The sequence below is a fragment of the Agelaius phoeniceus genome (genome assembly GCF_051311805.1).
Source record: "Agelaius phoeniceus isolate bAgePho1 chromosome W unlocalized genomic scaffold, bAgePho1.hap1 SUPER_W_unloc_2, whole genome shotgun sequence".
Taxonomy (NCBI): Eukaryota; Metazoa; Chordata; class Aves; order Passeriformes; family Icteridae; genus Agelaius; species Agelaius phoeniceus.
Window position 1 is genome coordinate 3,711,041 of NW_027509867.1, and position 70,671 is coordinate 3,781,711.

At 50.3% G+C, this 70,671-nt stretch overlaps 2 protein-coding genes across 2 annotated transcripts; both read right to left on the minus strand.

The window, feature by feature from the left end:
• Positions 1-16,899: 16,899 nt before the first annotated feature.
• On the minus strand, positions 16,900-17,832 carry LOC143692724 (olfactory receptor 14J1-like). The gene has a single exon (XM_077172967.1). The coding sequence runs from the start codon at positions 17,830-17,832 to the stop codon at positions 16,900-16,902; it is 933 nt and encodes a 310-aa protein (XP_077029082.1).
• Positions 17,833-34,894: 17,062 nt separating this feature from the next.
• Positions 34,895-50,977, minus strand: LOC143692668 (TOG array regulator of axonemal microtubules protein 2-like). Its single transcript, XM_077172916.1, has 13 exons — positions 50,969-50,977; positions 50,663-50,840; positions 49,383-49,544; positions 48,629-48,761; positions 46,852-46,957; positions 45,880-46,115; positions 44,216-44,368; positions 42,906-43,023; positions 41,850-41,953; positions 39,851-40,055; positions 38,463-38,679; positions 37,295-37,381; positions 34,895-35,094 (listed from the first exon to the last, which is right to left on the minus strand). The coding sequence occupies exons 1-13, from the start codon at positions 50,975-50,977 to the stop codon at positions 34,895-34,897; spliced, it is 1,908 nt and encodes a 635-aa protein (XP_077029031.1).
• Between the last annotated feature and the right edge of the window lie 19,694 nt (positions 50,978-70,671).

Here is a 70,671-nt window from a genome sequence, read left to right on the forward strand (position 1 = left end):
TTTCCCCAAGTGGAGTCTCAGCTCAATGTCTTCCCCATCCTGATTGCCTTCAGCCTGTCTTTGCCTGGCTCCTGTGCCCTCAGTGCCTGCAGGCAGAGCCCTCAGCCCTGCTGGGCTGGGAGAGGAGCTGGCCCTGGGAAGAGCTGTTCCTTTAAAGCTCAGCAGCACAGACACAGCACAAGGACTTTAATGAGCCTCTCAAGGATTTGGTGTTGTTTACATCAGACTCAGTCCCTGAGAGAGTCTTCAAAAAACTTCTCAGGAACTCAAAATTAAATTGAAACTCTGAAGTTTCTTGAAGTTTTAATGGGTCCCACTGAGGAAGACGACTGGGAAAGTGTCCCCAAGTTCCAGGTAGAGCAGAACACTGGAGGCAGTGATGACAGCTGGGGACAAACAAGGAAAAGGTGTCTCTGGTGCTGAACAAACCTGGATGTGGTTCAGGAATGCAAATGGCCAAGGCCTGAGCCCCAGCCCCCGGCCAGGCAGATCCTGTCCCTCCCTCCTTGCTCAGGGCTCTTCCCAGGATGGGCACTGGCATGTGGGGATGGGCAATGCCAAGGGCAGGAGCATGGGGCAGCCCCTGCCAGGCTGCTGAGCAGGGACAAGGAGGCAATGAGGCCCCAGGCCTGCAAGGGTCACTTGTCCCCTCGTGGCCTCAGGCCCAGGGCCAGCAGCCATGGCCAAAGTGCTGCCCAAGTTGGCTCTGTCAGGGCTGTCTTGCAGCTGCTGCCCATCCCTGTGCCCTGTGCAGCCCAGGCTGTCCTACGGTGTCCCTGTCCTGCGCCTCTGTCCCTGCAGGCTGTGGGCATCCCCCGGCTGCCTCACCTGGCTGGCCCCTTCCTTTGCTGACAGCTCTGCCTCCTGCTTCCTCCTGCCTGCCCACACAAAGCCTTGGGCTGATACCAAAAGGTTTAATTCAATTTTCACTGTGCCTGTGAACTTTTAGTACAGGAACAAGGCATTCAGGGGCTGCTTTCTCACCAAGGATGCTTGGAAGTCAAGAAGAAGACATTTGGCTCAAGATTGCAGTGACAGAAAATCGTAGGACTGAATCTGGGAACTTGAGGTGGGTTTTATGGGTAAATTGTAATATGCATGTAGTGATGCTGGTAGAATTACATGTCCACATAAGGTTATGAGTTATCCCTCACTAGACCTCAGACCCGAATAAATGATATCCTCTTAAATAAGAAATTAGTGTTAAGGAGCCTTATTCTGATATTTTGGATATTTGGTGGTGGTGGGGCCTCACAGAACAAGGAGTCAGCTGTGACACTGAGCAAAGTCAGGGCACTAAGGGTCCTTTGTGAGTCTGCAGAACTCCGTGGAACCAAAATCCGTTTTGGTACATCGTGGCCACATTGAACCAATGGTCTATTGTGATATTGCAGCTCCAAGGAGACCATTGTGACCCTGAGAAACCTCTTGGAACCAAGGGGCCATTGTGACACAACAGGGCCTCTTGGAACCATGGAGGCCATTTTTACACTTTGAGGCCTTGTGGAACCAAAGGTCTTTTGTGGCACTTCAGAGCCTTGTGGAGCCAAGGGGACCACAGAGACACTGTGGGGCTCAGTGAAACCAATAGTGTGTTGTGACACTGCAAGGCCTTGTGGAATCATGGAGACCATTGTGACGCCAAAGGCCTCACTAAACCAAGGGGCCATTGTGACACTACAAAGTCTCATGGAAGCAAGGAACCATTGTGACACTATGGAGTGTTGGCAGGCCAAGGGGCAGTTGTGGCACTGTGTGGCACTCTGTGGCACCAAGGAGTCCATTGTGACACTACAGGGCCCCATAGAACTAAGGATGCATGGAACACATGGAAACAAAGTGCTGGAACACATGGAAACAAAGGTCCATTGTGACACTGTGGGGCCTCATGGAATCCTGGAGGCCATGATGACACTTTGAGGCCTTGTTGAATCAAGGGGCTCTGCAGGGCCTCATGGAACCAAGGAGACACTTCTGACACTGTGAGTCCTCATGGAACCAAGGGTCCATTGTGACACTGTGGTACCAAGGAGACTGTTGTTGGCTGTTGTTGGCAGTACAAAAGGTCATGGAACCAAAACTCCATTGTGACATTGTGGGGCCTCATTTAACCATGGAGACCATTATGACACTTCAGGACCCACTGGAACCAAGGGGCCACTGTGACACCACAGGGTCTCGTAGAACTGAAGCAGCCACTGTGACACTGCAAGGTCTCATGGAAGCAAGGGACCATTGTGACACATCCAGGCCTGGTGGAACCAAGGGGCCATTGTGACCCTGAGGAACCCAATAGAACCAAGGGGCCATTCTGAGACTCTGCATCCTCATGGAACCAATGGGCCATTGTGGCATTCTCAGTCCCATGGAAACAAGGAAACCATTTTGACACTGCAAGGCCTCATGGAAGCAAGGGGCCATTGTGCCACTATGAAGCCAAGGAGACCATTGTTATATCACTGGGCCTCATGGAAACAAAGATCTGTTGTGATCCTACAGAGCCTCATGGAACCAAGGGGCCATTGTGATGATGCTGCAGGGCCCCAAGGATCCCAGAACATGAAACAGGTCTGGCTGGCTGGGCCTCCTGGGGGCTGCCCGACTGGTCCAGATGACCTTGGCATATTGAGGGTTGCTTCTCATCAGCTCCTGAAACCCTGGAGTTGTGTGCTTTCCTTCCTGTGGGAAAGAACTGTCCTTCTCCTCCAGGGTTTCATGGCTGAAATTGGGATTCCTCCTCCAAATCTGATTATATCCAAGGATTATTCCCATATGTCACCTGGAGGGACAGACAGCTCTGGCTGGCCTTGGCCACTTGGGGGCCACCTCTCATCTGCCTTCAAAACACCAGGGGCGTGTGCTTTTCTTCTCATGGGAAAAAACATCTTTCAAGTCCAGGCATCCATGGCCAAAACTGAGAATTCACCTCCAGAATTCCTTAAATCCAAGGACAGCTCCAGACAAAAGTTTCCAGGACTGTCCAGGTTCCCTTGGCTTGCTAAGGGCCAGCTCACATCTCCCTTTGAAGCACTGGGGTTCTGCACTTTCCTTCCTATGGAAAAGAACTGTGCTTCTTGTCCAGAGCCCAATAGACAAAAGTGGGGTTTGGCTTCCCAAATTCTGTGTCTCCAAGGATTCTTCCCTAACAATAGATCTGGCTGCCTTGGCCTCCTTGGGGCTGCCTCTAATCAGCCTTTGGAACACTGGGGCTCTCTCCTTTCCTTCCTATGGAGAACTGTCATTCCAATCCAGGAACCCATGGCTGAAGTGGAATTCCACCCCCGAAACTCCCCAAATATCCAAGGGCTGCTTTCAGACAAAAGCTGCAAGGACAGACGGGTCTGGCTGCCTTGGCCTCTGGTGACTGCTTCTCATCTGCCTTCAAACCCTGGGGTTCTTTTCCTTCTTATAGAAAAGAACTGTGCCTCTTGTCCAGGTGCTCTTGGCCTCAAGCGCTTGACCACTGTGTAGGGACACAGGAGCTCTGTGCTCAGTGGGGTGGAGACTGAGGACATGAGAGGAGAGCCCTGGGAGGGAAGGGTGGTTTCAGAGATGGTGGAGCCAGAGAAAGAAAGAATTAATTCCAAAGGCACCTGGGAAGGTCCAGACTGGACACCAGGAGAAAGGAATTTCCCTGCCAGGGCAGGGCTGTGGTGCAGCACGTCCCCCAGGAGGAGCCTGAAGCAGCCCAAGGCTTTGTGTGGGCAGGCAGGAGGAAGCAGGAGGCAGAGCTGTCAGCAAAGGAAGGGCCCAGCCAGGTGAGGCAGCCGGGGGATGCCCACAGCCTGCAGGGACAGAGGCGCAGGACAGGGACACCGTAGGACAGCCTGAGCTGCACAGGGCACAGGGATGGGCAGCAGCTGCAAGACAGCCCTGACAGAGCCAACTTGGGCAGCACTTTGGCCATGGCTGCTGGCCCTGGGCCTGAGGCCACGAGGGGACAAGTGACCCTTGCAGGCCTGGGGCCTCATTGCCTCCTTGTCCCTGCTCAGCAGCCTGGCAGGGGCCGCCCCATGCTCCTGCCCTTGGCATTGCACATCCCCACATGCCAGTGCCCATCCTGGGAAGAGCCCTGAGCAAGGAGGGAGGGACAGGATCTGCCTGGCCAGGGGCTGGGGCTCAGGCCTTGGCCATTTGCATTCCTGAACCACATCCAGGTTTGTTCAGCACCAGAGACACCTTTTCCTTGTTTGTCCCCAGCTGTCATCACTGCCTCCAGAGTTCTGCTCTGACTGGAACCTGGGGACACTTTCTCAGTCCTGTCCCTCAGAAGGATCTATTTTATGTATGAGAAACTTCAGCATTTCAACCTTAATTTGAGTTCTTGAGAAGTTCTTTGAGCACACTCTGAGGGACTGAGTCTGATGTAAACAACACCAAATCCCTGAGAGGCTCATTAAAGTCCTTGTGCTGTGTCTGTGCTGCTGAGCTGGGCCGGGCTCCTGGCCCAGAGGCAGCTCCTGGCAAGGGCAGCAGAGCTGCAGAGAGACAGCTCTGGCCAGGAGCAGCTCCTGTGCACAGCCCAGCAGGGCTGGGGCACTGCCAGGGCCCCTCAGGGACACCAGCAGGCCACAGACAGAGCTCCCAGGGGCTCAGCACTGGCAGGGGCTGTGGCATGTCCCAGAGGGGGCTGTGTCACAGCAGCTCCTCTGGGGCTGTGTCATGGAGGCACAGAGCAGCTGTGATGTCAGCAAGGGGCTGTGTGACAGCACAGAGTGGGCTGTGTGAGGTCACAGATTGAGGTATGACATCACAGAGTTTTTTTTGCAAGGTCATTGAGCAGCTACAACATCATAGAGGGGATTCTGTGACATTACAGAGCAGGCTGTGACATCATGGCATGGCTGTATGACATCATAGAGGGGGCTGTGAGGTCAAAATGTGTGCTGTGACATTACAGAGTGTCAGTATAAAATCTCAGAGAGGGTTTTGTGGCATCACTGAGGGGTTTGTGACATCACACAGCTGTCTGTGACATCATAGTGTGAGGCCATAGAGCAGATCTTGCCATCATAGAGTGTGGCTCAGTGACATCAGAGAGTGGGTTGTGACATCACTGGGTGGCTGTGTAACATCATAGAGCAGGAAAAAACAGATTTAATTTTAAGGGACAGCAGCACAAAGTTCCTTGGCAAGAGGCACTCTGCTCCTGGCAGGACAATTCAGGCACACCAAGGAAACAAAGCAACAACAAAACCAAACAGAATCCAGGCAATCAAGCCAGAAATGAGCCGAGAACTGTCCCTGTGTGTGTGTGTGACACAAAGACAGTGAGGGCAAGGATGAAAGGAATACGGCCTGAAAGCTTAATGTAGCTCAAATTTAAGGGGACAATTTTGCCAAAAAAAGCTCAGTAGCTAACAGTATTTAACCTAACCTACAACCTATGAGTTTTCATTTAACAGAGGATTAACATTTAACAGTGTTTAACTCAGTTTATACCTTAAATTAAACATAACAACTTCGCAAAAGAACAACTCTTAGCAGCATTTAACTTCACATAGTGAGACAGAGTAAAAATTCCCCAGAGTAGAAATCCATTTTGATTTAGGTGAAATAAACATCTCTAAGTATATGTGGCCTGACTGCAAGGCCTAGGCTCAAGGGAAACTGCATCAATGAAGGACAGAGATAAGGGGGGGGGGGGGAACGACATGACAGAAGGTGATAAAGAGAGACAGAAAAACTGCTGTAAAAGCAGGTCAGCCTGACCTAGGAATTCTTTCTGATAAAGAAGAACTGGTGGCAAATGTCATGCGAAATTTGTAAAAATGAATATGTATGAACCTGTTGTAAAACTGTATGCATATGTATTTGAGAGGGGGATAAAAAGCGACCTGAAGTTCCCAGAGGTACACATGCCTTTTACAGAGAGTAATCTCCGCATGTGTCCAGCGTCCAGCGCTGTAATAATAAACATACCAACTTTACAACTTTCACAAAGTTGTGGAGTTTTTTTGTCTCTCTCTCCGCAAAACAACAGACCTTGTGAATTAACCTTACCTACAGGCAATGGTTCATCCTGGCCGCACTTGGCATCAACAGCTTTCTTTGGCAGTGTGAGAACAGGGATGTTGTGCCACGGAGGGAACAAAAGCAGTTCCCAGGGCTGCTCCTCCAGAAAGCAGGAGCTGGTTGGGCAGCAGCAGTGCCTGGAGCAGACAGTGTTTGTGAGGAGCTGCAGAGGAGCTGAGCCCAGGGGCTGTTGGCCAAGGCCGAGCCCCAAGGAGCATTTCTCAGCTGGCAGGGCGGTCTGAGAAGGGGAGGGGGGAATGCAGCAGCACAGGACCCATGGGACCAAGGGACCATTGTAACACTGTGGGGCCCTGTGAGACCAAGGGACCATTGTGACACTGTGGGGCCTCATGGAATCTTGGAGAGCACTGTGACATTGCTGGGCCTCATAGAACCAAGGGGACCATACTGACGCTGTGTGGCTCCAGGAAATGCAGGGATCATTGAGACACTGAGAGGCCGCATCAAACCAAGGGTCCATTGTGACACTGCGGGGACTCCTCGAACCATGGAGACCATTGTGACAATTTGTGGTATCATGGAACCAAGGGTCCATTGTGACACTGCGAGACCCCCATCGAGATAAGGTCATAAGTGTGATATTGCAAGGCCTCGTGGAACCATGGAGACACCATTAAGACACTTCACAAACCCATGGAACCAAGGAGACCATTGTGAAACTGAGGGGACTCGTGGAATCATGGAGACCATTGTGACACTATGAGGCCCCATGGAACAGGCAAAGCATTGTGACACTGTGGGGCCTCATGGAACCAGTGAGACCATTGTGACCCTGGGGGTCCCCACAGATCCAAGAGGACCATTGTGATGCTGTGGGGCCTCGTGAAACCAAGAGGCCTTTGTGACATTGCAGGGCTGCATGGAACCAAAGCTCCATTGTGACATTGTGGGGTCTTGTGTCATCAGTGGTCCATTGTGACACTGTGGAGCCCAAGGAGACCATTGTGACACTGCAAACCTCCAGGGTCCAAAGGTCCATTGTGACATTGCAGGGTCATGGAAAAGAGGAGTCCCGTGACATTGTTGGGGCTGGGGAACACCGGAGACCATTGTGACACTGCAAGGCCTCATGGAATCATTGGGACCATTGTGACACTGCGGGGCCATCTGGAACCTAGGGGCCACTGTGAAACTGTGAGACCCCCATGGAACCAAAGGTCCATTGTGACACTGCTGGACCCCACGGAAGCAAAGAATCATTAGGATGCTGAGGGGCCCCATGGAACCAAAGGGACCATGGTGATATTGCAGGGCCTCATAAAACCAAGGGAACACGGAACAGGTCTGGCTGGTTTGGCCTCCCATGGACTGCCTGACTGGTCCAACTGACCTTGGCATGTTGAGGGTCTCTTCTCATCTGCTGCTGAAACACTGGGGCTCTGTGCTTTCCTTCCGATGGAAAAGAACTATCCTTTTCCTCCAAGAACCCATGGCCAGAATTGGGAGTTCCACCTCCAAATTTCCTTATATCCAGTGATTGTTCCCATAGGACTATTGCCAGGACAAGTCTGGCTGGCAGTTGTTTCACAAGGGTCACCTCCCATCTGTCCCTTAAACCCTGGGGAAGGCTGCGTCCTTTCCTTCCTATGGAAAAGAACTGTCCTGCTTCTCCAGAAACCCATGGCCAAGACTGGGTTCCACCTTCCCTAAATCCACCAACTGCTCCCAGACAAAATCTGCCATTCCGGACAAGTCTGGCTGGACTTGGCCTAGTGAGGCTCTCACCTGCCTTCCAAACACTGGAGCTCTGGGCTTTCCTTCCTATAGGAAAGAACTATTCTCCTCCAGGCACCAATAAGTAGAATTTGGATTGCACCTCCAACATTCCCTGTTGTGACAGACTGGAGGAGATTGTCGGCTCCAAATATTTCATGTGTGGGGGAGGAAGGGGCAGGTCCAGCCTTGCCCTGCCCTGGAAGCCCAGCCCTGCCCTGCCCTGGAACCCCAATCCCCCCAGAGCCTCTATCCCAGCCCAGCAGTGGCTGCCAGTCCCTGGCACAGCACAGGCAATGCTCCACAGCCACCTCTGCAGCCCCAGCCCAGCTCCTGAGGGACCAAATGAGCCCAAGCCCCACCCGGGGGAAGGGCCCAGGGAGACCAAGGGGTATTGAAGGCTGACCACAAGGTGAGCACACATCTTGACCCTGCATCCTCTTGGAATTTCCATCTGAACAGTGCTGGAATCCAGGAGCTGGTAGCTGTGTGTGTGCTCCTCTAAATCTTTTGTCTTTCTCTCTTTCTGTGTATTCTTCTTCTGTTTCTGTGCTCCTGCAAATTTTGATTAACATTAAATTGAACAGGCTTGGAGTTTGTGAAGTTGAATGGGCCAAGTCAATGCTTTGAGAAATGTTTTTTGTTGGTTGAATGTTTGTCATAGTTTGATATGAGAAGAATTTTAAAACATAATATGAAACTTTTTGTGTCACTGACAATCTGTTAAACCACTGAGATACTGAACATGCCTTTGTGAAATACAAATGTTAAAGATGAAAAAACCCAGGAACCTCCTCTTTCTTTCCAGTCAACAAAGAAGCAGCGGCCCTGGCCCCGGCCCCATCTGAACCAAACCAAACCAAACCAAACCAAACCAAACCAAACCAAACCAAACCAAACCAAACCAAGCAACCCTGCCATGGGCTGAGCCCCTTCCCCCCTCCCCAGGCCACGACCCCCCACCCCCATCGTCCCCATTCTGACCAAACCAAACCCCAACAGCTCCCAAACAGGAAAACAAAAGAGGCTACAAAACCCCAACCAGAACAAAGCCAGCCACAGCTATTAAAATCTCACTATCAAGTCCCCTTCCCCCCAACACAACTAAAACCAAAACCCCTACAACCTACAACCCATACAAAATAACCCTACAACTAAAATTAAACACAAAAAAACCCCCAAAATCAACCATAAAACCAATCCTAACACAACCCAACCACAACTTCCACCACAAGTTACTGGCAGGCCAGGTGTTAATCCTTTCAATACTTCAGTCCTGCCTGAAGTAAAAGAAAAACAAAATACAAGCATATAAAAAACCAACATAAAAGCATCAAAGCCAGTAAAGGAGAAATTAAATCCAAATACAAAAGAAAAAATACCTTAATCTTAAAACTAAAATCCTCTTATAAACTATAAAGAAAAAACTCTTTTTTGTTATAACACAATAAACAATTAAAAAAATTAATTAATATCAAATAAAAACCTGCATACTAAAATAAACAAATGGTAAAGTAACTGTAATTCCTCAAAATTTTAAACAGAAAAAAAAGGTAATTCAATACGCCCAAGAGGAGATCTCTATTCCCAAAGATAAAAATAAATTTAGACGTAAATAATAAAAACCTTTACCTTTAAAGAACTCATCTTTAAAACAATACCCCATAAGTCAACATGGCCCATCTACAAGCAGTAAAAAGCTTGTAGCAATAAAACAATTTCACAAGAACAAAGTTCCCCAGACAATTGTTATCCATGACAAAATTAAGAAACACAAAAAAAACCAAGTTTTTCCTCTTGTAAAAAAAATCTCCATAACCTTAAAAACAAAAACTACTCTCCCTAAATAAACTAAAAAAAAGCTATTCTAGAAATAGTAAACGAACTAGAAAATTTTAATTTACTTTCTTTCCATTGTCAGTAAAAAGAAAAAGTTGTAAAGAAAGTGTTCTAGAGTTTATTTTAATTCTTACTTTTTTCTTTTTTTTATTTTTAATTAAATTTTCTTTATATCCTTTTAAAATTTTAAGTCTACATTACCTTACTCCTAATCCTCTCACAACAAAATAAATACATAAATAATTAACCAACACTTAAACCCACCACACTCATTAATACATTAATTAGAAATCTCAAAATTAGAAAAATCTTAAATTAACAAACCAAAACCACTACAAGGACATAATAAAACTTTTGCCAAAGTTTCTCTGATTTTCTAAAGCTCCCAGTAAAGGCTGTTTTGTTCTTTTCAGCTCCTGAGAATCTCTTGCTGGTATTTCTCCAGTATGTCCATCTCAGAGTACGCAAACGATTGTAATTCCTTTTAAATGTCTCCTTGAGAGAATTGTTTCAGGGATGGGAGTCAGAGCTTGTGTGTCCTGCTTGGCCCAGCCCAGGCAGGGCTTTCCCAGCCACATTCCACACTCCATTGCCCAGCTGGAGCCGCTGGTGCCTCTGAGTTGTGCTGCCCCAGCCCCAGGGACGCTCTCCTTGTCTGCCCATTCCCCCACGGTCTCTGGGCAGGGATGGCCTCACTGGGGGCTGCTGACATCCTCAGCAACTTGGAGGCTGCTGCTGAATTTCCCTGCTCCAGAGGCTTGTTCAGCCTTCAGCTCTTCAGTGCAGGAATTCAGTGTCCCAGGGCTCATGAACATTCAGAACACCTGAACAAGCCAAGCCTCTGGGAATCATTTGATTTTAATTTTCAAATCCTTTGTGGTTAAGTACATCTCAGTAGTGTATTCAAACGGAATACACTATGTTTAAAAAGACAGTGAGAAAAGATTGTTTAGGTCCTGTTTAGTTTTGTTTTCCTGTTAATTCATTGACATATGCAATCTCTGATTGACACTGAATCCAGGTACTTCCTCATGCAGTTTGAATGGATATGAAAAATCAAGACCCTTCCTGGCTGACAATCAATCAGACTCTGTCCCTACCCCCAGCCCACCATTTCCCCCATCCAAGCCCTGGCACTCAGAGCAGCCTTGTGCAAATCTGAGCTCCCTCCAGCCCAGGCTGCACCTGCAGCTTTCAGCTCCTTGGCTCCCACTCCCACCTGCTTTCCTTGCAGAAGGAGCTGCTCAAGACACAGAGGGATGTTCATTTCTTGTCAGCCAACAAAGCCAAGGGAAGGCACAACTCCATCAAATGCCAAAGTCATTCCTCTGCTGGATATTAAATCCACTTTGCACAGCAGACAGTCTCAGAGCAATGGAAAACACCTTCTGTGCCCAGCACAGATCCCAAGGTCTCCCCACGCCCTCCCTGCCCTGATTCTGCCCAGATTTGCTCTTTGCACACACGAGTCACAGGCTGAAGTCAGGAGCTCCCTCCATGCCCAGAGGGAGGAAAAGAGAAAGGGTATGAAGAGCTCTCCTGTGCAGAGCCAAGGTCCAAATGCAGCCCCTGCAGTGGGAACCACAACTCATCAGGTTTGTGTCCTTTGGGCTCAGGGCCTGGTGACACTCAGAGGCACAGAAAGGTTTCTTGCCAGCAAATAGAAGATGAACATTTGAACAGTTTAAGAACCATCACAGCTCTTCTCTCAGCTGCTCTCTGTGATGTCCCAGCAGCTTCTGACATGTCCACCATCCCCAAGGGATTTCTTACAGGAACAGTTTTAGACAGAGACATAAGCAAAGGTAATTCTGTGATACATATAAACACAATTAGGATGTTTATATGTAATGTGGACTTGTATATGTAATATCTGAAGTTCAAATATATACCACTAATGTGGTATATATTTGAACTTCAGAAAGACTGTCCACTAGCTGAAGCTCAAAGCATGAAACCAGTCATTTCAGAGGAACTTGAATGACCAGACAGCATCTGGATGAGAAAATCTGGGAGTGATGGAAAGGACATAGATCCAGTTGCTCTAAATGAAGAGATATTCTTAGACATGGACATTTAAAAAGGAGAGCAAGAAACACATGAAGTAGGTGGGGTCATTAAATATTAGAGTGAATGTCAGTGGCAAAGGTAGAGGGGAAGACGAGTATTTCTTCTCCTGCCATCAGTAGGAGAATCCAGTAAATCCAGGAAATTCCTGTTCCTGATGGGAAAAGTATGCTGTTTCTTAAAAGTACTCAAGTGACCCAGATAATAAAGATTTGCTTGTATATTATGAAACTAACAGGTATTAAAACCTGTGCCCCTTTCCAGGAAGACATCAGCTGTGTGCCCATTACAGGCAGTGCCACTTGTGCCCTGAGGTGCCCAGCTGGGATTGGATCTCTCTGAGAGCACCTGAGGGAGAGCAGAGCACCTTGCAAGCTGCAGGTCCCTGCCAGCCCCGCAGGGCTCCTGTGCCATCAACATCTGCTCTGCTCCAGTCTGAAACAGGGCCCAGCATGGTGCTGGGATCATCAGAGAGCTGAGGTGTGTGCTGGAATTCAATGGCCTCCCCATCCCGCAGCAGCCCTGCATTTCCCTGCTGCAGCCTTGGTCTCCAGCCCAGCCATGGAGGCTCTTTGGGCTCTGGAGTGTTGCTGCAGCCCCCGAGGGCAGCTGAGCTCTGCCTTTGGCACAGTCAGGCCTGGCCAGCGCAGGCCATGCTCAGCAATTGCTTGTGTGTGCCTGGCCTTGCTGTCAGCCCCGGCAGCGGCTGCGTGGCCCCTTTGTGGCCCTGTGCTGGCCCAGCCATGGTGGCCCAGCCCCTGTGCAGGCCCAGCCCAGGCCAGGAGCATTGCGGCTGGGAACGGCCCCTGTGCCGTGGTGCCCACAGCAGCCTTGGGGCTCTGTGCCCCATGGCCTCCCTGCTGGGCAGCCTCTGCCAGCTCCTGCAGAGCCCGTGGCACCTGTGGGGCTGCACAGACAGCCCTGCCCCGGGCTCTGCCGGCCTCTGGGCCAGCAGAGAGGCAGCCAGGGCTGGCCATGGCCGGGAACAGGCCCTGAGCCCCGCAGGAGGATGGAGCTGGGCCACAGCCAAACTCAGCCCAGGCCAAAGCTGGGCTCAGCAGCCAGGGCTGCCAACGAATGGGCACAGAGGCTGGCACTGACAAATGTCCTGGGCCCCCTCCCTGCTCTGTCCATGCCACCAAGGGCACAGAGCAGCCTCCTCTCTGGGCCACTTGCCTGTTTGCAATGCCTTGCACAGGCGCTGGCCCTGCCCCACAAGGCCTGGCCTGAGTCCTGCCCCTGCACGCTCAGCCAGGCTGAGATGGACACTGATAGTTTCTGGGCCAGGCTCTCTGAGGCCAGCCCAGCTCCCTGCAAGCTCTGCCAGCTGCCCTGAGCTCTGGGCAGCACCAAGGGCCTCTCTGAGCCCAGCCCAGCCCAGCCGGCTCTGGCCCCACAGCTCTGCTCAGGCCAGGCTGCTCTGGGCACTGGCCCCACGGCCTCAGCCCCTGCCAAGGGCACAGCAGCAGCTGCAGCTGCCACAGGACTCAGCCCCAGCCATGGGGGAAGGTGCTTGGCCAAGGCCAAAGGAGGCTCCCTGGCTGCCCTGCTCCCCTGGGGCTGAGGTGCTGAGAGCTCTGCAGCCCCTGCTGCCATCCCATCTGCCCAGGGCAGCACAAGAGCCCCGGCCTTGGGGCCCTCAAGAGCTGCTCCTGCTCCAGGCCCAGGGCCCATGCCAAAGCTGGGGCAGCAGCCACAAAGCTGTGCCCATTTCTGTTCATTGCGGCTCTGATGGGGATGGATCCTCAGCCATTTGGTGTTTGCTAATGAATTTTATTTCTCCAGAGGACTCTTTCTTGAGCTCTTCAGTTGAGGAATTCAGTGAAAAAGGATCATAAACATGTGTTCGAAACACCTGAAGAAGAACAGCCCCGAGGAATAATTGAAGTTTTCAATTCTTCTGTGAATAATTAGACAAATTTCACAAGTGTTTTCAATGTGAATCTGATGTATTGAAAAAAAAAAGGAAGAGAACTGTTTTATCCAGTATCCTTTTCCTTTTTCTAGTTTGGTATATTCAATGTCCAGTTGTTATTGACTCTCAGCACCTCCTAATGCTGTTTGAAGATATATAAAAATCAAGACCCCTTATGGCTGAAAATCAATAACACTGTCCCCACCCCCTCTCCACCATTTCTCTCATCCAACGCCTGGAACTCCAATAGATCAGGAATGGTGTGGCCAGCAGGAGCAGGCAGTGAATCTTTCCCTGTTCTCAGAACTGGTTGGGCAGCACCTCGAGTGCTGTGTCCAGTTCTGGGCCCCCAATTTAGGAAGGACATGGAGAGGCTGGAGCGTGTCCAGAGAAGGGCAACAAGGCTGGGGAGGGGTCTGAAACACAAGTCCTGTGAGGAGTGGCTGAGGGAGCTGGGGTTGTTTATCCTGGAGAAGAGGAGGCTCAGGGGAGACCTCATCACTCTCTACAACTCCCTGACAGGAGGGTGCAGCCAGGTGGGGGTCAGGCTCTTTTGCCAGGGAACAGTGACAGGTCAAGAGAACACAGCCTTCAGTGGCACCAGGGGATATTTAGGATGGAACATGAGGAAATATTCTTTCAAATATTTGAAAGGATTGATTGCGCATCGGAATGGGCTGCCCAGGGAGGTGGGTGAGTCCCCATCCCTGGCAGTGTTTGAGGAAAGACTGGATGTGGCACTCAGTGCCATGGTCTGGGTGACAAGGTGGTGTTGGGTGCCAGGTTGGACTTGATGCTCTCCAAGGTCTTTTCCAGCCTGGTTGATTCTCTGATGATTGTGACACTGCAGGGCCTGGGGAAGCAAGGGGCCACTGTGACACTAAGCAAGGGGCCTGGTGGCACCAAGAGGACCATGGTGACACTGTGTACGACATGGCAGCACAGAGCCAAGGGGCCCTGGTGACACTGTGGGGCTGAATGGAAGCCAGGAGTCCACGGTGACAGTCTGGGTCCTGGTGGCACCACAGAGGCCACTGTGACACTGCAGGGCCTTGTGGAACCATGCAGAGCATTGTGACAGAGCAGGACCTGGTGTCACGATGGGGCCATTGTGACACTGCAGAGCCCCATGGAACCAAGGGGCCAGGGCTGCTCCTCAGGGACTCCTGGAATGAAGGAAACATGTTTGACACTGTGGGGGCCCTTGGGACCAAGAGGCCATTGTGCCACTGTGGAACCAAGGAGAGCATTGCTGCACTGCCAGACCTCATGGAACCAAGGATCCATTGTGACACTGCAGGGCCTTGGGGACCACGGCACCATTGTGACACTGCAGGGCCCAAGGATCCAAGGGACTTGGTGACTCCAAGGGGTCCCATGGAACCAAAGGGACATTGTGACACTGGGAGGCCTCATGGAATCATGGAGACCATTGTGACACACTGGGAACACATGGAACCATGGTGACATCAAGTTGTCTGGGAGTGTGCATCTGCTGGAGGGTAGGAGGGCTCTGCACAGGGCCCTGGACAGGCTGGATCCAGGGCCCAAATCCAACAAGGTGAGGTTTAACAAGTCCCAGTGCCGGGTCCTGCACTTTGGCCACAACAACCCCTGCAGCACTACAGGCATGGGACAGAGTGGCTGGAGAGCAGCCAGGCAGAAAGGGACCTGCAGGGACGGATGGACAGCAGGCTGGACATGAGCCAGCAGTGTGCCCAGGTGGCCAAGAAGGCCAATGGCTCCTGGCCTGGATCAGGAATGGTGTGGCCAGCAGGAGTAGGGCAGGGATTCTTCCCCTGTGCTGGGCACTGGTTGGGCAGCACCTCGAGTGCTGTGTCCAGTTCTGGGCCCCCCAATTTAGGAAGGACCTGGAGGGGCTGGAGCGTGTCCAGAGAAGGGCAACAAGGCTGGGGAGGGGTCTGGAGCACAAGACCTGTGAGGAGCGGCTGAGAGAGCTGGGGTTGTTTATCCTGGAGAAGAGGAGGCTCAGGGGGGAAAAGGCAGTGTTAGGGCACAGGTTGGACTTGATGATCTCCAAGGTCTTTTCCAGCCTTGCTCATGCTGGGATTCTCTGAAACCACCCATGGAGCAGTTGCAGAATGAGCCCTGGGCCTCCTCTTCAGAAGGAGGGAACAGGGGTGGGCAATAGAAGAAATTTGTATCAGGAAAGAGTAAAGAAAGCAAAGGTGAAGCCAAGGAAATGCTCAGGGCAGTTTGGGGGTGGCTGCCAGGCAGCCCTGGCTCTGAGCAACAGCGTCTGCAGTGGCACAGGAAACTCCCAGCTGATGGGAACAAACTTTCTGGCTGAGTGCAGAGGCCAGGACAAAGCTGAGTGGTTTCCCTGGTGTCCTGCAGGCCTTGCTGGCCCCAGGGGCTGATGGCATTTGTGCTCCCTCAGCTTCATGTCCCCACAGCAACAGCATGGGGGTGCTGCCCCTGCTGTGTGCAATGCAAACAGGGGCTGCTGAGGCAGTGCTGCCGTGCCTGTGCCTGCAAGGATGGGGCACCTGTGTGAGCTGGGGGAGAGGCCAGGGCTGCAGAGGGGGGATGTTGTTGGCAGCTGCATGAGGACGCTCTGGGACGCTGCCCTGGGCTGTGCAGCGCACTGGGCATGGATCAGCCCCTGCTCTGCTGCTCCTTCCCGTCTGCCCCAGGGCCCTTGCAGAGCCCCAGCCATGCTGTTTGCCCCCAGCCTGCCCACGGCCAGCCTGGGGCTGCTGACGGGGGTTTCTGTGCTGAGCCTTGGCCTGGCCGTGTTCTTGAGACAGCCTGGGCAAGGAGCCTGGAGCCCCCAGGGCCTGGCCTGAGGCGGCAGCGCTGCCCCAGCAGTGCCCATGGCCTGTCCCTGCTGCAGCCCCGGCACTGCCACCCCCAGGGCTGTGCCCGGCCCCGAGAGCACTCAGGCCCTGCAGCAACACCAGGGCCACCAGGGCAGCGGGGCAGGGCCACGGCAGCAGCACTGGCAACACCAAGTGCTGCTGCTGCTGCTGCTGGGCACAGCTGCTGGGCCAGCACTGATCTGCCCCAGCTCTGCACACAGACATTGCTGCTGCAGCTCCCGAGAAGGCAACAAAAGGGCATCCATGCAGAAAACTTTGCTGGGAGATCCTTTAGTTCCTTTAAAGCCACCGAGAGCTCGTTGATACTGTCTGGTACCACAGGGAAGGTGGAGAGAAACAAAATGAAAAATGGCACAAAGAATGACATTACTTTGCAGACAATATGAAAAAAGTAAAGCAAAGGAAAAGAACTTCCAAAAATGAAACCAAGAAGAAGTATCAAATATGAATTTTATTTCAAGTGATTTAAAGAAATTGGCCAGATGTTTAATGTTTGCGAAACCATCCAGTCATCAGTCTCCACACTGCAGCCTTGAGCTCCTGGTTCCTCAGGCTGTAGATGAGGGGGTTCAGGGCTGGAGGCACCACTGAGTACAGAACTGACAGGGCCAGATCCAGGGATGGGGAGGGGATGGAGGGGGGCTTCAGGTAGGCAAATATGGCAGTGCTGAGGAACAGGGAGAGCACGGCCAGGTGAGGGAGGCAGGTGGAAAAGGCTTTGTGCTGTCCCTGCTCAGAGGGGATCCTCAGCACAGCCCTGAAGATCTGCACATAGGAGAAAACAATGAACACAAAAGAACCAAGTGCTACACAGGCATTAACAGCAAGAAGCCCCAATTCCCTGAGGTTTGAGTGTGAGCAGGAGAGCTTGAGAATCTGTGGGATTTCACAGAAGAACTGGCCCAGGGCATTGCCATGGCACAGGGGCAGGGAAAATGTATTGGCCATATGCATGAGAGCATTGAGAAAGGCACTGGCCCAGGCAGCTGCTGCCATGTGGGCACAAGCTCTGCTGCCCAGGAGGGTCCCATAGTGCAGGGGTTTGCAGATGGACACGTAGCGGTCGTAGCACATGATGGTCAGGAGGAAATACTCTGCTGAGATGAAAAAGGCAAAAAAAAAGAGCTGTGCAGCACATCCAGTGTAGGAGATGTTGCTGGTGTCCCAGAGGGAATTGTGCATGGCTTTGGGGACAGTGGTGCAGATGGAGCCCAGGTCAGCGAGGGCCAGGTTGAGCAGGAAGAAGAACATGGGCGTGTGCAGGTGGTGGCCGCAGGCTACGGCGCTGATGATGAGGCCGTTGCCCAGGAGGGCAGCCAGGGAGATGCCCAGCAAGAGGCAGAAGTGCAGGAGCTGCAGCTGCCGCGTGTCTGCCAATGCCAGCAGCAGGAAGTGCCTGATGGAGCTGCTGTTGGACATTTTCTGGGGCTGCACATTGGCACCTGTTCATGGAGAAAGGACAATGACAAGTTAGGAGAGGCTGCTTGAAGCCAAACCTGGGCCATTCCCTGTAGACTGTCCCTACATTAGGGACACACCGCCCTTCTAGCTTCTGTGGGAAAGCCTTTGGCTGCAATCAGAGCACAATCACACTCCCCAGGTACCCTGGGATGAACCAGACCCTGCCCAGAGCAGAGGGATCCCTGAGTGTCTCACCCTCTCTCAAGGTCTCTGGGCAAGGTCTCAGCACCCCCTTGTGCCAAGGACACTCACGGCTCCCTGGGCAAACCCAGCAGCATTTCCTCAGCTGTGGCAGCTCTGCCCTTCCCCGTGGGACATCCAGGGAACTCCCAGAGGCTCTGGCACAGATTTGCACCCAGGAGGGCAGCTCAGAGCCTGGCAGGGCACAGCAAGGAGATCCCTGGCTGTGCCCATGATGGGATCTCAGGGAGGGGCTCAGCTCATTCCCCTTTCCCATGGACTGCTTTGCCCACAGCCCCACAGGTGCCAGGCAAGCTTGGACACCCCATTCCCATGGACAGCCCTGCCTGGCAGGAATGCCAAGGGCAGTGCCTGACTCAGCTGCTGCAGATGCCAGAGCCTCCCTGAGAGCAGCAGATAACAGTGCCAATGTCAGGGCAGTGCAGAAGCAAGAGCAGATGTTGTGGTGCTGTGCCTGAGAGGGCAGGGCAGAGACAGCCGGGCACTCAGGACAGTGTTCCCGTGCCCAGCTGTGCCCGGCACCTCCCACACACCAACAGTGCCCTCCTGCCCCAGCCCTGCTCTCTTCAGCCCCCTCTGCTTCCCTGAGCATCTCCCTGGGCCTGGACATTCCCTCCTGAGAGGAGCCTTGTCCCTGCCAGCGCTCACAGAGCCCATGCCAGCCTGTGTGCCCTGGCTGGGGCCCTACAGAAACCTGCCTGTGTGCAGGGCCCTGGCTGGGGCAGGCTCTGTGTGCAGCTGGGCAAGGGCAGCTCAGGAGAGCCCTGCTGGGCCCTGCAAAGGTGATGCTGCTGCTGTGCAGGGCTGAGGAGTGGCTGAGGGCCCTTTGGGAGGCTCCCAGCAGAGAGACTGACCACCCAAAGTTACAGTTCTGGACTCTCTGTAAATGTTCAAACATTCCTTTGGTGATCCTGTGTGTCCCTTTCAATTTAGAATGTTTTGGGATTCTGGGATAACAATTCCTGTTCTGCTTCTCTTATCCCCCTGCTGTCTATAATCCAAAGAGAAAAAAAAAACCCTTGCAACAGTGTTAGAACAGTAAAGTAAAAACCAGACATTAATTGGAAGCTTCCAGGTGTCCCAATGGGGATGGGGCACACTCGGTCCCTGATTTCAACAATTTATTAAGGTTGATTAATTAGGATATTTAACAGGAACATCCAATAGGAGATTCAGTTGCCCTGGTTACAGGGCCATTGTGTTACACACTCCCTGCTCAACCTGTTGGAATAGGTCCAAAGGCTTCTTTGCCAAAAATTTTTGTTATGACTGCTCACATTCTGGTCAATTAAAAAAATGGTTTTGTAGGTTTTCTTCCTGATAATAAGACAGTATTTCAGGAAGGTATTTAGACAGTGAGCTTATTGTTCTAAAATCTAAGAGAAAGGTTAGGAAACGTACTAGAGTTAATTATTATAATTATATAAGTATGTAATATTAGTTTATTATAGTTAATTAGGAATTTAGTAGTGTTAAGTAAGGATTGTAGATTTATAACTATATAATAGTAAGTTACAGAGCTATGAATATATGAAAAATATGTAAAATGCAAAAATCTTTTCGTCATCACCCCAACTTTCCCATCCTTCTCCAAGAACGAAATTTAAAACACTCTCAGGAAAGCTCCTGATCTTTCCAGCAATCCCAGGCTTACCTTCTTTGGGAAGTGCCCTCCGCAGCTGTGCCCAGGCTGGTCTGGAGCTGGGAGCAGCCCTGCCCCACCCAGCCCCTCTCAGCAGCAGCCCCTGCCCTGCTCAGGGCGGCTCCTTCCCCCCAGAGCTTCTCCCCAGGGCTGGGAGCAGCTGCCAGGGCTGGCTGAGAGCTGTCCCTGGCAGGCAGCAGAGTCCCTGCCCCAGCACAGCGCCCTGGGCTGCAGGACCCTGCTCTGCAGGACAGCCCTGGGCACCCCTGGCTGCAGCCCCGGCTGCTCAGCCCTGCAGCAGAGCCTGGCAACAGGAGCTGCCTTGGGCTGTGCCTGGGCTGGGGCAGCAGGGAAAGCCAGCCCTGCCCTAGGGCCACAGCCCTGCCCTGGAGCAGCCCTGAGTGTCCTCCTGAAAGGTCCTAAAAGCTCTGGGCTGTGCCAGCTCCAGGGGATCCCTGCAGGAACTGCGGCTTCTCTTCCCACAGCCAGGGAATGACTGCATCAAACCTGGGATGATTTCTGCTCTAGTGAGCCCTGAGTGAGCTCTGCCCTGTGCTCCCAGCCCAGGCTGACTTTAACCCCTCTGTGCCTCTGTGCTGTGCCCAGGGTGGCTGCAGGCAGTGCCCCAGCCCTGCTGGGCTGTGCACAGGAGCTGCTCCTGCCCAGAGCTGTCTCTCTGCAGCGCTGCCCTTGCCAGGAGCCGCCTCTGTGCCAGCAGCCTCTCTGCAGGTTTTTCAAAGGACTTTGGGTTTGGCTTTTGCCTTGGAGTCTCTGAGAGGTTTGTGCAATCATGGCCCCAATTATCTGCTTTAACGAGTCCCTGGAGAGCTTTGTACTGACACTCAGTGGGGCTCATTAATGCCTTGAGATACTCAAGGTTTTTAAGGTACTTTGGATTTTTCTTTCCACACCGAGTCTCTGAGAGGTTTTGGGTCATCCTGGCCTCCAATTGTCTCCTCCAAGGAGTCCATGAGTAGCCTGTGTTGGGGATGGACCTCAGTGGGACCCATTCATGCCTTGAGATACTTTGGGTTTTGTCGTGGTGAGGGAAACTTGGACACTCAATATGAGTGTTTAGCAAGCTTCGTTTATTGAAGAGAGCATCAGACTTTTATGCACAACAAGCAATAAGCTCATACATATTCTGCAAGCTAAGCAATCTATTGGCTATAATACGATATCAGCTCTTCCTCATACCTTAGGGGTTACATCTTTCTTTTCTCATGTCTCTCTCACTGCTTGTTACTGTACTACAGCCATGCTCAAAGACACAGTGTTTTGCAGGTGCAGGGACCCAGATTAGCTGCATCCTCCCGATTCTTGGTCCAGAATGTGGCCCTTGTCACGTAGCCATTCCTCCACACCTTATTCTCTTCCCCTCTGATTTTCCCACACCCTCCCCAGGCCCTGCTCCAGAGTAGTGTTGGCCATGCCACCCTGGACTCTCCTTTCCAAGATGGTGATGGCCGCGCCACTTGGAACCTGTTCTGCCGCTCTTCACCTTCTCTTCCCGGCCCTGATCTCGCCTCTGGCTCCACCTCTGGAGGCTGTGACCACTCCATCACAGGACACATCTGTTCCAGGGAAGATGGAACCAGAAACCCCACTGCAGAAACCTCCTTTTGTTTACTCCCCCAGAATGGTGATGCCCATAACCCTCCTAGCAGAGCCCCAGACAACTTGCTGCAGTTACGCAGCACAAACATCAGGGCTTCCACTCCTTCTCCCGAGAGGATCTCCCACTTCATTGCCTCTGCCAGCACCATAGAGCCCCTCCAAAGCCAGGCCAGTCCATCAAACAGTTTGGGACCTGTGTTTCAGCATCGAGAGCCTCCTTTGAATGCGGCCACTGCCATCCGGACTCCCCAGAGAAACTTTGTGTTCAACCAAATTGTGCCTGTGCCAGTGCCCACCGCCATGGATTGCAGCGGCAGGCACCTCCAGCACGCCATGGCAAACTGCACTCAACAAAGTTTGACACCCAGAGCTCCCAAGCACAGCTGGTGGAGGAGGAGAAATCATCACCAAGCCTGCTCCAGACAGCAAATTAGTGTAACTGTGCAAGTTTTCTGTAGAAACCCTAACACTTCCCTTTTTATTCCCCTTTCCTGGTAAATATATTTTCAGTTGTATTTAGATCATTTTAATTTTAAGCGAGTTCTAGATCATGTTTATATCACAAAAGATATGTTTGTTTGATTAACCTTTTCCAACTCCCCAGTCTTCATTAAAAAGGAGTAGCTTGATTTAATAGTACTAATTTAACTCATGTAAGCTATTAAATACCAGAATTATTATTTCATTTGTTAATGTTAATTTAGTTTTTACAGACTATTATTATCTCTTTTCATTTTAATATATACATAAATGTAAATAGTTCTCAACTAATATTACAAGAAGTTAATATGACACAAACAGTCCTAACTCCCATTACTCATGTTAAGTTTTTAAATCCCTTTATTTTAGTTAATTGGAAAAATCAAGTTTCCAGAATAGACTCTTTATACCCTATTATCCTTTATGCAAGGAACCCCCAGAAAAACAATATCTCATGATAAATGTGTAAGTCTAATTGATGCTTGATTTTTCACTGGTTTAAAAAGTTTTTTTACAAATGATGAGTTTCATTTTGTGTTTTTATAAATTATGTGTTTTACTTTCGTACTTGATGTTGCAAATGACAATTTTTGTTAGCAGAAAAGTAACAGAAGTTTTAATTAGAGTGAAAAGCAAGTGAAAAGAAGGTGTGCGTAAGCTGTTTGATTGTAAGTCAAGAAGTGATAGTATAGAATACTTGAAAGATGTTTAAAGGGAAGAGAAAAAGGGGAAAGAGGAAAAAAGGAAAAAGAGAAAGTAAGAGAGTGAGCAAAAAAGAGAAGGACTAATTTACTAAGAATAAGGGTATTAAGTTGAGAGCAAAGAAATGAAAGAAAAGGCTTTAGTTAAGTGTTACTTTAATTATTACATTAAGCTTACTTTCTTACCTATACCTTTTAATCTTCTCGTGTGTACCCCCTTCATGTTTAGTCTTTTCATTAAGATTGTTTATTGTCTCAAGTTTAGCTAAAATTATCAGTTTTATAATTGTTATTGTCATGTTAATAGTGTTTTACTGTTCATTATTATGTCCCTGGGAATCCCTTTATGAGTTGTCATAATCCCTCTGTAAGTTACCCCATAAGTATTAACTAATTTAAGGGCTATAACTTAAATTATTCCCCTGTTTCTAAAAGAAAGAAAAAGGGGGAGGTATGGGGTTCCCCCGCCCCAGGAGGTGGGGATTCTACCCAGACAGAGAGCATCAGGCGAGGGGTGTGATTTAAAGAAGATTCCACCCCTCCATCCTGTGGGCTGTGACCCCGGAAGCCCAGGAAGAAACACTCCACTCCATTTTGTCAAATAAGGAATGGCCCCAGAATGTTCTTCTTTTCCTGTACTCCCATTAGTTCAAATTCTACTGCAATGTCCCTGCCTTAGTTTTTTCCATTGATTTTTTTTTCCTTAGTTTTTTCCTTGATCCACCCCTTTGCAGTCCCCTGCTCCTCCTGCTATTGGACCCCAACCCTAAACTCCACCCCTACCCTGTCATGTAAAATCCATGAACCTCCGCCCCTCGTTTCTTGTCTGGCACAGTAAAGGATCCTGGGTTTTGCTAAACCCAGACCCGTCCTGTTGCCTTCCTGTCCCTGTTGGTCACCGGTGGCTGCCTGAAGTCTGAGACTCCGGGGCCTGGGGGAGTTGTTACACCACAGGCCCCTGGGCTGAACACAGGCCTTTCTCCATTGGAATCAAAACTCACCACTCCAGTGTCCTGATGTCAGTTTGCAGGAGGCGCTTGGCACTGCCAGGGCAGCCTGAGTTGAAGGTGGTGGCAGGTTGCCTCTGGGAGACACCCTGCGCTGTTCGGGATTTCAGGAGGCAGCACCCACTCGGGGTCACAGGCCCCTGGACATGAACACTGGTGGAGGAAAGATCCAATGTTAAAAGCATCACCCAGGCAATGCTCTTTTGACAAGTTCTGCCCTGAGCTTTCCTTAAGAAGATCTGAAACATTCAATGTCACCAGCAAAGGCTCCTGCAATGGCTGCAGGCCAGCAGAGCAGGGCTGTCAGCTGTGAAACAAGTGCTGCCACAAGCAGCAGCTCCCCCAGGGCAGCAAATCAAGAGCTGGGAAGGAGCTGATCTGACAGCCAAACCTCCTTAGCTCCTTCTGAAAGAGCAGGAACAGTTCCTCATTCCAATGTGGTGGAATGCTGGGCACCACAGCTCCAGGTGAGGACTGGACACAAGTTTGCTCCCACTGAGTGCTGATGGTTTCTGCAGGAGCTCTGGGCCCCTGTGCTTGCCAGGCACAATGAGGAGAGAAGGAGCCGAGTGCACTGATGTGGAAAAAGGATATGTAAAAAGTTTTTAGAGCCTAATAGAAGGCCCACACAGTATGAATCTGTATATAAATCTTGAGACAAGAAATGCTCACTTAAAAATGCCATGGAATAGGACAGATATTGTTGAGAGAGAAATGGAGCTAGAAAAAAATTTCAAAAGATGGCCTTGCAAATAAGACTTTGGAAAAATAAAGCTATTGTCACCCTGAGTTTTTAAGATTTTCTAAGCCTTCTGATGTTGACATTCTTGTAGTGAATTTTCTCACACACTTTCTGTAAATAACTTATTGTTTTGCATTCCTTTATAGAGGAGGAGAGAGTTGATGGACTGTTGGTTTAACCAGTGGCATTGGAGAGGTGCCACTGTCACCCTCCAATCCACTGTCACTTTTGGAAAACTATAAATGTTGGAGTCAGAAAATAAACGGCCCTTTTTTCCTCTTTCACCTTGAGAACGGTGTGAGCGTGTGTTCCTTTGTGTCCTATAGTGACATTTGGTGACCCTGACGTGTGTATTGCAGCAGATTGCGGTGAGGTTTTCCCCCCCCTCTCTTTGGTGCTTTGCCTGCGGTTCTTGGGGTAATGGCGAGCGCTGTGGGTTTTGAGGAGGATCTCCTCCTTTTGGATCTTTGGAGGGGGGTCCTGGAGTGGTTTCTGTTTCCTGGGATGACTTTGAGAGGTTGTTTCTGTGGGCCCGGGAGCGAGGGTTTCTTTCGGGTCCTGAGAGGGTGTTCTCCAGGGAGGAGTGGTCTTGTGTGGGGACCCGCCTCATGGAGGCCCTTTTTGACGATTGCACGCTAGATGCGGGACCGCTGTTGGTGCAGTGGAAGAGATGTGTGGAGCTTTGGGAGGGGTCTGGCTCTTGTACCCCTCGGAGTTCCCAGGGAAGCTCTTCTGCCTCGGACGTGGAGGAGGGGGAGTTTGAATTTTTGTCCGATGTGGAGTCCCCCTCCCCGCCTCCGGACGGTGTGCTGGGGGGCGGAGCCCCGTGGCTTTCTGCGGGCTCTGTGAATTCGGCGGGCCGTCCTCGTCCTGCTTCGCCCGGCATGGGCGGTGGGGTGGGGGACGGGTTGCCTTTTCTTTGTGCCTTTCCGGTTCTTGAGGGCCAGCCTCCGCCTCGGCTTGAGTCTGGTTCGGTGACGACCTGGTGTCCGAATTGCGGGGTTTCCACGAAGTTCCCCCTGGACACGGCGGGGGCGGGGTCGCCCACCTCCGGGCCGGGCTCATTGGCGGGGGGGGTGACTTCGCCCGTCCCTGGTCCTGCGCAGCCTGCTGGGCATGCGCAGTCGGTGGAAGCACCCGGGGGCGGGATGTCACCTGCCCCTGGGCCAGCGCAGCCCGCTGAGCGTGTGCAGTCGGTGGACGCAGCCGGGGGCGGGGCGTCGGTCGGCGTTCTGTCCGGTCCCGCTCCGGTGGGTGGGCAGCCCACCCCCCTCTGCTCGGTGGGGGCGGTACCGGCTGGGCGGTCTTGTGATTTGGGACGGACCCTCATAGGGGGCTTGCCGGGCTCCCTAGTGCCATCCCGCAGCGACTCAGCTGCGCGGGCTGCGTCTGTCTCGGCGTCCCGTCCCTCCCCTGTGTTGGGGGCCGGGGGCCCCGCGCCGGTCTCGTCCCGGCCCGCGCCGGATTTGCGGGCCGGGACGGTACCTGTGTCCGCCGGGGCGCCCCCTGCTGGAGCTGTAACGCGACAGGGCGCTGGGGTGTTTACCTTTAGCGCACCTGTTGACACGGCCAGCGGGAGGCCAGTGGGTGCCTGGGGCCACGGCACTTCCTCGTCGAATTTGTGGACGCTTCCTGCCTGTCAGGTGACCGTGCGTCCCAGGCATCCCGAACGTTTTTGGCGAGAGGCGAAAACCAAGACTGACGAGATGAATGAGCCTGTTTCCTCGCGGCACCTGCAGGGTCGCGGGGCGGGCTCCGTTGGCTCTGCCGGTGCTGCGGGGGGCCCAGGGCCGAGTGGTGTTGGCCTGGCTCCCAGGCGACTTTCGTCTTTTGCCCCTGTTGGGCCTGAGGACCAGGGAGCGTCAGGTGCGGTGGCTTTGCCAGGGGATCCTCAGGTTTTCCCTGTGCTCAGGGGTGTTGCTCATAACACCTATGAACCCCTTTCATATAAGCTAGAGAAGGAGCTCCGTGAGGCAGTTGCTCAGCATGGTTTGGGGTCCGCTGAGGTTATGCGGACTCTCCGGAGGGTTGATTCAGACAGGCTGACGCCTTACGATCTCCGTCGTGTGGCACGTTCTCTTTTTGACCCTGTGCAGTATGGTGTCTTTGAAACCAAGTGGGCTCGGTTGGCGGCCCACGCGGTGTCGCGGAATGCTGCACTGGGTCCGCAGGACCCCAGGCGTGGGGTTGTCGCTGACATGCTGCTGGGAACAGGGCTTTATGAGAATGTTCAAGGGCAGGTTGGATTTGATCCCCTTGTGCTTGAACAGTGCCACTCACTGGGCATGGCTGCGATTGTTCAGACCCTGGAAATGGCTGCTCCGAGGCCGCCGTTCCCGACCATTGTCCAGGGGGATGACGAGCCTTTCATGACGTTTGCGGAAAGGCTGATTGCATCCGTGGAGAGGCAGGTGCCTGATCCTGTGGCAAGGAGCGTTACGATTACGAACCTTGTCAAGTGCAATTGCAATGCTGCTTGTAGGAAAGTCATAGTGGCTCTGCCTGGTGATCCTACTGTCTCTGAGATGGCGGAGGCCTGTGCAGACATCGTCCCCCAGGATCGGAAGTTGGCTGCCGTGGCTGCCGCTGTGCAGCCGGTTTGGACGGCGCCGCAGGGCAAGCGGCCGCAGCGGGGGATTGCACAGGCTGGCAAGAAGCAGGGGAAGAAAGCGCAGAAGGTGAAGTTCCCCATGTTCTTGTGTGGTCGGTGTGGTAGGCCAAATCATATGTCTGATGTGTGCAAGGCGACTGTTCATGCTAATGGCCAAGCTTTGCCAGGCTCGGGAAACGGCAAGCGGAGCGCGCAGGGGAGACGCGTGCGGACACAAGCTTCTCTCCAGACCCCGGTGCCGATGGAGGTCTCCTTTGCCGGCTTGCAGCCAGCACCCGTGGATCAGCAGGAGTGGATGTCTGCACCGCAGCAACAGTTGTGTTAGAGTCTTCTCAGATATGCAAGGTTCCCCTGGATGCCTTTGGTCCCTTGGGTGGGGGCATGAGTGCTCTCCTTATGGGGAGGTCTAGTGCCACCCTTCAGGGCATCATTGTGCACCTGGGGCTCATCGATGCGGATTTCACGGGGCAGATTTGTGCCATGGTCTCCACACCCACCCCCCCGTCACGATCCCGAAAGGGACACGGCTTGCTCAACTTGTGCCTTTCAAGTCCTCTGTTTGCAGGTCGGCTGATCAGTCGCGTGGAGCTGGCGGTTTTGGCTCCACTGGGCCACCTCAAGTTCACTGGACTGCTGTCCTGACCAAGGACCGTCCCGAGATGCTGTGCACCCTGTCTGTTCCTGGTGCGATGCCGCCAGAAGTCCGCGTTCGTGGGCTTCTCGACAGCGGTGCTGACGTCACGGTTCTCTCCCTTGTGACCTGGCCCTCAGAGTGGCCCTTGGATCTGGTGGGGACATCTGTCGCTGGCCTGGGAGGGACGGCGCAATGTTATGTGAGCCAACGGCCTGTGTTGGTCACGAACCCAGAGGGACAGACGGCCTGGGTCAGGCCTCATGTTACTTCTACTCCTGCCAGCCTTTGGGGGAGGGATGTTCTGTCTGCTTGGGGGGTGCGCATTGGGACGGATTTTTGATGGGGGCCACTGCAGTGAAGGGCGCAGAGTGTCCGACGCCTCCTATACGGTGGCTGGTTGACAAACCTGTATGGGAAAAGCAGTGGCCCCTCCCTGAAGAGAAGTTGAATGCCCTTCGGAATCTGGTGCAGGAGCAGTTGGACCAGGGTCATCTGGAGCCTTCCACCAGCCCCTGGAACACCCCTGTCTTCTGCATCAAAAAGAAGTCTGGGAAATGGAGGTTGTTGCAAGACCTCCGAAAGGTTAATGCCGTGATGGAAAGCATGGGAACATTGCAGGCGGGCATGCCATCGCCTACCATGCTTCCTGCAGACTGGCCAGTCCTCATTGTGGATCTGAAGGATTGTTTCTTTACAATTCCTTTGCATCCCGATGACAGACCGAAGTTTGCCTTCTCAGTGCCAGCAATTAACGAGGCTGAGCCTGCACAGAGGTATCAATGGAGGACATTGCCTCAGGGCATGCGCAATTCTCCGGCCATATGCCAGTGGTATGTGGCCCGTGCCTTGTCTGGAGTTCGCAGGCAGTTTCCTGATGCACGTCTGTATCATTATATGGACGACATTTTGGTGGCTGCGTCCACCCAGGACGAACTGCTGAGGATTCAGCCTCGGTTGCTTGATGCTTTGCATGCTCAGGGACTGCAGGTGGCTCCGGAGAAGGTCCAACAGCAACCACCTTGGAAGTATTTGGGGGTCAAAATTCTGGAACGGACGATCCGTCACCAGGAGGTGCAATTTGTGCATCCTGTGAGGACACTGAATGATGTTCAGAAATTGGTGGGTGTCATCACTTGGTTGCGTCCGTATTTGGGAGTAACCGATGCGCAGCTGTCTCCTCTGTATGATTTGTTGAAAGGAGACGCTGATCTAAAATCACCTCGCACACTGACCCCTGAGGCGCATAAGGCGTTGGAGGTGGTTCAGCGAGCTGTTTCGGCTTGCCAAGTTTATCGCATTGATCCCTCCGTTGATGTCACTGTGTTCGTCACCACTCCAGATTCGTATCCCACAGGTATCATTGGTCAGTGGAGTGACAATTGGTCTGATTCCTTGCACATTTTGGAATGGGTTTTCCTGCCCCATCAGCCGCAGAAGACGGCAACTGCGTTGTTTGAATTGATCGCTCGCTTGATAATCAAATGCCGGCAACGGTGTTTGCAATTGATGGGTGCGGATCCCGCAAAGATCATACTCCCGGTGCAACGGGAGGATTTTGATTGGAGCTTTGCAAACAGTGTGTCCCTGCAGAGTGCTCTGGAAAATTTCTCCGGGCAGATCACTTATCATCTGCCCAGCCATAGGCTACTGCATATGGCAAAATCCACAAAAATCTCTTTGCGGCCCAAAAATAGCCAGGAACCCGTGCAAGGACCCACTGTCTTCACTGATGGTTCAGGGAGGACTGGGAAGGCCATTGGTACCTGGAGGGACGGATCTGAGTGGCAGGTTCTGGAAGGCCACGAGGATGGGTCAGCCCAGTTGGTTGAACTGAGGGCTGCTGTCATGGCATTTGAAAGATTCTCCCAGGAGCCTTTCAACTTGGTCACGGATTCCGCCTATGTGGCTGATATCGCACAGCGGTTGGGTCACTCGGTCTTGAAGGAGGTCAGTAATCCTGCCTTGTTTCACTTACTGAAGACCTTGTGGTGTGCCATTCAGGCCCGGGTTCATCCATTCTATGTTCTGCATGTGAGGAGTCACACCACTTTGCCGGGCTTTATAGTGGAAGGTAACGCGAGGGCTGACAAGCTGGCTAACCCAGCATGGGTAGCGCCTCAGCCTGATACACTTGCGCAGGCCAAGGCATCGCATGGGTTTTTCCACCAAAACGCACATACCCTGCAGAAGCAGTTTCAGCTGACGCCAACTGAGGCTCGTGACATTGTTGAGTCATGTGATGACTGCCATGCACTTGCCCCGCCTTTGCCGGCAGGGGTGAACCCCAGAGGCCTTAGGGCCTTGGAGCTTTGGCAGATCGATGTCACCCTGGTTGCCGAGTTTGGTCGGTTCAAGCATGTGCATGTCACTGTGGACACGTTCTCCTCTGCGATGTGGGCTTCGGCTCACACTGGGGAGAAGGCCCGCGATGTCCTTGCCCACTGGAGGCAGGCCTTTGCCATTTTGGGCATACCTTCTGCGGTGAAAACCGACAATGGTCCTGCTTACGCATCGCAAAAGGTGCGGCAGTTCCTGCGGTTGTGGGGTGTTTCGCACAAGTTTGGGATCCCTCATTCCCCGACTGGTCAAGCTATTGTAGAACGCGCTCATGGTACTCTGAAGCGGGTTCTTCAAAAACAAAAACGGGGAATGCAGGGTGAAACCCCGCACAGTCGGTTGGCAAAAGCTTTGTACACAATCAATCATCTCACTGTGCCACAGAACTCAAATAACCCTGTCATTTTGAATCACCATCTCTCGTTGCAGGCTGCGGACGAGGCACATCAGCCTCGAGCGAAGGTTCGGGTGCGGAATTTAGTCACCAAACAGTGGGAAGGTCCCTACGACCTTATCGCTTCGGGGCGCGGGTATGCTTGTGTATCCACAGATACTGGGGTACGCTGGGTACCTTCGAAATGTGTTCGCCCTGACCTGCGACCGCAGAGGCAGAATCCAGCCGATGAGCAAGACGGAGACCGTGACCAACCTGAAAGGGATCAAGCGGGCGGATCATTGAGTGATGACTCAGATGCAGATGACGGGAGTGATCGCTCTGATGATTCGTCCGCAAGTGGACACTGAGCATTGTTCATGTTTTCCTTTTTACATTGTTCATTTTCTTTTCTTTTTCTTTTTAAATGGAAAAAGGGTGAGATGTCACCCTGAGTTTTTAAGATTTTCTAAGCCTTCTGATGTTGACATTCTTGTAGTGAATTTTCTCACACACTTTCTGTAAATAACTTATTGTTTTGCATTCCTTTATAGAGGAGGAGAGAGTTGATGGACTGTTGGTTTAACCAGTGGCATTGGAGAGGTGCCACTGTCACCCTCCAATCCACTGTCACTTTTGGAAAACTATAAATGTTGGAGTCAGAAAATAAACTGCCCTTTTTTCCTCTTTCACCTTGAGAACGGTGTGAGCGTGTGTTCCTTTGTGTCCTATAGCGACAAGCTATGAAAGATGCATTGTAGTGGGACCCACAAGGGGTAGTTTGAAATAATTGGCTTTAAGGCATCTACAACATGGCGTGGAAAAAAGCAGATAGACCAAGAAACACTTAAAAGGTATTATAATTAGGAAATAGTCAGCTTCTGATTGTGATGGTGTGAATTATAAGATCTGTATTGTCTCACCCTTTTCATGAGACTGAAAATGGAATAAAAGTTTTTAAAACACCTCTCAGTTGTCCCATTTCTAGGTCCAGAAAAGAGTATTATCCAACACACTGACACACCTTTGCCTCGAGCATAACCCAGCCTGCACCAAACACACTGAAAGTTTTCCCCTTTGGCCCGTGCCTTGAAACATCAGGTCTGGTGTTTGACAGCTCAGGTTGGTTTGGTGTCAAGGAGTTTCCCTCAGAAATACTGGGTTTGTCTTCCTCTGTGCCTTTCCCTCAGCAGCCTTGGGCATGCTCCTATGTGAAGCCATCTGTCTCACACAGTTTGAAACAATTTAAAACAGGACATTGTGCAATAAGTCATCTCCGCTATAGTGTTCTAACAATCCCTTTCCAGCAATAGAAAATTATTACTAATAGATGAAAGTGGAAAAACCCCAACAGTTTATTAACAAACAGAATCCCCCCATGACACGCGTTCCAAGAAGGCGCCGGGTTCTCTCTCGGGAAGAACAGGAGCTGTCACGGAGCAGTTCCAGCAGCTGATGGAAGCTCGGTGGTTCGTACGGCGTCGGCTTTCTCCCATGGCAGAGCTCCCTGGAACGGTCAGGGCAGGGGAAGCAGCTGGGCTGGAGCCCCTCGCTGTCTTTTCTCCCCGGCGTGGCTCAGCTCACAGACTCTCGGGCTGGGAGCGGGGCCGCTCCGCTTCTGCCGGCACCATGTCCCTGGGCTTGGACAAACAGTTTTCTGCCAGGAGAGCCCTGCACACTGCTCCACTGATCCCTCATAAAGGCCCAAACCAACTCCAAACACGGTCTGCAGCAGCTTTTCACAAAGGGCTGCAGAAATCCAGGACAGCTGCAAGTGAGTGTCAGAAGGCTCTTGTCTTGTTCCTGACAGCAGAATTCTTGATGATCTTATGCAATTTAATTCAGATGTAACGTGAGAGCTGGGGTTTTTTTGTTAAAATATTTCATGATGAGTAACAAGCCTTGGGAGCATGAGGTACAGGACTGACATGCGAAAGCATGAGCATATCCTCCAAAGTGGCCAGTTTAATTGTCCATTTTATTATTCTTGTATTTACTCCACACTAATAAGGAAAACCAAGCTTTGCTTGGAGGCAGAACAGGCATGGGATACACTACAGTCCCTCGCAGGCTCACCAGGGCTGGCAGTGACAAAGCAGGCAGTCTGCTTCATTGTGAACCACTACAGAGCCACATCCCAATCTGGTTTAAGCAGCGTGGTATTATTAAGAGCTCCTTTTCTGCATGAGATACACAAAGGAGATCCCAAATGGTTTTCATGCAGGCATGCAGTAAAGAACTGGTCCTGCTATCCTAATGAAGGATGGCTTTGGCAATTACACTCTTCCCATTCATCTTTTGATGCAGACACTTCAGGTTTTCCCCCACACCCCTGCAGGGCTGGCAGTCACTGTTTCCCATTTCCTGTTCTTCCCTAGAGATGGTGCAGTGGCTGCTTTGAAACAGAAAGCCCTGAGATCTGGACAGCTCGAAGGAGCATGAAATGCTAATTAAGTGCTCATATTGGTAATACCCAGGTCTGCACTTCCCAGTCCTCTGAAGCAGCAGCAGGAGGACCATGCATCATTCCTCTTGGTGGATGTTCATGTTTCTGATGTGCAAGAGCAATGGCTTTGAGGAGGGACAAAAATGCCCCTATTCAAGCAGTGGGTGTGCAAGGAAATGTGAAGTTTCACAGCCTTTTCTAGGATATTTCAGAACGATCTAAGAGAATATTGTGGCATGGAGTAGGTCCCTAATTTTGTCTCCAGAGAAATCCCCAAAGGGCACATTCACTCTGCTGCTGATGGCAACCCCATAAGCTCATGGACCCGTTTTCCCTGCAATGTGCCACCCTGCCTGGGCTTTATTAGGCCAGGACTAGACCCAGAGCAAAGCAAACACATGCAGCCAGGTGACATCAGAAGCTGGCAACCAAGAGTACAGTTTGCACTGGGGCCAGAAGTGTTTTTCCCTAAGACAAAGCAAATTGAAATGTGAAATTTAATACTTCAAGTGATTATGAAAGGAAACTGCAGAATAATCTCTGGAAGGGCAGCATTGTCAATGATCATGCAGCCCACCAAGAGCTGGAGCTGAATCCAGAATTGCTTCTTCCAGCTGTGCAGGAATTCATTACACTGGCAAGCACTGGCCCATGGGAACAAATGATGCCCTAGCTCTGGGCTGAATGGCACCCAGGCTGCAGTACAGATTGGAGGAACCCTTGTCACTTGTTATTGGCCTTCCAGTGCACTCATCCTTCTGCAAACAAGGTGCAAACAACACAGCTGGACTGCTGTCCCGGGTAAATATACATACAGGTGACTTTTCTAAAGCAGTGCATCATTTCCCAGTGAAATACATGACCTCTTCTTACCTATGAAATTGTGATTGAAGACACCTGTGAGCCAGATCTGTGGGAGACTGCAAAGGAGCAAAGCTTTGGGATTTGGGCACACTTCTCTTTGTTTCTTTGCTCAGGCCTTTGGTGAGCACAGAACACACCTAGGTAGAAAACCTTTGACTATACAGGATCTTTTGGATCCATTGTCCCCAAACAGGTCAATGGTGGCCCCATTGTAATGCCAAGTAACTAAGAGCAGCACAAATGACACAAAGAAAACATGGCCAAAGAGGAGAGGAGAGGCCCAATGAGGAAAGGATGTGGTGAGACACTGGCACATTGAGTGAGCTGCACTCCCATAATCCCTAGGCTAGCAGGTCCTGGTATCACGTTCTCCTCTTGGTTTATTTAAGTTTTATTTGTTTATTTACTTTTTTCATCATCAAAAATATATATAGTTAAAAATATGTCAAAAATTTTAAAGATACAATCAAAACACATTAATTCAAAACTACATCTAAAGATCAGAACATATGTACAGCTGTAACTATGAAGCCTAAGGCATCAATCCTATTCTTCAAACACTCTTCATGCAGGCAGCAGCTTCTTCCTGAGCTTGGAGGAAAGAGAGCTCTTCTGGATGGGAGGCGAGGACTTTGTGGGTGAGGGAACATCGGAAGTGTCTGGAGAAAACTTCTTGGTAAGACTGTAACCAGCCAGATCTGCAAAATGGAGACACAAAGTTTAACAGAGGCCACCATGCAAACCTAAAGCATCTGAAGCTCCATATTTCATGGGACACATTTCCTGCAAACTTCTAAACAGCTGCACAGGGAAACATGCTCCTGCTGGCAGACACTTGAGGCAGGCCAGGGCAAAACCCTGAGCCACTTGCCCAGAGCTAGCACAGGCACAGCCTGGCCTCTGGGCTGCCCTGGGACAGCAGGGAGCCCAGAGCCCTGTGCTCTCCAGGAATGGCTCAGCTGCACCTGCACCCTCCTGCTCCTCTGCCTGCCCCACAGCTCAGCAGCCCTGCAGCTCCAGGGGCACTGGCAGCAGCACAGCTCCTTGCAGGGCACATGCAGGGCACAGCTGTTCCCTGGCAATGTGCACAGCCTCTCTGGGCTGCCACAAGACCCTTCCTCCCAACAGAGACTGGCCCAGCTCCCCCCTCACCTCTGTGTGAGGCTGAGCCATGATTCCCTTCACCTTGTCCTCCATCTGGAGCTGCTCCAGGCCCCCCATGCCATGACTAGGAAGGGCAATGGAGAGAGCGGGGGCAGATGCAAACCCTTCCTTTGGATTTCATCTTTTTTGGCACAGCTAAAAAGGCAAATCCGGAGGTGTCCAACTCAGCGCTTCCTCAGCTTTCTGGAGAACATCTCGCCTTCACCAGCCCAGCATTTTGGAGAGGTTTTCCCGCACGTGTGCAGGCTTGCTGGCAGCACATTTCTTCAGCTGGGTGCCCATCACCTTGTAGAGGGCAGAGGCGAGCTTGGTGGCCACGGTGCGGACACTGGCGCTCCGCACGGGCAGCGCCTTGTTCTCCAGGAAGGACCAGAGCACAGGCAGGGCGTCGCGCTGGACGACTGCAGGGCTCCTGGCATGGACCCACTGCACAAGCACTGCCGGGACAGAGACACAGCTCCTTAGCCACAACCTCAATGCAAACAAGGATCTACCTCTGCTTTTGCTTCTGGCAAGCCTCTCTGGCCAAGATCAGCAAAATGGCACACAGAGCCCCTTGATCCAGAAACGGGCAAAGCAGCTGATCATCCTGGAAACAGAACCACCAACCCCTCAGGACTAATTGCTCCAACCAGAGCCTTGTCCCTGTGGCAGACTTCGCACATTTATTAAATTATTTCACAATCTCTTTCTGCATAAACAATGAACGAAATGTCCAACTGCCTTTTATTTCCATTAAGAACTTGTCTAAATCCACACTGAAGATTTGGAAATGCACCATAGAGAGGAAATGGAGAGATTTATAATAAAGGGTTGATTCCATTTTTGTAACTTTGATGTCAAGTTCCAAATGTCTAGTCTGGCTCTTCCCTGTGCTCAGTGGCACACAGCAAAGGGCAGGATTAGAACACACCTCAAAACTCCAGCCCACCAGAGATGGCTGCTCCTTGACAGCTGGATTAGAAACATCAGTGACCAGCTGGTGTCTTTGGCAGAATGCTTTTGGGGCTTCCAAGAAACAGCTGTTTCAAACCTCAGGGTGTCTTAGAGAATTACCCAGATCCCATTCCTGTGGCATTTGAGCATCTCCACATTTTATTGCCACTTCCCCTCCCAATGTTAATGGCATTTTTTCTTTTAATGTCCACTGAAATAGGGGCATAGAGAAAGAAAAATGCTACACAGGGGACTGAAATGCAACCAAAACACGAATGTTTTCTCATATTGTCTCTGAAATGTGCTCTCTGCCCATTTTCTGAACTGAACTATATCAAACACAGACAAAAATTTACTACCAACAGGCTTCTTGCATGGCAGATTTGGCTGAGAGACCAAAACCTGAATGGCTCTGGAGACCATTCTTATTTTCTGATCAGACAAAATGTTATCTAGCAGCCATTTAATATTCTGTGGTGGAAGAGACTTCATTTTCTCTGTGCTGTTTATCCACCAGCAGTCATCAACATTGAAAGAGCTCCTGCAAGTACCCAAAACCAATTTTGCTAAGCAGGAAAGGGTTATGGTACCCATTTTAAAATGGGAATTAATTTGAGTTTAAATGCAGTTAAAGACATCGGTGACTACTGAACGTGAGGAACAGCTGTCTGTTCCTACTAAATCTCAGAGACAACATCTGCTCTTTCTAAAGTAATCCTAATTTATGGTTAATTCCTTTATTTGAAAAAGAGATCAAAAGAACTGCTAAACTAAATTCCCTATTGCTGGAGATCTACTTTATTCAATTGCTCTTTAAAGGGCCTTTGACATTCCCAATCACCGAATGTGCCCTTTTGAGATTCCTAATGGAGACACAAAGTGTATTAAACCTTGCATTTAAAGATGTTGGCATAATTAGCAGTGGATTTAGCCCCAGGTAAAGCCAGGTGATCAATTCTCCTCTCTACTATATATTGAGATTATCCTTTTTCCATTCCTTGTCTCTTGCTGACATAGCAAGCTCCTCTGAGGAATCAATTATCAGCTGCATTTGTAGCATTTTGGACAGCGCTGGCACAGGCAGACACTGTTTGCACACCCTGAAAGGCTCAGTCCAAGCCACTTTGACAGCACAGGCAGGGAGCCTCAGCCCTCTGCTTCTGTCCCTGTGCCCCAGAGGCTGCCTTGCACTAAACCCCTGCCTCTGATGCCTCTGTTGAGTTTTGACCTAAGCTGTGACCCCCAGGCTCTGCACGGTTCAGCCTCAAAACTTTCCAACAGAAAAACAAGAATTTTGTGAGGACAGAACAAACTGATGCCCTGAAACAGCATTTGTCACCATTTCCCCTCAAAGATCACAGATGTCCCTGAGCTTCCCAGAGAGGAACCAGCTGGGGTATTTTCAGCCCCTCCCTTTGCTGGAGGTGGTTCTGAGATGCCCCAGTGAGAGCTCAGCCCCGAGGCCGAGCGCTGCCCCCATCTCAGATGCTGCCCAGCTCTGCAGCAGCCAGGGAAATCCTGCCAAATCCACCTGCCTGGGCTATTGGGCAGCAGGGACAAGCTCAGCACCTCCTGATGAGGAGGAGCTGCTCTGCTGTCTGTTCACAGGCATTCCCTGTCAATACTCCCTGGGCAGAGCTCTTGGCTCAGAAGGGGAGGCCATACCTGTGATACACTCGGTGACATCCAGCAGAGCTTGGCCACTCAGGTGATTCCATTGGTAGCTGAACTCTTTCAGCAGTGACACTTGATCTACAAGGGAAACACATGGTTCTGCTCACTTTTCTCAGGTCATAGGAGAAAGGACAGTGAGGAGGGAAAGGGCAGGGCCAACCCCATTTATAAAATAAAGTACATTTCTGTGGATTTTTGAATCCTTTTCTTCTTTCCTTCCAGCCTGCTTGGCAGGGTTTAAAATTCCAAAAGAAAAGCTCTCCTTTCACATTTGTAAATCCAAACTTGTCTGCTGTAGCAGGAGCTATGTTAAAACATTTCACATCAGGGACCTCAAGAGTTCAGTCACATGGAAGCAGTGAAAAGGTTTTGCATCCCAGAGCAAAAAGGAAGAAGCCCATACTTGGGTCACAGAAAGGCACTGAGTCAGGCAGTTCCTGAGTTTACAGAGCAGCTGGGGAGGAGAAAGTGGAAACTCCTCTTGAAGACCTGCCTCTTCAACACTCCTTTTTTCAGGCATATTTCCCCAGTGAGCATTCTCAGAGCTGACATAAATCTGTGTGGCAAAGGAATTTAGAGCAGCCCTTGCCTATGTAGTTAATTGCTGTGGCCATCTTGCCCCATGCAAAACAACATGTGGAACAAGGCATCATTGACAGCTGGGTTTATACCTGTTTGTTGTAAAGAAATGAACTTGGTGAATCATAAGCTCCCCTTTGAACATGGAAGACAAAGAAGAAAAGTGGAAGATAGGCAGCTGATGCCTCTAATGTAGAGCCTCCCAGGTGGCTGCTCTGCAGAGGCTCTGATGGGCCAGTGTCCCTTCATGACAACAGCAAAGCTGTTCATTTGGGAAGTCAGACAGGGCCCAAGCACACTCCAAACCCCCTTTGCCTCTGAACTGTAGCAAAGCTGTAGCCCAGGACTTGCTCTTCAGACAAGCAGCACAGAGCCAAGGGCTCCTGGGACTGTTGGGAAATGCTGCTGCACATTCCAGCCTGTTGGGGATGGTGCATAAGGACTGCAGCTGCACAGCTTCTGGTGGGTGTCAGCTGCAGTGTTCCACAGACAAGAGCAGCTGTCATGGCACTCAGCGCTCTCTTGTGCAGGAGAGACAGAGATGCAGTTGAGGAGAGTCCCTGCCAGGGCTCAGCCTTACCCAAATGAGCAATGGATTCTTCCAGTGCTTTCACAGCTGCAGCACGAACCCTGGGATCCTTTGAGTTCAGGTTCTTTGTTATTCCTTCCACCAAACCAATGATCACTGGGTTCAAGGCATCTTTCAGGACTCCTGTGATTTCAGCCAGCACATCCAGCGCCCTCTGCTTCACTTTCTTGTGGCTGTCAGATATCCTCAGGACAAAATAATCAAAAATCTGTGAAGAGAACAAGCAACATGAAAGCTGGATTCAAATGTCCTTGTCTGAAGAGTGGCTGTCGCAGTCAGCAATGTCAAAGACGAAAGTGATCCTTTCTGTCAGGTCAGCACTCGCTTGCACAATTTCACTGTTTTCCTGTGGGCCACTCACTGGAATGGTGGTGCAACCTCATGCTGGTTGAAAGATTTTCTTCTGTTTTTAAGAGTTTGGGCTGGGGACAGAGTAGCCCCTATGGTATTTCTCTCCATCTCTAAATCATTAAATCAATTCCATTTATTAATGCTAAAGAGTACCTTTGCTTTGAATGGAAGCAGATGTTTACAATGCCTGGTTTTCTATACAGTTGCCTCAAGTACTGAGGGCAGTTATGATTTTGCCAAAACTTTGGCTGGAGGAGACTTAAGTTTTATTTTGTCTCAGAGCCAGAGTCTGGAGAAGTGCAGGGCTCTGGTCAACTCTTCCAGGATCCAGACCATTTCTCTAAGTAACATGTGGACTTCTGAAATGGAATGTGCTGTACAGCTCTCATTAGAGCAGGTTCAGTCCCTTGACAGCCACATTATCAGGCACCTTTTCCTGGAAAAAGGGAAAAAGCAGCTACTGGGAGGAGAAGGCAGAGATGAGTCCTTAGCTGTTTCCATCCTTTTCCAAAGAGAAAAAAAGACCCCCCAAGAAGGGTGAGCACTGTCCTTACCAAGAGGAATAGGAACAAGGATGGAAATGAGTAGCCAGAGCTGTGCCTGTGTAAGACAAGAAGGAGTATATAGAAGTGTTGTTTTTGAAAAGCCAACTGGGTTTAAACCAACCCAGCCTGATACTTCTCTTCCCTATGCAAACCCATTTTTGGTCTAGAGAACAATTGCCATGCTTTCAGGGGCTGGATTTCCTTCACTTAACCCAACTGGGAGTAGGAGACAGCAGCAGTTACACCAGCAGAAAATTCTGCCATCATCTGATGAACAGCATCAATAGGCACCTGCCAGGCAAATACAGCTGGACTGAAATAACTTGTCCTGAAGCCTGGACCTGAATTACATTTGTCTGGGTAAGAGGGACCAGCATGTCCCAAACAGCCAGGACAGAGTGCCAAGACACACTGAATTAACTTTGCTGCTACAGGCTTAGGAAAGGAGCTAAAGGAAAGGAGCAGTGAAGATACCCTACGTACTTGGACAATGTTGGTGGAGATGAGCTGGGGGCTGGTTTTGCACAGGTCTTGGAGGAGTTCCACTCCTTCCATCCTTGTCTGAAACCCCTTGGCTTCCAGGAGATGGTAAAGCTTCTGCAGCAGCTCCGTTTCTTCCACAGCTGGAGGTGACGTGACCTGGGCTTTTGCACGGTGTAGGAGGTGGCCATCAGAGAGAGATTTCACCCTGGAAAATAAAACCAAATGAGGACCTGTTGGTGATAATTATTGTAGCATGGCATCCCCGTCGTGGAAATAATTAGCATTGACTCCATGATTCCAGAAAGCTGAGGCTGATCAATCACTTTATTACACTATACTATACTATACTATACTATACTATACTATACTATACTATACTATACTATACTATACTATACTATACAGAAACTCATCACCCTTACAGACAGTCTGATACAGACAGACCAGATTAGTCAATTGAATCCAAAACACCATCACCAGTAGCCAATTAAGAAATTACCCTTTAGTAAACAAATCTCTATAACACATTCCACATGTTCACAACAACAGGCGCAGCAAGGGCAGATAAGAATTGTTTCTGATTCTTTTCTCTGATCTTCTCACAGCCTTCCCCAGGACAATGCCTGGGAAAGTTGTGCCTGCTGCTCTCTATGGAGAGAGCTGCAGCCACAGACAATACCTTCAGTTAATTGTGAGCAAAACATCTTGAGCAGCTTTCCTATTATGTGATTTCAAGCTGGAAAGTCATGAGGGTCTGAAGAACAATGTGGACCTCATGACAATGATTACCGGAGACAATCTGCAAGTAATGTTCTTGCCAGAGCTCACTGAGGAAAACCAAGGATGAGATGCATCTGATCTATCTTCAGATGGCTGCCAGGGCACACAGGTCACATTGCTTTGTGGAGAAAGAGAGACACTGCTTCCAAGTCTAAATGCTTCCTCATAAGGGACATGTGTGTCTTAGAATAAGGAAACTCATCACTCTGGAGAAGTGTCTCTACACCAGGCATGACAATCTGGAAAAGTAGCTCAGATGCATCTGAACAGATAAACAGGGCTATATTTGAAGGATTCAGAAAATCAGTAAGAGAGATAAAAATGGAAGCCAGACATCCCAGAACTACACTCACATTTCATTTGCTTCCCTAGAGCCTAGATGCACAGGTTAACAAACCCACTGGGAACAATTCTCCTGATCAACCTGTCTCTTCCATGAGCACGGGAAGATGCTAGCTGTGCTACTGAGGCATGTGGTCACTTTCCTGCCACTGCTGAACAGGACAGAGCTAAATTCTGTTATCAGAGGAGAACAGGTACAAGCAGCTCTGCAACTGCCATGAAAGAGACAGCAAGGAGCAATTCCTGTCTTAAATGCTGATTGCAGCACAGGGGGAAATAAACCAAACATGCTGTCCATCAAGCAAATTACATGAAGGACAGGAATATCAAGACAAAAAGTCCACATTGAGACACCTGTTGGCTGAAGTTGTTCAGGAATTGCCTTGCTCCTTACTACTCAAACTTGATACTGTTTGAGTGTAAGAAAACCATGATTCAGCCAGACCAAACCACATGGATGAGAACTGCATCTTTGTGGAATGGCATCTTGCTTCCAGACTGAGATTTCTCATCAAAACACCCATCTGAAAAAGACTCCACTCAGATGAAAAAAAAGCCCTGTTTGAATTTACTTGTCTGAAATCAGGCAGCAGAAACTTGGCCCTCTCCCAGCCTCCACAACACTGCCCTTGCCACTGCACTGCATTGTCTGAGCTGCAACCAATGGGTGTCTTTTTGTCTCTCCATTTTTGTGGAAACCCCTCCAGAGAAGTTGTGTTCAGCACAATGCAGAAGTAGACATTTTTTATCCTAGAGCATTTGTAGGGAAAGGAAACAATCTCTGGCATTGGTCATCTCTGCCAGAAAGTTTTTCCTGAGGAAGAGACATGTAAAGCTTGTCATGTGCTTTGTCTCATCTAACAAAAGTGCTCAGTACCATTTGCTAGAAGACAACGTGGCCTGGGGCTTCTTTGGGCCACCGTTCCTCTCCTTCACCGGCTCCTTGACAGATGGGCCTTCAGCCTTCTGGTTTGCCATCCCCTACAAAGACATAGAGAAACCCCATCAATCTTTGGAGTATAAAATTGGAAATTCCCTGTTGAAAACACAAGTTAGAACCAGGATCACTGCTACCAAGGCTTAGGGAAACATTTCCTAACTTACAGATGGAAACAGACCAGAGATTCAGTGATGCCAACTCTTTGTTTTCAGTAGCCCAAGGCAGGTTATGGGTGCTACCACACTGAGCAGCAATCTAAAATCCCAAATTCCTTAGTCTTGAGCATAAATAGGAATAATGCAAACTGGCAGGCAATGAGTGTTTGTGAAGGAAGCAGCAGAACAAACTGGACTCTTTGGGGGTTGGCCCATTGTGTTGGAAGTCGATTTGGTTCAACACTCACTCTCCCTGTGCCTGCACAAAGGCAGGCTCCCTTCTGTAATGTCGATAGAAAAATCCCATCAAACAAACAAAGGATTTTCCACTGGATGCTGCTGAATTCACCAAGCTTCTTCCAGCTCCACAGGGCTTGACAGCAGGGCAGCATTCCCAAAAGACAGACAGTAATTGAAGTAACTAGGATTGACTTGGACATCTTTTGTGTATTTGCAAATTTTCTTGGTACTACTACTTCCAGTGTCCTTTGCAAAGACTCTGTTATCTTCAGGAGCACAATTCTCACTTAATTCCTTTACAGGGGCAGAGTAGGGAGAGCCTGGTGGGGGCTTACACTTAAATGTAAACCCATTTTCTCCTCTTTCCCTTTCCTCTTTGTGACCGATATTGAAAATATTCAAAACCCCACTTTTTCCCTAATAATATCAATTCCTTTGTGATCTGCAGATGAACAGGCTGAGGATTAACAGCTCATTCCCAGGAGAAAAATGATTCAGCAGAAGAGGAATGAGCTAAAGACAGAGTGGGTATGTTTGATCTCATATTAGCAGCGGCAATACTTGCACAAAGGAGACATTTCTCCTGCCAAGCACTTACTTTCTTCTTGATTCTTGTCAGAATATCTTCCAGGTCACGGGTGGAAAGAGATTGTTCCAAAAGCTTTTTAAATTGTTGATGATTGAGCAACATCTTCACCATCTCCTGTCCATAATGCCTAAGGAAGGAAGGAAGGACAGAAGAAAGGAAGGAAGGAGGCAAAAAGGAAGGCAGGAAGGCATGAAGGAAGAAAGGAAACAAAAGAAAAGTGAACAAACACAGGAAGAGTGTTAACAGAAAAGGCTGATACCTTAAACTCATCAGGTGCAATCCTTGCACAAGAAGGCATTTCCTGCTCAGCAAAGAGGGAGATTTACCTCACTTGACACTGCACAGTGCTGTCAGCTGAACACAAGAGGCAAGAGGAGAATGTGGGGCAACAGAAAAATACCATTTCACTCTGAAACTGTGGGTGTGCTTCTGTGGCATCAAAGGATCTCAGGGAACAAGCAAAACACATCTGCTTTGTTGTCAGAGCCTATTAGCAGTGTCTTGCTGCCATTGCACAATAATTTGCCTTTCTTTAACTGGCAGGGAAGCCAGAACAAAACACCTCATGCATCCTATTGAGTATTCTATACTATGTGTTTGCACAGGGGCAGCTAGTTGCTCTGGTGTTCTTGGCAGCTATTCATGGGAATTTCATCATCAAAGGAAGGGGATTTTGGTGGTTTGGGTTGATTTTGCCACAGTTTTCTTCAAGAAGAAATGTGGAGTTCACTGAGCCACAGATAACAGCATTCTAGAAATCTGCAGAACAGGTTTAGAAAGACTGAATATGTTGGCTGAAGACCTCTGAAATATTTCTAGGAAAGTCTGAAGTTAATGAGAAATGGATGTTTGGGATCCTTCAGTGATGAACATTAGCCAACACTTTGGCTTTGTGTTGTGCACCTAAGGCCAAACAAAACTGTTGGACTGGCTGACCTGAGCTCTTTTGATCTCACTAAAGAATCCTTCAAGCCACAGGAAAAAGTTGGCAATGCTCCTTTTTGCTGGCCAACTTCGGGTTTCCCAGTACAGCCATTTGCCCAGGCAACACAGAGCAGTGGTCACAGTGCCAAGGCTGACAGAGCTCAAGAAGTGTTTGGACAATGCTCTCAAGCACATGGAGTGACTCTTGGGGTCATTGCACATGGCCAGGAGCTGGACTTGACCCCATCAGGGTCCCTTCCAACTCAGCATATTCCATTATTCACACCATGAGGAAACTTCATATTCCCTTTAGTTTCCACTCTTTTGTGGTTTCACCTTTATAGCCAGACACAAAACGGTTTTCCTGTTTTAGGAGGTGAAATGAAGATCATTACCTTGTGTCCTTGTGACAGTCCTGAGCAAGCTTCCCTGCCACGTGTGCCAGCCTCTCAGCCCTGGCTGTGCCTGCGAGCTTGGTGGCTCCAATTCTCTGCATCAGGGACAGGAGGAGTTCGGCCGCACGCTGCCGCACCGGGGCGTGGCGGCTGCTGCGGAGGAGAGAGCAAACCCTGGGCCACAGGGACCAGGAGCAGCAGCAGCACAGGCCTTGGCCAGAGCCTGCTCCCTGCCCTTGCTGGGGGAAGGAGCCTGGGCTCTCCCTGCACCTTCAGACACCTGCAGAAGGTTCTGTCCTCAGGTAAACACAAAGTTAGCATGGTACACAAGGCCTGCCTGCGCGGAAGAGGGAGGAATTCAGCCTCCCTGCACGGTCTGATACTCAATTTCTTTCTCAGTATTTATTCTGAGAAAGATTAAAGAAATAGGTGACATATGAATAATTTAGAAATTAAGGACAATTGATGCTGACCCATCAGAGGGCACCCAGTACACAGAGCTGCAGCAGGATTGAGGCTCTTTCCACCCATGTATCCCCAAATCTGCAGAACTTTGGAAAATAACAAATGCAGGGAAAACACATTGTGGGCCATGAAGTTGCAGAATATCCAGCAATGCAGCCTGTTTCTTCTGTGAGGCTTGGAAATGGATCCATCTGAATGTTCTTCCCTATTCCAAAGCTGGGGAAAGGGTGGCAGGCAGTTTAGCCAGGCTGTCCTGTTCTAGAGAGTGTCTCTTGGGAACTATCACCAACATTTAAGGCAGCATTTGCTTCAACTGTCCCATGGCACTCGGCCTGTGAAGGTGCCTTTAGAGTGATTCATCATCTCAAGGCTAACACGAAACATCAGTTTGAATGGAAAGTAGAGCTCTAAGGCCAGGACAGTCATACAAGGCTCCTTTGGCAGGAGCTGCCCCTGCTGTGCAGGCTGTGCCACACCCAGCAGATTGTCCCCCATGTGCTCCATGCCCCAGCAAGGACCCTCCTCATTTCTCAAGTTAATGGCATCATGAGGATAGGTGGTTTTCCCCAGGGCCTCTGTGGTTAGTGCTGTGAAATACCAAACACTGCCCACAGCTGCAATTGCAATTGTCCCTCTTCCCACAAAAGCACAAGGCTCTATCCTTGGCCCTTGCAGGCACTTTCCCTTCCCCACCAGTCACCATATCTAGGAAAATCTGACAGACTGGGAGAACTCCAGGAAGCAGCAGGAAGCTGAGTCAGAGGAGCTTTAGTTTGGATATCAGGAAAAAGGGTTTTTCACCCAGAGGGTGGCTGGGCACTGGAACAGGCTCCCCAGGGCAGTGGTCACAGTGGTGACAGGGTTGAAGAAGCATTTGGACAACAATCTCAGGCACTTGGTGTGACCCTTGGGCTGTTCTGTGCAAGGCCAGGAGCTGGACTTGATGGTCCTGATGGGCCCCTTCCGACTCCCCATATTCTACAGTTCTGTGATTCTGAGAACTAATAATAGGCTGCAGGAGGGCAGAAATAGGTGACAAGAGGAAAGAAGTGAGGGTGGTCGGAGAAACAAGTCACTGAGTCCACAGAAGATGCAGGATACAGGACCCTTCCCTCCCACCATTCCCATTCTCTGTCTCATCCCTTCTCCCTCCCACACACACAAAGGTGAAGAACATCACTAAAAGAAGAAGAACCTACTTGACTCCCATGTCCATGAGAGCAGCCATTGCTCGTGCAGGAGTCACATTCTCCACCATGATCCCCAGGGTCTGACTGGCTGCTTTCTGAACAAATTCTGGCGAGTTGGACACCATCTGGAGAAGGACCCGAGCAACCTCATCCACCTCAGAGTCCATGTCCTTCTTCAAGGTCACAAAGAGCTCTCCCAGAGTGACAATGGCAGAGTAGGACACCTTGGAACGGAGGTTGGTCACCTGGGGAAGTCATGAGGGGAAGTATAAGAATCACCTTGAAAAGAAAACCAGTTACCTTCAACAGAAGTCCCAGGAAATGACAACACATCCCACTGTGTCCAGAGGAACATACAAGTACAAGAAGAGCAGGAGAGCACAAGCACAGAAAGGCACTTACTCTGGCACCAATTTCTGGCCTCAGACCTGCTAACTGCAGGCCTAAAAAAAATTTGACCAAAGTGTTCTACTTAACCCTTCTAAAATGTCCACAGCTTTGATTTTAGGCCCTTTTACTAGAAAATTAAAACAAGAGCTGCTTTCAGATCATAAAGGCACAAGTCATAAAGATTAAAGAGTCAGGTGCTCCTGTTCAAAAAAGCAACACCAGCAGCTGAAGCACTCAGATAGGAAACAGAAAACACAGGCTCTGGTCTACAGAATAATTTGCAGTGTTGAATTACAGTTTGGGCAGAGATTGGGAGTCTGGAAAATAATGTTATTAGTGTCTCAGTTTCTGCCTTTGCACATTGCATTATAAAGGCACCACAATCAAAGATGAGTGTCAGATACCTGACCTGCCAGTAGATACAGCTGCATGTGCCCACAGATCCTACAGATAGCTGACAGACATTAGAAATATCAGGTCTAAAACCAGAAATGAAGGCAGACCTTGAGCACACATGGAGATGAGCAAGCACATACCTACTCTACACACCGTGTATGAAGTATGGAGGACAATTCAGAACAATGTTCTCACCTCGCTGGTAACTGCCAAGCAAATGTCACGAAGTCTACAAAGCAGGACCTCTGAATGGGACCCAGCCAGGTGTTTGATGGTGAAGAGTCCCTTCTCCTTCAGCTCCCTGAAAGGCAGAAGATTGATTTTTCTCTCCACCAAGGCAGCACCCTCTGAAATGACCAGGCTGGCAGCTCAGTTGAACAATGGGAGGTGCTTTTCAAGGAGTGCTTATTGAAATCCTGGAACGTGTTGCCCCAGGATGCTGTGGCTGTCAAAAGCATTCACAAACCCAAGAGGCAAAGAGAGGGGTTTCAGAGTGGCCATTTAAGAAGACAGCCCTTCTGAAATCTCTGGCACATGAGGCCCCTCTGTCACTGCTTCCTAGAAGCTGTGAGACCGGGCCATGCTGCTGTTTCTTGTCACCTCTCTGTACCTGTCCCTGAGGCACAGTGCCACCGGGCTGTTATTGGGGCATTTTCCTTCTTTGTCAGCCCCAGCAGGCATTCAGCAGGGAGAGTCTGCACTGCCACTCTGGAGCTGAGTTTCCACTCTACAATCTCAGCCTCTCTGTCACCCCCTCCACTCCACCTCACACATTCCCCAAAAAAGCAGCAGGATGACCCAGGAGATTCCACCCCTGGGCAAACTCTGGGCAAACTCTGGCTTTTCCCAAAACCCCCTACCTAAAACAACCCCCACAACAGCAACAAGTGATTTAAAAGGTGCAAACAACTCTGTCTCTGAGCACTTGCTTTGTGCAAGCCCTCAGCTACAGGAAGGTCTGTGAGGCATCAGGGCTGCAGCCCAGGGCTGGTGACCGATCCCACAGGCACCCCTGAGTGCCATCCAGACCCCCCACACCTGCAGAAGCTCTCTGCACCTCACAGGGCACCAAAGAGAAATGGGGAAGAGAAAGCAGAAGTGAAAGGGCAAAACAAAGGTGATTCCACAAGGAGATGCATCATGGCAGATTTTTCATGCTTATCCCGGTGTGAATGGAGTCCTTACCCCTGTGTGAATGAAGCATCCACCAGGGAGTGATAAAAAAAGACATCAAAAAGAAAACCAGTATCAGCTAAAATTTGTAGGGTTATCAACTCTGGACCTCCTTCTGCCTGTGTATAATTTTGGGACACATTGGGAGTATTGGCAAAACATCTCAGGTCCATATGAAGCAGTGAGAGGTAAAAAGTTGAATTCCAAAAGTGCAAGATTCCTAGAGGGTTTTCTTTCTTTTTCCTTCTCTTCTGCCATGAGCCCTTCAGGAGTAATGGCAGGCTGAGGGACTTGAAAGCACAACTCAGTCCATTTCTCAGAAAAAGGAACTCCCTGGAGCTGCTTCTGGGACTCCCATGCAGGAGGTCACAGGGAGACCCTGTCACCTGCCATTGCTGTCAGCAGTGGGAGCAGAGAGGAATCTTACTCAGTCCCACTGGGCCAGTGGCCCAAGGCACCCAAATCTCTACACTCAAAACTGCTGCCATCCTGCTTCTGCCTTCAGCCAGCAAATCATCTCCTTCCAGAGCTTTCTCTCTTCCCTCAAGGTTTCCTTTGCAGCTCCATGGAGCAGCAGGCAAAGCGAGGAAACAGCACGGACCTGCTGCAGCTGCAGCACTGCTGCAGAGCAAGGCCAAGAAAAGGCTGCTCTCCAGTCTTCATCCTCTCCCTGCTCTGCAGGGGTTTCACCAGTGCCCTTTGGCCCTCTGGGCTCTCGGGGCTCCGAGGCACGAGCAAGACACGCTTCTGACCGACCTTAACGCCGAGAGGGACACAGAGGGAACGGGGCCTTTCTTACCAGTCATCGCTGCCCAGCAAGGAGAATGCCTCCTGCAAGGACTGCTGTGGGTCTGAAGAGGCTCTGTCCTTCTGCCCACGCCCACGGAGCGGCTCCTCTCGGCGCTTGGCACCAGGGGCCGTCTGCGAGGTCACTGTGAGGAGAGGGTCGGCCATGGGCGCTGCAGCCCCGGGCAAGGCCCCGCCATGGAGCGGCCTCAGCCCCATCTCCCAGCCAGGGCTCCGTGTGCTACAAACTGGCGCTGGCTCAGAGGCCTCCCTGCTGTCTGGCTCCTGGGGCTCCTTGCTTGCTCCCAGCCTCCCCCAGCTGGGCCCAGCTCCGGGCTGAAGCTGACAATTGCCTCGCAGCGCCAGCTCCCAAGTGCCACAGGTGCCCAGATAGTGAGTGAACAACTGATCGTGGTGGTTCTCATACGAGCACAGTGAGCACAGCCTGGCAGACTGCCCTGCAGCTCATCCCTGCAGTCCCAGCTGCCTCCTGGCACCAGTGCTGTAGTTTGGACTCTCAGGATGGGCAAAAGCCAGAGCTGAGGCCTTTACCACTACTTTATTCAGCTCAACTTTCCAATGGATCTCTAAGAACCAACTGCTCCAGTACTTCCAAGCTGGAGTCACTCAAAAGTAGATTTGCTGTTCACTCTCAGGACAGACTATGGAGCCAAGATCCCAGCAGTGCTGGCTGAGGCAGGAGGCAGTTTGTGCTCCTTGTGCAAGGACAAACCCGTGTGGAAAAAGCTGCCACGGAGCAGGCTTACCTGAGGAGCTGTGCGGGAAGCTGCCATCCCCATGGATGATGGGTGTATTGGGCAGTAAGGGAACGTTGTCCTGCTTCCTCACGACCTCCTTCTTCAAGGCACCACCAGGGTGTGTTCTCTGCACTCTAGAAGCTGTGCCATCAACAGGTGGTAGGCTAAAGGCTGCAGGGACCAAAGAGGAGCTTGTAAGGGGAGAATGCTGGACAGGGCGATGATGGAAAGGGCCAGAAAACTTGCTGGAGCTGCGTAACATCTCTTTGTTATCCCAAAGAACTTCAAGTATAACAATGAAATACCACTTTATACCAAGTATAACACTAACATGGGACAATGAGCACAGAGTCCTAGAAGATTTTGGGTTGGAAGGCACCTTTAAGCACTATCTAGTCCAACTCCTGTGAGCAGGGACATCTTCATCCTGATCAGGTTCCTCAGAGCCCCATGTAAGATGGCCTTGAACACCTTCAAGGATGGACCAACAACAGCTTCTCTGGGAAAACCCTTCCAGCTTTTCATTCCCTTCATTATAAAAAAAATTCTCCCTTATGTCTAATCTAAATCTACCCTATTCTAGCTTAAAGCCAAACTGCAGTGATGCTTTCCCTAAGAAACAAGGAAACCCAGCATTGCTTTGCCTTTGTTCTCCTGTTGCAGAGGCTGGCAGGGGCAGTTGCCAAAGCAAAGTGCAGATAACCTTGGGTGCTGGCCTCGGGCTGAGTGCTGCCTCCTCAGGGCCCCGCTGCCGCCCTCGGGCAGCGCTCACAGCCCTGCAGGCAGAGCCCCTCAGCCGGGATTCAGTCGGGAACGCTGCTGCCTCCTGGGGCTACAGCAGAAGCCCTGGCTGGGGCTTCAGCACAGCTCTACAGTGCCAGCTCCTCAGCAGGGAGTGGCAGGAGAAGGATCTCTGGTGTCTTCATTACAAGGAGCTGAATTTTGTTTCTTCCAGGCTGCACCCCAGTTGAAAAGCATTCTTTTGGACTCCCCTTCCCTGGAGGCTGCTCTCCAGGAGAGAGTCTGAAGCCCCAGTGTACTTTGCAAGACAGAGTTTTCTACTCTAAAAGACTTTAGAGGTCAAGGGAGGAAGCTGATATTCTGTTACTGACTCAGTGAGGTCATGGGCAAGACACTTCATGCCTCTGTATTTTCCTTTGAGAAACAGAATTAAATCCCAAGCAAGCTTCCACTCAGATGCAAGCAGAACTCCCCAGTCTGATTGCAACGCTGTGCAAAGGGCAAGCAAGTGGTCAAAAAGGACCACCACAAGTGTAGCCACCACTTACTTGCTTCAGCTGCATCCCCAGGCTCGACTGTCTCAGGAATAGGCTGCAAGGATGTTTTCCTTTGTCTCCTATTCTTCATCTCTCTCTCGAAAAGCTCTGCGTCCTTCTGCTCCAAGTTCTTTTGAGCCAACATGCACAAAGCAGCACGGATCTGGGTGCAATGGAAATACATCATAGACTGCAAGCAGAGACACACAAACCACACACAACATCTCATCAGGAGCACAGAGTCCACAGAGTGCCATAGGCTTCAATGCAGCTCCATCCACATTCCAATAGTTTCAGAGGAATGTCTCCTGTCCTCACCTTGGCCATTACACACAGTGAGGGGGAACACTTCAGTGCCACAACCTTCCACTGCTGCAACTGCAACCTATGTCAGGAAGCCCTGCTTGAAGCATCAAAGTCATAGGAGTGCTCCAAGACACAGGAAGAGCTGACATGGCCAGTGAGCAGGCAGTTCAGTTCCTACAGGCCATGGCAGGAGAATAAAAACCATGTGCAATACCCAGCAAGGAGGGCTAATGAGCTGTTGCTTAACACTCATGGCCAGGAATTGCAGCTGTTTCTCACTTCCTGGCTTCTGAACAACTCAGCTCTGAAGGGCTCTGAAGGACTTGGTCTCTCAGATCAGGAGATCAAAAGGAAGAGTCATGTGAAAACAAGTTGCAGAAACACTGATGATAATGAGCAGAAAACTTGAGAATGAGAGGGCTGTGAGATACAGCCACAAAGGTAACCAGGAAAAATCAACCTCTCCCATTTTCTTTTGCAGCCTTGCTTACACCCAACATTAGAATCTTTGCTTCTTTGCTTCCAAGGGTGCACTTTGCCCATGTGCACTGATGTGTAGCTTGCTCTGCCATTCAGAACTTCTCTAAAACAGCCTTTGCACATAAAGAATGCTTCTGGCATGACCTTAGCACCATCTCCAAACCAGGGACCTTGGCACCACTGGAAATAGCCAAGCAATGGTTCTGTAGCTGTCCAATATATTCCCAAGGGAATCCCCATCCCCCAAGAGTGGCAGATGATGATTTTCAGTGACATTTTGGGCCAAGCACTAAACAGCCACTGGAAAGGAAGTCTGCTCATCCCTGTCCTTATCCCTTACCTTTCCAAAGCCATCCCTCAGCTCTTTGTCCCTCGTTAGACCAGGACTGGTGGGATGATCTGTCTCCTTGGCCTGGCTCAGTGGGCGGCCTGGGAATGGAAGCAAAGCTTTGTGTCAATCTCTGGCAGACTTCAAGCCCCCAAAAATGCAATGCTGGGCAACAGGCAAGACAGGTTCCAGAGTGCAGAGCTCTCAAGACACAGAGATTGTGACTGAGAGCAGCAAGGTACAATGCCTGGACCCTCTCCCAAGGGAAGGGCTACTGGCAGCAGACACGACATGGCTCTGTTGGCCAGCAGACTGAAACCTGCTGCATGGTGAAGGCCTCAGCCCCTGCAGGCTGGAGAGCCTCTGTGTCTGATAGAGAAGGGCAGAGACAGAGATTGCTCTTGACAGAGATTCTTTTCTGCCCTTTTTCATGCTGATTTTAGTAAACATCATCTTTCCAGTTCCTGAAAGAAGCCCCAGGTTCTAATACCTGCATGCATTTAGATCAACATTGTCTTCTTTTTGTTGGAATATTTTAGAGGACATTCAAAGAAAATCTGAGCATTGCAGGAGTGTTACCCAAATGTGAACTGTGTTCTTGACACTAGATATTTCATTTTCCCCAAGGATTTTCATTCTAAACTGTATGAGCTTGGGCCACTTTTGGGCCAGCCTGACTAAAGGCTGATTTTCTGTCACAGACATCTTTTATGAAAAATCCTTTCCTTAGGATTTTTCCTCCTCAGAAGCTGAGAGGCCTCAGGAACAAAATGTAAACAATGGTTATCTGCTGCTGTGGAATGCAACAGGTGGATCTGTGATGGGTCCATGTTGGTTGTTTCTAATTAATGGCCAATCACAGTCAGCTGGCTCGGACACAGAGGAAATCCTTCTGAGGAAATCCTTTCTTCTTTTAGTATAGTTTTTCTTCTATTCCTTTAGTATATTTTTAATGTAATATATATCATAAAATAATAAATCAAGCCTTCTGAACAATGGAGTCAAATCCCCATCTCTTCCCTCAACCTGAGACCCCTGTGAACACCATCATAATTTTCTAGTTGCAATTCTATACAACAGCTTCACAGAGGATAAATTAAGTGGCAACGCAGTAGAAAAAAAGCAATGTCTTAAATCAGGACTTTTTGCCCCTGCAGAATGGTCAGCATAATAAAAAAAAGGAGACTTAACTAGTGGCTCTTTCAAAGGAGGGCCTTGGAAGGTAAAAGCCTTTGGGATATTGGCAGGGAAACTACAGATCCCAAGGTAACCTCCTTGGGACCACTGCTGTCAGTCAGGCCAGCAAAATGGACACACAAAATAGAACAGAGGCCACCATGCAATCTAAAGCATCTGAAGCTCCATATTTCATGGGACACATTTCCTGCCAACTTCTAAACAGCTGCACAGGGAAACATGCTCCTGCTGGCAGACACTTGAGGCAGGCCAGGGCAAAACCCTGAGCCACTTGCCCAGAGCTAGCACAGGCACAGCCTGGCCTCTGGGCTGCCCTGGGACAGCAGGGAGCCCAGAGCCCTGTGCTCTCCAGGAATGGCTCAGCTGCACCTGCACCCTCCTGCTCCTCTGCCTGCCCCACAGCTCAGCAGCCCTGCAGCTCCAGGGGCACTGGCAGCAGCACAGCTCCTTGCAGGGGCACATGCAGGGCACAGCTGTTCCCTGGCAATGTGCACAGCCTCTCTGCGCTGCCACAGGACCCTTCCTGCTGCCAGCAAGCAGCCCAGCGCCCCCCTCCCCTCTGCCCTTGTCCTCCCTGGCAGTGCCCCTGGGGCCTGCGCGGCTCCGCGGCCTCTGCCGGGGCTCCTGGGCCCAGGCCCCTGAGCCACCCCGGAGCCCCAACCTCCATTCCCAATGCCGGGCTGCGGCACAGGAGGCTCCAAGCCCAACAGGTCAGCCAGTTCCCTTGGGAACAGAGCCATCCCAGCTCCTATCTTGCACCAAGAGCTCTTTCCCTTCTTCCTCTGGGTGTTTGCTGTAGGCTCAGAAGAAGCTGACATTCAGGTACAAGAGAAGAAGTGAGTTAATTGAACTCATGCCTTTACAATCAACCCATCTAATGGGTGAGGAATTCAAAGCATATTTTAGTTACTGAAAAGATTGCTTGTTTTTTTTATTTTTCATGAAATGAGCATCAGTTTAATTTCTCTGAACAATATGGAGCTGGCAAGCCAAGAGAGAAGGGCTCTACTAGTTCATGTGGTGCCCATTGCCTCCCCACTACTACAGGACCCCTTTCCTTCCAAACAGTTGGAAATTCACTGTGCTCTCTAGAATCTGACACTGGCAAGGAAGTAATTGTTTTCAAAAGTAATTTTCAAGGCCTTTGTTTCTGTAGGTCCCACTGAATTCCAGGTCAGGTTTTGCATTTCTGGGATTTTATATTACTCTTTACAACAAAAGAAGTGCTGGGACACAAACAATGGCACCACGTTTTAGATGCAAAAGAAGCTTTGCTTTCTCCATTAGATGTGCCCAGTATTCTGTGAGCCTGGCTTTGTAGGGAACAAAGTGTTCATCCCAAAGTTCCATTTTTGCTCTACTTACTTGTTTCAGGGGTTTATTATCCCCTGCTGTCTTTTCAGCAGAGACACTCAAACACAACATAAACATGACCTGCCTCAAAACATTTCTGATCTTGGCTAATACTGTCAACTCAAAATATTCCTAATGGAAATAGCAGAGGGTAGGTCATTTTGAAATACTCTCCAACAGAGCAGTTAGAATTAAGAGAACTAGTTCTTTACATGGCTACACAGAGAATAAAATCATATGGCAGCCAAGGAGGATGAGTGTCTTAAACCTGGATTCCTTCACCCTGACCACTGCCGTGGTCAGTAATAAAAGTGAGACAGGTAAGGTTTAATGAGATAGGTCATTTCTAGTCCAGAATTGATCCAGCAAAAATGTCACCTTACTTAGTGAGCATTAAGCACTCCAGCTGCATATCAGCAAGTAAAGAGTCATTCCAAAGGGGCCATAGCCAGGATTTGGCAGAACTAACCCTGATCCCCAAAGGAACCAGGGGATCTGATCCCTTTTTCTGCATCAGCAGAATTATTTCTCCAAGTCTCATCTCTCCTATCATTACACACCCAGAGATGACACAGGAACAACAACAGTGTCATTGGGGCTTTCAACTTGAAAGCATTGCCTGACCCAGATGCACCAGGGACTGCATTTTGTCTGGCACAATTCCACTTGTCAGGGATCAGGCAAGGCAGGGACAGGGACAAGGCAGAAGGCATCTCCTGCCCCAGCCTCAGCCTGCAACACTGACACAGGCAGAGACAGCCAGGGAAGAGATTTGTCACTGTGAACCTGCCATGGGTGGCTGTGGGCTTGTGCTGTCACAGCATGACAAACTCACACCCTGCATAGGCTGCATCCATTTGGAAGGCTCTTTCTCCTTCATTGGAAAATTCAACAGGACTTTCTATCATAGGAAATTTCCAGATTTCTGCCAGTGCAAAACCAGGCAATGTCCATGAATCCTCTTCAGATCTCAAAGGGTTCGGCTCAGAAACTGCCCCAAGGAAAGGTTTTCTTCTTCAAAAGCAGGAGGAAGGAGTGGGAACATCTCTCATTTCATGATAAATGCTTTCTTTACCCTAATTGTGACACTAGAAAGGCTGCAGGAGATAAAAGGCATGTGCAGGATGGAGAGGAAGGTATCCTCTTCCAGCTCAGCATTTCAGGGGACAACAGGTACCACTCAACACTTCACACTGGTGGAATTTTCACTACACCACCAGAGAACACTCCCACTGACAGGGCTCTGGGAGAGTCCACTGAGCCCACAAAAGAATTGAAATGAATTTAAAGAAATTTTGAAAATAATTGGTTTTAACCAAGATTTCCAAATGTCACCTCTGAGTCAAGACTACAATGGTCATTTTAGGACAGACATGCCCTGTACCTACCTGCAAGTTCAGAGTTCTTCTCTTTGTTTATGCTGCTGGGTCTTGGCCTGGAGAAAATGGAGGACAAAAGAACATGTGAGGAGGTAGAAAGAGAAGGGAGGGAATGGGTGTACCATGAAAGGAGGCAAACCTACTTAGCATGGTCACTCTGATGAAGGAGGAAATGCAACCCATAAACCAACAGGATGCAGAGCTGATTCATTGTCCTTAAAATTTACGTTGCTGGAGTCACACAGAGCTGGCCAAACACAGCAGTCATTCTTCAACTTGCATCAGAACTCCCCAGTTCTGCTGCCTCTCCTTTTGCAGCCAAGTGGCTCCCACAGCCTCTCTGAAGCAGCAAGAGCTGCTGAGCTGAGACACGAGTCCGTATGGAGGGCAGCTACTTTTGTACAGCTGCCAAAGCTTGACTTTGCCTGCCCGTGCCTTACCCTGGTGACAGCCTCGTGCTACATGGGATCAGAGCACTGCTGTCTCCTGAGAATGATATTACACCTGCTGGCTCTTTCAAGAACAAAAAGGCTGTTTCCAACTCAGCTGCTAGGGGAGGAGATTCAGATTGCACACCTTAAAAGCCCCACCGAAGATTCTCAATTGGCATGATACTTCTGTGACTCCCTCTTTATTGATAACACTTGGATAAGGGTAACAGCGACATTTTCTCTTGCATATCCAAGCCAATATTTTTCCATCAGGTACAGTCCTATGCCTCTTCTCTAGCACCTTGCCCTCTTTGATCTTAAGCCCAGATCAAAATATTAAACATCAATCGGATTATACATCAGATTTTACATCTATACTGAAAAATTTATCTGGCATCTCATTTCACTGTGGACTCCCAGGCATAGTCACATTACACCTGACGTTTACAGAAGCAGCACCTGAATTTGCGGACACCTTTCCAGTAGCCAATATTTGCCCAAGCACATTCTCCTGGTTGCAGAATTTGACAGTCAAGGATGACAGCATTCAAACATCTGCAGGATCCGACCCATGCAATTCAGTTCCCAAATGTCACCACAACAATTACAGAGAGATTCAATAGCCAAGCCCAGCAGAGGACCCATCAGGGGGTGCTTTAAAGCCCTGCCTCCTCTTCCCCACCACCACCTCTGCTCTTGGGGCATATGGTGTTGGGTTTGACATTGTGCTGGATCATCATGGATGGGCAAAATATTGAATACACAGAAGTTTGCCAAAATACAGGAGACAGATTGCTGTGAAAAATAACCCAACAAGAAAGGAAGAGTAAGGTGAACAACACACTGCAGCAGCAGACACCTTGGCTCACCTCATCTCCTGGGACTCCTGGAATTCCAGCTGGGGAGAGCTTTCCAGAGACCCTGCAGCTCTGCCCACAGGGGGACTCACTGCCTTGCGTATGGGGGGGATCAAAGGTGGTGCCAGTGACCCCTTCTTCATATCCCCACCACTGGAATAGAGCAAGGAAGTCTGGAAAGAGTAGAATACAGTGCTCAGATCAAGCATCCAGCCTTGCCCCCATTCATGCCTCAAGACATTTAGATATGCCCTCAATTGGGACCTGGCAGGAAAAGCCAAACTGATGAAGCAGCTTGGACCAGGATAGGGAATGAAAATGGAGGAGGTGAGGGAGAGACCATGTCCCAGATTTGCCACCTCTCCCCTCATGCTCACTTTTCACTAAGGGTTCCTACATTCCCAGCTGGCATCCAGGTTTTGGACATGAAGATGCTCTGAGGTGCCCCTGCCTCCACTGGCCTTTTGGATGGCATGGCAGTGGCTTTAGATCACTGTTCTCTCCCTGCCCCTGAGGTGTCTCACAGCCACTGCTGATCTCCAGCCATGTCCCCACAAAACCATTCTGCAGGATGCCAAAACCTGCTTTTCTCAAGCCCCTCATTTCTCCTGCTGCTGCCCTTCCCTCCTGCACTTCCCCAGCAGCCTTGGAGCCCAGATGCTGCTGAGCTCTCGGCATGCTGGCTGCTCTCCAGCTCCCACACATCCATCATCTCAGGCTCCCTGGCACTGAGGAAGTTCAGCAGAGCTCCCTGCCCTGCTGCTCTCTGCAAGCTCTCTGCCTGCCCACATTGCTCCAGGGCCCCCATGCCATGGCCAGGAATGGGGCTGGGGGCAGCAGGGGCAGGTGCACACCCTTCCTTCATATCCCATCATTTCTGGCCCAGCTAAAGAGCCAAACCAGGACCTGTTCAAACTTCAGTGAGAGGGTCAGTTCCTGTCAGGGAAAAGGTCTCAGAGCTCTGCCCACAGCACATCACCTGAACATTTACCACACTGCACTTACTTTGGTCTCCTTACCTTACATCCTTTTCCCTCTGAAATCAGCTCCTGTTTTTTTACCCTGGACCCATCCCAGCCGGTGCCATTTTCCCCATTCTCCTGCTCTCCGCTGCATGTTGGGCCTGGCTTGGTAGAAGGAGAGCTCTTCTGGATGGGAGGCAATGGCTTGGAGGGAAGGAGCATGGAGGGACTTGCCAGGGAAAACCTCTTGGCAAGAGGGCAGCCAGTCAGGCCTGCAAAGTGGAGACACAAAATAGAACAGAGGCCACCATGCAAACCTAAAGCATCTGAAGCTCCATATTTCATGGGACACATTTCCTGCAAACTTCTAAACAGCTGCACAGGGAAACATGCTCCTGCTGGCAGACACTTGAGGCAGGCCAGGGCAAAACCCTGAGCCACTTGCCCAGAGCTAGCACAGGCACAGCCTGGCCTCTGGGCTGCCCTGAGACAGCAGGGAGCCCAGAGCCCTGTGCTCTCCAGGAATGGCTCAGCTGCACCTGCACCCTCCTGCTCCTCTGCCTGCCCCACAGCTCAGCAGCCCTGCAGCTCCAGGGGCACTGGCAGCAGCACAGCTCCTTGCATGGGCACATGCAGGGCACAGCTGTTCCCTGCCAATGTGCACAGCCTCTCTGGGCTGACACAAGACCCTTCCTCCCAACAGAGATTGGCCCAGCTCCCCCCTCACCTCGGTGTGAGGCTCAGCCGTGCTCACAAGGGAAGAAGTGAGTTAGGTGAACTCCCACCCTTACAATCAATCCATCCAAAGATTGATGAGGCGTCCAAGGTGTTTTTACTATTCAGAAGATCACTCTGTTTTTTTATTTCATGAAACTAGCATCACTAGAATTCCTCTAACTGTATGGAGCAGGGAAGCCAAGAGACAAAGCTTCTACTGCTTTGCTTAGGTGTTACTCATTGCCCATCCACTACTTTGAAATCCCTTTCCTTCCAAACAGTTGGCAACCCACAGTGGTCTCCAGAATTTGACAATTACACCTAGGAAATCATTGGTTTCCAAAGCTAGTTTTCATGGCCTTTGTTTCTGTAACTCCCACTCAGTTCTGGGTTGGGTTTGGTTGGTTCCAAAACTCATTCCATTTCTCTTCACAAGGAAGGAAGTGCTGGTACGTGAACAATGGCACCCCATGTCAGAAGTAAAAGAAGCTTTGCATACCCATTTCAAGTCCCCAGTATTCAAGGACCCAAATCTGCAGGGAACAAATTAGCTTTCAAATATTTTGGTTTTGCTCAGCTTCATTGCTCCATGGCTGTATTTCCTGCTTTCTTTGCTGCACAGACCCAAACCCCACATAATCATGACCTGGTTGAAAACATTTCTGATCATGGCAGTTCATAACAATTAAAAAAATTTTAGTGGAGATTACAAAGGGCAGATCATTAAAAAAAGACCATTCTCCAATCTGTATTTTTTTATCCCTGTAGAATGGCCTGATCATTTTTAAAACCACAACAGGTAAGGTTTAATGAAATAGATAATTTCTAGTACAGAATTAATCCAGAAAAATTGTCACCTTACTTAGTGAGCAATACTATTCCCTAGCTGCATTAAGCATTCCAGCTGCATATCAGCAAGTAAGGAGTCATTCCAAAGGGGCCACAGCCAGGATTTGGCAGAACTAACCCTGATCCCCAAAGGAACCAGGGGATCTGATCCCTTTTTCTGCATCAGCAGAATTATTTCTCCAAGTCTCATCTCTCCTATCATTACACACCCAGAGATGACACAGGAACAACAACAGTGTCATTGGGGCTTTCAACTTGAAAGCATTGCCTGACCCGGATGCACCAGGGACTGCATTTTGTCTGGCACAATTCCACTTGTCAGGGATCAGGCAAGGCAGGGACAGGGACAAGGCAGAAGGCATCTCCTGCCCCAGCCTCAGCCTGCAACACTGACACAGGCAGAGACAGCCAGGGAAGAGATTTGTCACTGTGAACCTGCCATGGGTGGCTGTGGGCTTGTGCTGTCACAGCATGACAAACTCACACCCTGCATAGGCTGCATCCATTTGGAAGGCTCTTTCTCCTTCATTGGAAAATTCAACAGGACTTTCTATCATAGGAAATTTCCAGATTTCTGCCAGTGCAAAACCAGGCAATGTCCATGAATCCTCTTCAGATCTCAAAGGGTTCGGCTCAGAAACTGCCCCAAGGAAAGGTTTTCTTCTTCAAAAGCAGGAGGAAGGAGTGGGAACATCTCTCATTTCATGATAAATGCTTTCTTTACCCTAATTGTGACACTAGAAAGGCTGCAGGAGATAAAAGGCATATGCAGGATGGAAAGGAATGTTTCCTTGCCCTGCACTGCATCTCCAGGGCCCCAAGGCACCACTCCAGCTCCTGCCACTCAACACTTCAAACTGGAGGAATTTTCACTGCACCACTGGAGCACAGTCCCAGGGACTGGGCTCTGGGAGAGTCCAGTGAGCCCATCAAGGAATTGAAATGAATTTAAAGAAATTTTTTAAACAATGGGTTTTAACCAGGCTTTCCAAATATCACCTCTGAGTCAAGACTACAATGGTCATTTTAGGACAGACATGCCCTGTACCCACCTGCATGTTCAAAGTTCTCTTTATTTATGCTGCTGGGTCTTGGCCTGGAGAAAATGGAGGACAAAAGAACATGTGAGGAGGTAGAAAGAGAAGGGAGGGAATGGTGTACCATGAAAGGAGGCAAAACTTCTTAGCATGGTCACTCTGATGAAGGAGGAAATGCAACTCATAAACCAACAGGATGCAAAGCTGATTCATTGTCCTTCAGCTTTCAGATGCTGGAGTCACACAGAGTTGACCAAGTTCTGTGTGAAACAATAGCCAAGTCCAGCAGAGGACCCATCAGGAGGTTCTTTGAAGCCCTGCCTCCTCTTCCCCACCACCACCTCTGCTCTTGGGACATTGCTGTTGCCTTTGACATTGTGCTGGATCATCATAGATGGGCATAATGGTGAATACACAGAGGCTTGCCTAAATACATGGGACACCTGACTGGGCAAAAAACCCACACGAGATGGGAAGAGAGAACTGAACAGCACACTGCAGCAGCAGACACCTTGGCTTACCTCATCTCCTGGGACTCCTGGAATTCCAGCTGGGGAGAGCTTTCCAGAGACCCTGCAGCACTGCCCACAGGGGGACTCACTGCCTTGCCTATGGGGGGGATCAAAGGTGGTGCCAGTGACCCCTTCTTCATATCCCCACCACTGGAATAGAGCAAGGAAGTCTGGAAAGAGTAGAACACAGTGCTCAGGTCAAGCATCCAGACTTGCCCCCATTCATGCTTCAAGACATTTAGCCATGCATTTAACTGGGACCTGGCAGAAAAGCCAAACTGATGAAGCAGCTTGGCCCAGGATGGGGAAAGGTGACCTAGGAAAGGAAGGTGGTGAGGGACAGATCGTGTCACACATTTGCCACCTCTGCCCTCATGCTCACTCCTCTGCAAGTGGCTGCATTCCCAGCTGGCATTCACATGGTTGACATGAAGATGCTCTGAGGTGCCCGTGCCTCCACTGCCCTTTTGGATGGCATGGCAGTGGCTTTAGATCACTGTTCTCTCCCTGCCCCTGAGGTATCTCACAGCCACTGCTGATCTCCAGCCACGTCCCCACAAAACCATTCTGCAGGATGCCAAAACCTGCTTTTCTCAAGCCCCTCATTTCTCCTGCTGCTGCCCTTCCCTCCTGCACTTCCCCAGCAGCCTTGGAGCCCAGATGCTGCTGAGCTCTCGGGATGCTGGCTGCTCTCCAGCTCCCACACATCCATCATCTCCGGCTCCCTGGCACTGAGGAAGTTCAGCAGAGCTCCCTGCCCTGCTGCTCTCTGCAAGCTCTCTGCCTGCCCACATTGCTCCAGGGCCCCCATGCCATGGCCAGGAATGGGGCTGGGGGCAGCAGGGGCAGGTGCACACCCTTCCTTCATATCCCATCATTTCTGGCCCAGCTAAAGAGCCAAACCAGGACCTGTTCAAACTTCATTGAAAGGGTCAGTTCCTGTCAGGGATACACTGGGCCCTTTCTCTGCAAGGCTGAAATCAACTACCAGAGTCCTTGATTGCACATTCTGTCTACCAAAGCTGTTGTTCATCTGCCTCCTGCTGCTACCCATGGCAAACCCAAAACAACTGCAGATCCTGGCCCTGCTGCCAAGGCAGTCGTGGGGCTGGGCTCTGGGCTGCTCTCCCCATGGCCACCTCCCATCCCTTCCCTCTGCACAAAGCCATGCCAGAGCACACAGCTGCCCAGAAGCTGATGAAGTCCTGAAATAGCAGCAGGGACAACTGTGCAGAGGGCATGGCTGTACAAGTCAAAAGCTGAGACAACCTGAAACTGCCTTTGCAGGACTGCCTGTTCCAGCAAACACCTTTTTCCATCCTAACCAGGCACAGCTGACAGAAACCACCACCAAGACACAGAGATGGTTCAAAGAAACCCATTGCTTACTAAATCTAGGAGTACAGCCTGTCCAGAGTGGACATCTTTAGCTGCTCTGACTGCTTGTTGGTGTTTTCTCAGCCATAAGACAGAGGAAGAACCATGGCAGAGCCCAGAAACCATTGTAAGACCTCTCCTGTTATTGATCCACACTGAGGACATGAAGGCTGCACTACACACCCATTGCAGAGACAGCCTGAAGCACAGTGTCCAGCTGAGCTCTTCTTTGGCTCAGCTGCTTCCCTGGGCTCACAGCATAGGAAAAGCTCTCCAAGCTCTGCCTCCAGCACATAAACTGAAAATCTACCTCACAGGACTTAGTTTGGTCTCCTTACCTTAGAATTTTTTCCTTCTGAACTCTGCTCCTGGTATTCTCTACTGTCATTATCATAGCCAGTGCCTGCTTCCTTGTTCTCTCCTTCCATGCTGTCCATTTTATTATTGTTAGAAGAAGGAGAGCTGATCCGGATGGGGGGCAATGGCTTTGAGGGAAGGAGCCAAGGCCGGAAAGACTTGGAGAAAATGAACCTAGTCACACCTGCAAAGTGGAGGAATTCTCACTGCACCACCAGAGAACACTCCCAGGGACTGGGCTCTGGGAGAGACCACTGAGCCCATCAAAGAATTAAAATGAATTTAAAGAATTTTTTAAAAGAATAGGATTTATCCAAGCTTTCCAAATGTCACCTCTGAGTCAAGACTACAATGGTCATTTTAGGACAGACATGCCCTGTACCTACCTGCAAGTTCAGAGTTCTTCTCTTTGTTTATGCTGCTGGGTCTTGGCCTGGAGAAAATGGAGGACAAAAGAACATGTGAGGAGGTAGAAAGAGAAGGGAGGGAATAGGTGTACCATGAAAGGAGGCAAAACTTTTAAACATGGTCACTCTGATGAAGGAGGAAATGCAACCCATAAACCAACAGGATGCAAAGCTAATTCACTGTCCTTAAGCTTTCAGTTTCTGGAGTCACAGAGAGCTGGCCAAGATCTGGATGAAATAATGGCCAAGTCCATCAGAGGACCCATCTGGAGGTGCTTTGAAGCCCTGCCTCCTCTTCCCCACCACCAGCAGCAGTCATTCTTCAACTTGCATCAGAACTCCCCATTTCTGCTGTCTCTCCTTTTGCAGCCAAGTGGCTCCTACAGCCTCTCTGAAGCAGCAAGAGCTGCTGAGCTGAGACACGAGTCCGTATGGAGGGCAGCTACTTTTGTACAGCTGCCAAAGCTTGACTTGGCCTGCCCGTGCCTTACCCTGGTGACAGCCTCATGCTACATGGGATCAGAGCACTGCTGTCTCCTGAGAATGATATTACACCTGCTGGCTCTTTCAAGAACAAAAAGGCTGTTTCCAACTCAGCTGCTAGGGGAGGATATTCAGATTGCACACCTTAAAAGCCCCACTGAAGATTCTCAATTAGAATGATACTTCTGTATCTCCTTCCTTATTGTTATCACTCAGATAAGCTTGACAGCTACATTTTCTTACGCATATCCAAGCCAATATCTTTCCATAAGGTACACTCCTATGCCTTTTCTCTACCACCTTGCCCTCTTTGATCATAAGCCCAGATAAAAATAATAAACATCGATTGGATTATGCATTTATACCCCAAAACATATCTGGAATCTCATTTCACAGCGGAGGCCCAGGCACAGTGAAGTTACACCTGATGTTTACAGAAGCAGCACCTGAATTTGCAGACACCTCTCCAGTAGCCAATATTTGCCCACAGATAATCTCCTGGTTGCAGAAGTTGACAGTCAAGGATGACAGCATTCAAACATCTGCAGGATCCAGACCCATGCAATTCAGTTCCCAAATGACACCACAAACATTGCAGAGGGAATCAATAGCCAAGTCCAGCAGAGGACCCATCAGGAGGTGCTTTGAAGCCCTGCCTCCTCTTCCCCACCACCACCTCTGCTCTTGGGGCATATGGTGTTGGGTTTGACATTGTGCTGGATCATCATGGATGGGCAAAATAGTGAATACACAGAGGCTTGCCTAAATACATGGGACACCTGACTGGGCAAAAAACCCACACGAGATGGGAAGAGAGAACTGAACAGCACACTGCAGCAGCAGACACCTTGGCTCACCTCATCTCCTGGGACTCCTGGAATTCCAGCTGGGGAGAGCTTTCCAGAGACCCTGCAGTGCTGCCCACAGGGGGACTCACTGCCTTGCCTATGGGGGGGATCAAAGGTGGTGCCAGTGACCCCTTCTTCATATCCCCACCACTGGAATAGAGCAAGGAAGTCTGGAAAGAGTAGAACACAGTGCTCAGGTCAAGCATCCAGACTTGCCCCCATTCATGCTTCAAGACATTTAGCCATGCATTTAACTGGGACCTGGCAGGAAAAGCCAAACTGATGAAGCAGCTTGGCCCAGGATGGGGAAAGGTGACCTAGGAAAGGGAGGAGGTGAGGGTCAGCCCATGTCACACATTTGCCACCTCTCCCCTTCTGCTCAGGTTTCTCCAAGTGTGGCTGCATTCCCAGCTGGCATTCACATGTTTGACATCAAGATGTTCTGAGGTGCCCCTGCCTCCACTGCCCTTTTGGATGGCATGGCAGTGGCTTTAGATCACTGTTCTCTCCCTGCCCCTGAGGTGTCTCACAGCCACTGCTGATCTCCAGCCATGTCCCCACAAAACCATTCTGCAGGATGCCAAAACCTGCTTTTCTCAAGCCCCTCATTTCTCCTGCTGCTGCCCTTCCCTCCTACACTTCCCCAGCAGCCTTGGAGCCCAGATGCTGCTGAGCTCTCGGCATGCTGGCTGCTCTCCAGCTCCCACACATCCATCATCTCAGGCTCCCTGGCACTGAGGAAGTTCAGCAGAGCTCCCTGCCCTGCTGCTCTCTGCAAGCTCTCTGCCTGCCCACATTGCTCCAGGGCCCCCGTGCCATGGCCAGGAATGGGGCTGGGGGCAGCAGGGGCAGGTGCACACCCTTCCTTCATATCCCATCATTTCTGGCCCAGCTAAAGAGCCAAACCAGGACCTGTTCAAACTTCAGTGAGAGGGTCAGTTCCTGTCAGGGAAAAGGTCTCAGAGCTCTGCCCACAGCACATCACCTGAACATTTACCACACTGCACTTACTTTGGTCTCCTTACCTTACATCCTTTTCCCTCTGAAATCAGCTCCTGTTTTTTTACCCTGGACCCATCCCAGCCGGTGCCATTTTCCCCATTCTCCTGCTCTCCGCTGCATGTTGGGCCTGGCTTGGTAGAAGGAGAGCTCTTCTGGATGGGAGGCAATGGCTTGGAGGGAAGGAGCATGGAGGGACTTGCCAGGGAAAACCTCTTGGCAAGAGGGCAGCCAGTCAGGCCTGCAAAGTGGAGACACAAAATAGAACAGAGGCCACCATGCAAACCTAAAGCATCTGAAGCTCCATATTTCATGGGACACATTTCCTGCAAACTTCTAAACAGCTGCACAGGGAAACATGCTCCTGCTGGCAGACACTTGAGGCAGGCCAGGGCAAAACCCTGAGCCACTTGCCCAGAGCTAGCACAGGCACAGCCTGGCCTCTGGGCTGCCCTGGGACAGCAGGGAGCCCAGAGCCCTGTGCTCTCCAGGAATGGCTCAGCTGCACCTGCACCCTCCTGCTCCTCTGCCTGCCCCACAGCTCAGCAGCCCTGCAGCTCCAGGGGCACTGGCAGCAGCACAGCTCCTTGCATGGGCACATGCAGGGCACAGCTGTTCCCTGGCAATGTGCACAGCCTCTCTGCACTGCCACAAGACCCTTCCTCCCAACAGAGATTGGCCCAGCTCCCCCCTCACCTCTGTGTGAGGCTCAGCCATACTCACAAGGGAAGAAGTGAGTTAGGTGAACTCCCACCTTTATCATCAGCAAATCTAATGGGTGAGGCACTCGAGGGGAATAATTTCTAATTATTGAGAAAATTTATTTGGTTTTATTTCTCATGGAACTGGCCTGCATTTAATTTTTCTGAAGAGTATTGAGTTAGCAAGTCTGAAGGTAAAGGTGGAAAGCTCCAATGACAAGAGGGGAAAAAAGAAAAAAATATTCTTTCTTAAGGCTGGCCTGTGAATCCACTGGAAAAACCCACACTAGCTGTGACTGCTAGTTCTGCAAACCACAAAAACCTTCCCACAAGCAGGCAGGCCTTATTGGGGTTTCTAGTGCACCGTAATACCATCCTCAGGGTTGGGCCCAACCAGCAAGCAGAGGAAGAACAGGAAATTTATCTGTCATGAGACCTAACGTTGATGGCATTGATGGCAAAGAAAGCAACGGGACTTGCATCTCATGACCGTGTCCAATCTGTGGTCAGCTGTGGCCACAGTCCCTGTCCTGGCTGACAGTATGAGTGATTTGGCCACTGTCAAAAAGGAGAAAGCAGAGTAAACTAATGACAGAATGTTGTGATGCCCCAGGGCATCCTTGCAGGATCATCTGTAGCTGTCAGCCACCTACTCTGACACAGAGACAGCACTGACCACCACAGACCAGTTTTCTCTGAAATCTGGTGGGATTTGTTTTCCATTTGGCTTCAGCCTTTCAGCTCCTTTCTATCCTCACCTTTTCCTTCAGGGGTCTTTCCTTTTCCAGTGAAATCCATGTTTGAACCCGTGCCTCTGCCTGGCAGAAGTGCCTGGGTTGGAATTTGGGAACGGTCTCAGAGCAGTCAGCGCCGGGAGCTTGGTGCCAGCCTTTGAACAAGGCCGGGTGACTCCAATCGCCAGCGCTCGGCACAGAGAGGCAGAGCCGGACGCGTCTGCTGCCACTGGGGCTGTGTCAACACAACCTGCACCAGCCCAGCCTGGGGCTGCCCCTTTGTGACACGCTCACCATGGTTCTCTCGTTTCCATGGCTGCAAAACCCCACCCCGACTCCATCCCCTTCCATTCCCTTGCCAAGGGCAGCCAGCCCTAAGCCCAGCCTGGCCAGGCCTGAGGCTTTCACACTGTCTAGGATATAGACCCTTTCCAAAGCTACTTTTCAAGCCCTTTATTTCTGTAATTCCCACTCAGTTCTGGGTTGCAGCTTGTTGGTGTGGGATTTTGTTTATTTGTCTTCACATCAAACCAAGTGCTGGGACACAAACAATGGCACCAGGAGGTGGAAGTTAAAGAAGCTTTGCACTTCCCAGTAGATGACCCCGTAATTCAGCTGGCCAATAGCTGTAGGGAACAAATTGACCATCCAAACGTTCCACTTTTGCTCTGCTTCATTGTTCCATGGCTTTATTCCCTGCTTTCTTTATTGCAGAGAAACCCAAGCCCAACATAGACATGATCTGCTTCAAAATATTTCTGATCTTGGCGGTTCCTGACAATTCCAAATTTCTTAGCAGTAATATCACAATAGGCAGGTCATTCTGAAATACACTCCAACAGAAAAGATAAAACTAATCTAAAATAGATTAAAATAAAACTAAGATAATGCTTGATTTGGCAGAACTAAGCCTGAGCCATGGGACCTGTGGGTCTGATCCCCTTTTCTGCATCTGCAAAATCATTTCTTCAAGTCTTATCTCTCCTATCTATTCAAAGAAGCTTTGCTCTCTGCATTAGATGCCCCCAGTATTCAGTGGGCTGATATGATCAGTGTATCTGTAGGATGTAAATTTGCCATGAAAAGTTCTCCTTTGTTGCTCAAGGGTTTTTTTCCTGCTTTCTTTCCTGCAGACAGACCCAAAACCAACATTACAACACCTGCCTCAAAGCAATTCTCATTTGGACTGTCCCTGAAAATTCAAACCTACGCTCAGAGCGTTTCCCTCTCCCCAGGGGCAGGCTCCAAGGCTGGGCTCTCACCTGCACGGAATGAAGAAGAGCTGCTGCCCTTGCCAGCGGCTCCGGGGTCTCGCCATCAGCGCTTTGAATGCAGCTTTTGCACACACTCTGCCTCTCTGAGCCCAGCAGCATTCCCGGGCATCAGCAGAGCTGCTGCAGGCCAACATCCTCCAGGCACAGCTGCAGCAAGGAGATTGCAACAAGGCCTGGCTGCAGGAGTCTCCAGCCGGCAGCAGCCCTTCCCCTGTGGGGAATCATCTTGTGCTGCCATGGGGGAGCAAAGGGGGTGAGGGGCTCTTTGCAGATGAGGGTCTCCTCCATGTGCTGCTGCTCGCTGGGCTGATACAGCTGCTGGTGCCCTCCCCCACAGCTGTACCAGGAGCCTGCCTGGGAAAATAACACTGCCAGTGCCAGTGCCAGTGCCAGCCACCCATCCCTGCCATGGCCCTGCCCACAGGGCGTCCTGCCCACCAAACTGCTCCAGTCAGGTGATGTCAGACACCATCAAAACACATTCAAACAACGCATTTTCCACACTCTGGCAAAATCATGGCCATACAGGCCACATGCTGGAGGCAGACTACTGTTGGCAGAATGGGGGAAGCCCCAGCAGCTGCTCTCCCCAGGCTCGATGGCCATGGCAGCAGAGGCAAGTCTCTCACTGTTCCCACTGCTGTGGGACCCAGTGCTTTGGACATGTTCCCACTGAACTCAGGCTGCTGCTACAGCAGCACCATGCCTTCACACATTTGATAACAAAGAGTTGGAATGGCACACAGGATTCCCCATGAGCTACAAAAAAAAAAAAAAAAAAAAAAAGAGGAGCACATGGAGGAGATCCTCATGTGCAAAGAGCCCCTCACCCCCTTTGCTCCCCCATGGCAGCGCAAGTGAGGAGGCAAGTGAGTTAGAATAGTTTGCTCCTTTTTAATACAAGCATACCTGGATTTAGGCAGGGACACTGGGCTAATCATACTGGGGCCTGGTTTGTAAGCTTTGTTGTTGCAGTGTGATGCCATTTCCTGTTTCAGCTCCCAGGTGTGGCAATACCTTCTCCCTTCCCCTCCCCCTTGCCTCCTTGCTAAGTGCTGTCAGTCGATCTTAACATTCCAGCAAGGTCTGGTTGGTGCAGTTCAAAAGATGCCCCTCAGCCCTGGGGTCATTGGCTGGTCCAAGTGTCATTGTCCCCTGAGCATTCCCCCCCTCCCGCCTGGTTGGTGGCTCACCTACCCCTTCCCCTCCCCCTTTCCCCAGGCTTAAAAAGAGACGGGACCATGCGGCCGGGATTCTGTAGAGCTGTTACCAAGATTCAGACATCTGTGACCCTGGAATAAAACTCTGGATTAAAACCTCTGCAGAATCCATCTCCTTTTCCTCTTCACCTAGCCTGGAGCCTTTCCATCAGAGGCAAACTGAGTTTTACCATGCCTGGACTTGTTCCGAGTGCCAGACTGCAACTTGCAGCCAGCCAAAGGCGTCTCTGAGGTGAAACACCACAGCTGCTGCCTTTGGCCCAGCAGCCAGGCTCAGACGAGCCCAGGCACATTCCACCTGGTAATATTGGGATAATATTCCAATACTTTGTCTCTAGCAATTCCCACCAGTCTGCAAGCATGTTTCAGCAGAAAGGGGTAGAGAAGACTTTACAGCACATGCAGGAGCAAGTCTGAGCAGGAACTCAAAGTACAAGACAAATACTCCCAAATCGGCCACCCATGGGGAAAGGAAGAAGAAAAGCAGATGAAACAAGTGCCATTGTGGCTGAATTGCCTGCATTTATCCCATGGTCAGAGCTTTCTATACAAAAGCACCTCAATTCAAACACACAGCTTAAGATCAAGGAATTCAAGTGTTTCGAGAGCATTTAAAGCCTGATTCCTATTACTTTCAAGGAAAGGTAGATGCTAAATTCCTTAAAAACACAAATGTGGGTCTATTTGGGAGTGCATCCTTCAAAAGCAGGAATGGAAGTTTAGAATTGCAGAACTATTTCCACTGGAAAAGACCTTCAAGATCATAGAGTCCTCCCAGTAATCTGAGACCACTAACACTGCCAAGGTCACCACCAAAGCATATCCCAGGAAATGTTGTGGGATGGGACATCCTTCTTGTCTCCTTTTTCTCCCCAGGAGCCCCTAGGAAAGAGAAATGCCCACACAGGCTTTATCTGATTCCTTCCCAGACAGCCCTTCCCTCACTCCTGGGTCTCATTTGCTCCACAGGCTTCACCAGCTCGCTCAGCTCAGAGGAGCTGTCAGAGGAGAAAACGCTGCCTGGTGTGGGGCTGTCTGATCCCTGTCTCATCTTGATTCCATCTGCCCCGCTCCCACCCCCATCAAAGAGACCGAAGGATCCCCCCAACCCCATGGTTCTGCACCAGATCCCGGGCACGTTCCCTCCTGTGCTCCTTGGTGGCCCCGGGGAGGCTCCAGAGCCCTCCCTTTGTGCGGGACAGCTGCTGCAGCA

What these genes read in the sequence shown, in the direction of transcription:
- LOC143692724 (XM_077172967.1), bottom strand. Translation starts at nt 17,832, where the DNA reads ATGTCCAACAGCAGCTCCATCAGGCACTTCCTGCTGCTGGCATTGGCA.
- LOC143692668 (XM_077172916.1), bottom strand. An exon ending in CTTCCCGCACAGCTCCTCAG is followed by an intron (nt 48,762 to 49,382) that starts GTAAGCCTGCTC and finishes CTCTCCTCACAG; the next exon opens with TGACCTCGCAGACGGCCCCT. An exon ending in TTGCTGGGCAGCGATGACTG is followed by an intron (nt 46,958 to 48,628) that starts GTAAGAAAGGCC and finishes TCTGCCTTTCAG; the next exon opens with GGAGCTGAAGGAGAAGGGAC.